At 31.9% G+C, this 72,089-nt stretch overlaps 1 protein-coding gene and 1 pseudogene across 2 annotated transcripts; both read left to right on the top strand.

Annotated features, from left to right (window-relative positions):
• The first annotated feature begins 11,281 nt into the window (after positions 1 to 11,281).
• On the top strand, positions 11,282 to 14,114 carry LOC110657527 (protein ALTERED XYLOGLUCAN 9-like; annotated as a pseudogene).
• Positions 14,115 to 19,279: 5,165 nt separating this feature from the next.
• Positions 19,280 to 24,356, top strand: LOC110657528 (protein ALP1-like). Of its 2 annotated transcripts, XM_058151507.1 has the most exons (3): positions 19,280 to 20,810; positions 22,815 to 22,940; positions 23,607 to 24,356. In XM_058151507.1, the coding sequence occupies exon 1, from the start codon at positions 19,395 to 19,397 to the stop codon at positions 20,706 to 20,708; it is 1,314 nt and encodes a 437-aa protein (XP_058007490.1). In that variant the 5' UTR covers positions 19,280 to 19,394; the 3' UTR covers positions 20,709 to 20,810; positions 22,815 to 22,940; positions 23,607 to 24,356. The 2 variants fall into 2 exon arrangements, with proteins under 2 accessions (XP_058007490.1, XP_058007489.1); XM_058151506.1 differs by having other exon boundaries at positions 19,280 to 22,940.
• The last annotated feature ends 47,733 nt before the right edge of the window (positions 24,357 to 72,089 follow it).

The raw sequence follows: 72,089 nt of genomic DNA, 5'->3' as shown, positions 1-72,089 counted from the left end.
ATACAACATATTAAAACATAAGATTAATAACCAGGTCAAAATCATTACCAAATAACTTACAAAAATCATAACTTTTAATCATGACAGATTTACACTACTTTTTTAAAACTGCAATATCTCTCAAACTACAACATAGTTTTTCATGAAACCAATGGGAAAAGTTATAAAAGATTTTTGAATTTAATTTTAGATCCAAGAATCATAGAAAAAGATGAAGAATTGAGGGAGATATAAGCCTTGAAATTCGGCTGCAAATCGCGATATGCAAACACCCTAACTTTGGACAGTTATAACTTACTCAATTTAACAGCATTTTTCACGATTCTTGAGGTTAAAATTATCAGAATTTCATGAAGATTGCAAATATAATTTTTATACAATTTTCACAGAAACATAAGTACGTGAAAATTAATTAAAAATGAAGTGACAGAAAAAGAACATGTGCAAAGTTATTATCACCCTCAAATTTATCACAAACACATGAATGTTATGAACATATAAGACCATTTAAAGGCACATAAATATGAAAGAATAGATGTGTAGCATATTTCTTGAATATTTATAATTTAGAATACATACTTTAAAGAAATCTTGAAGGTTTCTTGAAGAAAAAGGAAGAAAGCAAAAAGAAGAAAGAAAGGAGATGAGGATAACGAATTAAAGAGATGGAGTGAGAGTTTTTTCTTGTGTTGTTTGTTATTCTCTCCTTCCCTCTCTTTTTCTTCTTTTCTATGAGGTATTTATAAGATTAAGGTCAAAATTATATAGAAAGTTTATGTAATCCCTAAATAAGAAGATTTAAGGAGTCTTAAAGAGGAAAACTTCCTATTTAATTTTTATTTTTCTTTAAAAATAAAAAAGAATTATGGGCCTTTATTTATTTAATCAAAATACCTTACTAGGTCTTATTGGCCTTAGAGGTCCAATTAGGTTTTTTTAATAAAATAAATTTCTAAAATTAAATTTAAGCAAAAAAATAAATTTCATTTAAATTTATTTAAACATTTTGTACTCTTCAAAATTGTTTTCTCCAAGCAACGTACCATTTATATGATTATTCATTTTTAATGCCTCTAAATATATCTTATAGTCATATAAATTTTTCATTATCGAGTTTCTCACGACCTCAATGCACATCCCCACAAGGTCACAAAAGTAGGGGTCTATAGATGCCTATAGTATCAGGTTCATTTGGCTGGGTTTCAAGATTATGAGTCTCTAATGCTATGAACAGTTGGTTTAATAGATTTTCAACCCCTAAGATGTGAGCTATCTCTTCTGGATTTGGTCCACCCATAACGGTCTCTAGTTTTTTGATACTGTAGGCTAAATGAACTAAAAAAATCAAAAGGGCTTTGTTCAATGATATTTGGGTCTTCACTAAAAGGGCTTTGTAACTACAAAGTGAGTTAAATTTAATTGGAAAGTTTTTTCCCCTAGTCTCCCAAAAAGTTGGGCTTTGGTTGGGTTATAGAAAAAGGGTTAGTGATATACCTTAGAGCTCATTTCTGGCCCACTTGGCAAGCTTGCTTCTTCTCCTTAAGAGCACTTTTAGTGGCACAGTACCCCAACATCCTCTCTGCTTGATCACTTGTACTGAATTTTCCTCTCGTCTCATCATCATTAATGACCTTCGCTTTCTCTATCTTAGAGAAGATATTTAAACCTTCAGTATGAGAAGGAGATAAAGGTTTCTCAGGGTTTATATTTTGGTTAAGTGAGGAGCAGGATGGATCTATTGCTTTTCAAGGAAAGTGTTTCCCTTGGGCATAAGCTAGGTATGGTTGCTAGAGTTAGGTTGTGATGGGGTTTATTGATACTTAAATCAACCATATCTCCACAATAAATGACCTTAGACGGTCTCAGTATTAAAGACCGCAATAGGGAAAGAGCATTAGCAAGACACACTTAAGAAGAAGAAGGTTATGATTAAGAAGTTTGTGCAATAGAAGTCAGCTAGAGGGAATGAGGCTTAGAAACAAGGTACTGTTCAAGGGTTAATGTTTAGGTTTGAGCTTTCTCTGGAAGGGGAGGTTTAGGTATTTTTGCAATTAACCAAGGCCCATACTTCAGAGATTTTCTTGGTTCCTTTCCTTGGACTTGAGCATTAACATGTTTCAGACATAAACAAATAATAGGACCTATACAACCACATCTAAAACAAAAAGTGGGAATTTTCTCATACCTGAACTTCACTAATTCTCTTATATTTTATTCCTTACAATGGAAAAACCCTATGAGTAGTGGCTTGTTGACATTGATCCACACTTTAAAATGAAAGCATGGGGGCCACTCCTCTGTATTTATCCTAGTATCATCAATGATAATAAGCCCTTGAAAAAGTGAACAAATTCTTTTTGTACTTCTAAATTCCAATTGCTCAGGGGGAGTCCATAGACCTATATCCAACATCCATTAATAGAAAAATCACTCTCTTGTAGTGCTTTATTTGGTGGCCATTTCTTAAGGATCATAAGATTGTTATCTATAAGTAATGGTCCTTGCTCAAAAATCTGAAGAGTAGTTTTGTCACTTTTATACACGAAAATGAAGATTCCTATTGGACCCCTGTTGACCTGGAAATCTTCCTGCATATTCCATATGTTTGAAGGAGGTTTTGAGAATCCAGGGGTTGCACTTCTTGGTTGTTAGGATTCTACCAATGACCTTATTTTTTGTAAATTTTTTGCCTACCTCTGAAGTAGCAAAAAGTTCCAAAGGAGGTTCCTCACATCTTAGGGATTCTATCGTGTTGATGATGTCTGAGAGGGAGTTTTTTGGTAGGTTCATAATAGGTAAAAAGATAGAGATGTGTGAAGAGATGGAGTAAAGTAAGAAAGCTAGGAAATTGAAGAGTAAATGCTGGTAGTTAATGCTACTAGATAGATGAAGAGTGATCACCTCACTCACTCAAACAACTTTAATAGGTTGAGAGCTCCTCAAGAAGGAGAAAATACTAAGCCTACTTAAATACCGATGTATAATGGAAGAATGAACTTAAGAAATGATGGAAATTAGATACTTTTTATGAAATTGCTTGGAATGTGCTTGAATTGTTTTAGTCACAAATTGTGGTATGTTGACTTGTGAGGTAACAATGTGATAATAAGGATTAGTTGAATCTTTTGTTTCACATCAGGTTAAAATTTTTTGCTAGATTTTTAGTAAAAAAACTTTCTTTATAAATTGAAAATTAGAAACATTACAATTCAATTGGAATATAAATATGAATTGTGATAGCTTATGGTAATTGTCTTATAAGTTTTTGCATCAGAGCATAAGGTATCGATTCTAGATTACCTATAATGATTGTTTGAATTGTGATAAATTGAGAAAGTATCTAAGAAGTTTCCATCACTTTCTTAAAAAAAAAAAAAATTCCCATCACTATGAAGACCTTTTGTGCCTTACAATTATGCATTTAGTAACCAACAATAAAGGTAGGGATGTACCCAAGCTATTCACGAGCTACTCAAAGCTTGACTCAATAAAAGTTTGATTCGATTCAGTTCGTTTTAAACGAGCCGAGCTCAAGCTCAAATTTTATGCTTGTTTAATAAACGAGCCAAGCTAGAGTTCATCAGTATTTGGCTCAAGCTCGAGTTCTAATTCAGCTCATTTACAAGTTTGCAAGTTAGCTCATTGAATAGGCTCACGAGTCAGCTCGTTGAATAAGCTCATGAATGAGCTCATTGAATAGGCTTGTAAATAAGAACGTGAGCTGGCTTGTTTACAAAAAAAAAAAATATTTATATTAATAATTACATTTCATAATGTTATAAATATATTTATTTTATTTATAATTGTTCTAAAAATATTATATTATTTAAAATTATAATATAATCAATATATAAAATATAGTTATTTGTATTTTAATAAAAAAATAAATTAGTTTATATATAAAAATAAAATAAAAATATTAAATATGTGCTCTCAATATAAAATAATATATTATTAAATATTATATTATTATGTACAATTATGTAATAATCAAAATAAAAAGTGCATTTATAAAATATATTTTTTAATATAAATTTAATTTTTTATGAAAATTCAAGTTAATTTTTATATGAGAAATAAATTTAGAAAATTAAGCTATATAGCTTGGTGGTAGTTATATGACTTAAAAATATGAACTCATCTCTCTCTCACTCTTTTCTTTTTTCTCTCTAAATTTTGAAATTTTAAAAGTTTAAACTTCAAGTTTGACACAAATTATCTAACCATTATTATTACTCGCTCTCTCTTTTTCTACAATTTCTCCCGTATTTCTTTTTATTAATACTAACTAACCTATGTATCTATTATTATTACTCTATACTATCCCTCACCCAGTCTCTGTCTCTATAAATAGTTTCTCTCAGTTCATCCAACCAATTTAGAATGGAAACATTAACCTATACATTCTCTCTCTCTCTCTCTCTCTCTCTCTCTCTCTCTCTCTCTCTCTATATATATATATATATATATATATATATATGTATAATTAATTAATTAATTGTATTAGTGTATTATATAATATACATTACAATTTTCAATTATATAGTCCTTAAAAACTAATTAAACTATACTGAAATAAATTATACAAGGTGTTAAGTGTGTATTGACTATAAATACTATGAGTAATATTTAAAAAGTAAACATGTAGTACGCACATGCATGCATACACATACACACATATACTTCTTTTGTATTATTGTAATATAATTATAAAGTTTAAATCAAATAAAAGGATTTAATCATAGAGTGATATATTATAAGTGCTTGTAGTGTTATACATATTATTAAAGGTTCTAATTAGCATTTGAGTTAATAAGAGTTAATATTAAAGTTATGATAATAATAATAATAATAATAATAATAATAATAATAATAATAATAATGAAACCTTAAAAGTATTTTAAATAATTTACATATTTATATTATATGTTAAATTTTATTAAAAAAGAATAAAAATAGAACTCAAGAATTTGTTGACATGTACTTCAATAAAGAAACTAAAAGAATATAAAAGGGAAAGAAACTAAGAAACTATAAAAGAGATCAGGAAAAATAAGTAAAAAGGATGGAAATGAAAAAAAAAAAAAAGCAAAATACAAAAAAAAGCAAAAAAAAAAAAAATTACCAAAGGTGGGATTCAATCCCTAGGAAGGGATTTTGGTTACTTCATCCTTTGCCATTGAACTGCAGTTAATTTTCAATAGAAACTAATCACGCTTAAGATATATATAATTATTTTAAATACTGAATTAAAAGTCCCTAGTCCCACATCGAAGTTTTGGTGAAATAAAAGGGATTGGCTTTATTATAAAAGGAGAACCCCTCTCCGAGTTTTAATGTGGTTTAAAACTTGAAATTAGTCTTAATGAGATTTTAATTGAATTAAAATTTTAAGTCTTTATAACTTTTTTAATACTTGCAATTTTTTTATCTAAAAATGAGCTTGTTTATAATTATAAATGAGCCGAGCTCGAGCTTGACTTGTTTATTATTTAAACGAGCTTAGCTTGAGCTTGGCTCATTTAAATATTAAATAAGCTAAGAGTGGGTCGAGCTCGAATCAAGTTTGATTTGAATCAAGCTTGATTTTAATAAAATTTAAAGGAGTCGAGCTCGAGTCTTAATATTAAAGTTCAAATCGAGCTCAAGCTGAGCTCGAGCTTGAAACATATTCTTGTGAGCTGAGTTGAATAAGCCAAAGCTTGGCTCAACTTGGCTCGGTTCGATTCGATTACATCCCTAAATAAAGGTGGTCATAAAGTCTTTTCATTAAGACCAATTTGTGTAGCAAAATGGATTGCACCTTGGCCCATTATGAATGGATCGAACCAATTTTCTTTACATGCAATTATGCTAAGTTGAGTTTAATTTCAATTTCTTAAATTACTAATTGTATTTTATTTTATATTTTTCAATTCTATAAATATATTTAATATCATTTATTAAATTTTCTTTTCCTTTTAATCTATACTTTTTAATTAATCAAAATGAAGAGAAGTCATAACTCAAACTTAAGAATTCATAGTTTAAAAAAAAATAATTCTAGTATTACTTCGTTAAAACTTATTGATTATTAATTATTATATTTCAATGTAATAACCTTAGGTTATGTTTGATAGAATGTAATCAAAGGTATAATGTAATTGTAATTACATTACTTTATTTAGTAACACAAATAAATTTGAAGTAATAGAATGATAATTATATAATATAATCAATTACACTTTAACTAACATAATAATTATTATATGCAAAAATATATGTAATCATGATTATTTATTTAATACCACTACTACCTCAATCGCCATTGCTGCCATTACCACTCAACTACCACCACCATTATCCAGCCATTGCCACTATCACAACTACCATTGTCAGCATCTCTCATTTGCTGCCATTACCACTGTTACTATCATCACTACTCCTAGGGCTGAGCAGAATTCGATTCAAACTGAAAAATCGAACCGAACCGAGTCAATTCGGTTTAATCAGTTCGATTTTAAAATTCAATCAGTTCGGTTCAGTTTTATATTATAAAAATTTTGATTATTTCAGTTTGGTTCGGTTTTGAAGAGAAAAAAATCAGTTAAACCGAACCGAACTGAATAGTAATTTATATAGTTAAATTGAACTAAATCAAACCGAATCGATTTAGTTTTATGAAAAATTTATGAATTATATTTAATTATATATATATATATATATATATATATTAATTATTTAATTTCATTGATTAATGGTTATTAGGTTCAAACCAAAGTTAAAATTAGATCAAATAACTTGAAAATCAAGTCTAAATTAAAAAATTAATAAAAAATCAAACCGATTGGTTTAAACCGAACCGAAATGAAATAGAGCGGTTCGGTTCCATTCAGTTTTTCACTCATTTCGGTTTGGTTCAGTTTTTAACATTTACGGTTCAATTTTTATAATTTAATTCGGTTCGATTTGATTCGGTTCAGTTCGAATCGAATGCTCACCCCTAACTACTCCCATTTAGCCACCACCACCACCACCTCGTTACTATCGTCACTGCCACCACTACCATCACATGGCCACTAAGGGTGAGCAAAATTCAATTCAAACAAAAAAAAAAATTAACCGAACTGATTTGATTTGCAAATTTGCTTTTTTTTTTTTTAAATCAATTTAGTTTAGTTTTAAATATTTAAGAAGTCAGTTTATTCGATTTAATTTAGCTTTGGGGGAAAATTTTTTAGCAAAACCAAATCAAATCAAGCCGATATATTTTATTTGAAGACTTAAATTACAACATAACCTCATGTAGCTTAGTGGTTAAACTTCAAGTTTTTCACTTTTAGGTATTGGTTCAAGACTCATGCACACCCTTCTTTTATTTCCTTTTTTAATTTTACTTCACTTCTAATCTTAACCCTCAATTCCTTTAAAATCATCTTAGCCATCCATTTCATCTTATAAATTAATTCTTTTCATAAAACCTTAACCCATCTTCGCTGCACCACACAGCCGTTGACTTCTCCACCATCCCTATCTCTTATTTCTTACAAATCCTATTTTCTTCTTAACCCACCTACTTGCCTATCCTTTTCTCTGTTCTAATTTCTTCTCTGTTCTAATTTCTTCTCTGATCTCCATTTAGCGCCGCAGCAAGCATCGCAAGCTGTGGAGCCTCGATCATTTTCCCCCAAAGCATCATGTCGACCTATTATTCTTTTCAAAGGTTAGAGTAGTCGTGCTTGAAAGAGCCATAGCGCCGTAGCACAGCAGCATCACGACTTCTCCCTTTTTTTTCCCTTTATTTTTTTTTTAATTTATTTTCTGCTACTTTATCATGTTTTGATAATCGTGATTTTAACTTAATGACAATTTTATTTACCAATTGTGTTAATGGAATTTTGTTGTCGTTTGATTTTGGATGTTTGTTTAAAATCGTTGGTGACTATTGAATGTGATTTGAGGCTTGACTATATAAAAGAAAAATGCAAATACAAAAAGAACTAAACCAATTTATTTTAGTTTAATTCAGTTCTATTGTTTATATAGTTCAATTCGATTCGATTTTTAATTTTATATAAAATTTGATTTTTAATTTATTCATTTCAGTTATGAATTGAACTGACCTAATGCTCACCCCTTTTGGCCACTATGGTCACTCCCACCATTGACAACCATCGTTATCACTATTTAACTACTGTCACCACTACTATCATTATCCGACAACTAATCCACTACGGCTACTACTTATTACTAATATTATAAATAAATTAAATATTAAAAATTATCATTATATTATATCACTTATATTTTATTTTATAATCAAACATAATAATATATAATAATTACATTATATTACGTCATTCATTTCATTACATAATTTATTAGTGTATGTAACACTATGTTATACTAAATGTAATTGGGTTTATGCACCATAGGATAAAGTATTTTGTAATGAAGTTATATTATAATTTCATTAGTTTCCCCTGTTTTCAATGAAATTTTTAGATTGAGCAATTGCCATTTTTTTTAAGAATGCAATATTTTAAAGTTAAAATTTTTTGTTACTTGTTGAGTTAAAATAACTAAATAAATAAACAAACGCATAGAACCATTACCTTTTCAATAATAGATGAACATGAACGTACAGGTATGTGGGAGTTTAATAAATAAACATGTATAACCCATAATTTTATAACCCCTTTATATATTTTTAAAAGAAATATATAAAAAATATAAGCACACGTGAACCCCATTCGTTTGCCATTCCAAATGCTGGACTCCCCTTAAGATCACGACCGGTAATCGGCAATCGGCGATCTAACTCCTCCGGTGCTGCTTTTATGCTTGTCTTCTCTCCCGTCATGATGTTCTCTCACCACTTACTATTTTCTCTTCTCTATCACCGTCGCTACTGTTCATCCCGACCGTCCAAACATCAACAATCAATGCCGACGACGACCACATTTCCAGGTTCGTCGCATATTTATTTATATATATTTCTTTATCCACTCCACCTCGTATGATGTAGATTTCAGATTTTTCGTTTTTTTTATGCAAGCCTTTTAAATCAACAATAACAAATTCTTGACTTGAAATATTCAAGAAATTCAAGTTTCTAAGCTGGTTTTTTGTTAGGCCATGGTGATTAGATTGTCCCTAAATTTTTTGGGTCCAGTTTTAATATTTCTATTCAGATGTGCTTCATGAAATAATGGCAGTAGAATGAAGGAGCTGCACAGATTGCTAGAAATTATAGTGGCAAAAAAAGCTTTAATATGCAAAAATCACTCTGTTTAGAGGTGCTTTAATATCTGTTTTAGTGCCCTTTTCTTTCTGTTATTTTCCCCCTTTACTTTTAGTTTGCTATTTCTTCTTTGCTTATTTTTCCATTCAGTGATTTTACGTTTTCCATTTAGTTTTGAGAAAATTTGAAAGTCAAGTTATGAATTTGAATTCATTACTTTTGAGGATATGAAATGGCTGAACTGCGACTCAACTGTGAATATATGTCAGTATGGTTACCTCCTTTTTTTTTTTTTTTTTTTATTTGGAATGGAAAATATCAAAATTTTATTTTCTTTATGATAGGTCCCTGTCAAAGCCAAGATGGTATTCTACTTACGGTGAGAATGAACCAAAGAGATTTTCTCTTAATTGATAATTTTTCATTCATAATTACTGCTGCAAATACAAAAGGTTTAAATAGAAAAAGAATGAAACAACTTGATTCTATTTCTAAGGCCACCAACGGCACTTCCTGAAATATATTAGCCATGATCTGCTGAGAGAATCAAGCACTAATTTGACTTATTAAATGACAATTAATAAATGAATAATATTGCAGCAAATAAAAAACTTAAGCAACAGACTAAGTCCAAGTATAGACTTTCGAGTCTATCATTACTCCCCTCTTCCCAAAAGAACCTTGTCCTCAAGGTTCAAAGAAAGGAATCAAAACGTCAAAACTGGAGACTTCTCTGCAATTTTAGTGACTTTTCCGGTCCACCGCCGTCATCATCTTCTTCGTTTTCAAGTCCACCATCCAATAAAAGCAGTTGGGGCGTTACACATTTATGCCCAGGGGTAAACCTTTCGTCACAGTTGAAACATAGTCGCATCTCTTCCCAAGTAAGACGTTTTACCGGCGTGGATGGCTTAATTTTTGTTGGTGAAGAAAGAACTCATCTGAAAAGATGGGCGAATTGCTTTTTGACGTAGCAACTGCTCATCCTTCATCCGAGCCAAAGCGGCGTCCTTCAACGCGTCTTCGGTTTGAACATTGATTCCTCGGAGATCTCGAATTAAGACCTCCCATGAAAGTCCCCACAAGTGCTTTTTGAGTCCAACCTAACTCTGTTCCCTCTCAAACTCGTTGATAGTCACGTAAGTCTCCTGTTTGACGGATTTTGGATAATGATTCGTCAAAATCCTCAGAATCGGTGGGCCCGAAACGAGACCACAATTCCTCAGAGAATACTTCCCAAGTTACAGCTGTCCCTGCTTCCGTGTGAGTTCTGCGAAGTCACTGCCACCATTCATTCGCTTCCCCACGAAGGTGATAAGAAGCCAAGGACACCTTCTCCGAATCTGGGGTGCCTTGATATTCAAAGAATTGATGCACTCTCGTGAACCATTCGGTTGGGTCGTCTCCGGAATATTTTGGGAATTCCAATTTTGCCAATTTCGCAGAATACAATGGTCGCCCTCCTTCTTTAGCGCCATCCTGGTGAGTGCGATTTTGGATACTCCGGTCACTTGCACTGCTGGACGCGTCTTTGCTAGGAAGAGAAAGCTCAGAGAATTTAGTGATGGCTGCTTTAATTTGCTGCAGTTCCTCACTAAGTCCCCGTTCTATTTTTGATAGGTTATCTTGGAGTTGGCCTAAGCCAACTTCCAGATTTTCGATTCTCTCTTTGTTGGTTGCCATAAAAAAGAGAAAAGGAATAAGATAATTAGGATAAAAGGGCTCTGATATCACTGATAGGTCCCTGTCAAAGCCAAGATGGTATTCTACTTATGGTGAGAATGAACCAAAGAGATTTTCTCTTAATTGATAATTTTTCATTCATAATTACTGCTGCAAATACAAAAGGTTTAAATAGAAAAAAAATGAAACAACTTGATCCTATTTCTAAGGCCACCAACGGCACTTCCTGAAATATATTAGCCATGATCTGCTGAGAGAATCAAGCACTAATTTGACTTATTAAATGACAATTAATAAATGAATAATATTGCAGCAAATAAAAAACTTAAGCAGCAGACTAAGTCCAAGTATAGACTTTCGAGTCTATCACTTTACCTTTAATTTTTCTGGAACCCAGCAACATTTATGTTTCATAGAAATGGAATGATTGCCCCTTTTTTTTAATAATATATTTGTCTTTCTTTTTTCGGGGAACTTGTGATGATCCATATGCACTTCTTATGTGATTAAATTAAATTTACATGCTATAACCTACTTATTGGTAAGCTGAAGTGTGCTAAAATGGTGAATTTTAGTATTAACTAGTAAAATGGCATTAATTTATTATTAGGGAAATCAAGTTGGGGAACCTTTGTTGTTCGTCCTTAATTTGGTGAAAAAGAATGTACATTGAATTGTTTTGAATATTTGCATGTTTTTAATTCTCTATAGTTTAGCTTTGTTTTTGCTAGGCTTTTCCTAGGGCTTAATGGTTAAATAGGCAGCTGCAGCTCATTCAACCTTATATTAAAACTTGATTTGCCATCCAATATCTCATGCATCTCTTAACAGAAAAAATATAAAGGATATAAACTATTCAGCCATATAAACAAAAGGAAGCCAATAACCTAATGCAACTTATTTGATAAATATATAAAAATAGGGGAGATAATTTAACGAATTTTGATTATTCCCTCTTGTAGCAATTTCTTACTTTTTATTTCCTGCAAATAAAAGTTGAAAAAGAAGATTGTTCAAATATAAGAAAACGTAAACAACAATCCAATTCAGTTTATTTATTAAACATACAAAACACGCACAACAAAAAAAAAAAGGACAACTAAAGAAACGATGTTGACAATTACCTCCTGCAGTTGCAATGTTTTCCTTTTTCCTTTATTTTGCACATACAAATCTCTACCACGCAAAGTTTGAACTGGGTTTAACATTCTGTTAACATATGAATTATTTTTTGTACTACGTACTACATAAAAGAAACAAAAAATAAATAAAGTCAACGGAGAAAAACTTATATAAACTTATTTTGTTTTTTAAAAAAATTATAGTGGAGCATTCCTTTTTTCTTTTTGTGTGTGTATTTAATCTTAAATTTGTCTTAATTGATAATTGATTTATTTTAATTTGCCTCTCGGTTGTTTCAAGATGTCAACAATATATAGCACTGAAGGTGTGGAGAGTCATGATACTGCAGTTTTTGAATTTTCTGGAATTTATCAGATTTTTTAAAGATTGTTCTAGATTTGGTTCAGGTTTTAATTTCCTTTATTTGCTCATGATATGAGATTGTGTCTTTTCCTTTTATTTGATCTTTAAAGGAAGTAAAAATCATGGTGGGAGGTGTATAATTGGGAGTATTGGCTGCCAGTGTAGTGCTTTTTGTGCCTATGGGGATAGCTGGCTAGCATTTGAGCCACAACCGAATGCTCTTCTTTAGTGGTGCCCTATTCATCATTCTCGCAATAGGTGTCCATCTAACTCCCTATTTTCCTTCTGTGTCTGATTTTGTCACCTCTGTTCAATCCATTGTTCTATTTGATAATCGTGAGGATTCTTGCATTAATTTGGTTAATGAACTTGTTTGGGATGTCAAGCCTAGTCGTAGCCTTGTTCAACGCAACACTAGTAGTAATAGTAATAGTAAGAATGGTGCTATGATCTATGATAAGATTTGGGATTGGACGAAAACTGGGAAAGTGAAGGCTTGTGAGTTTCAGAGACTGGATAGTTATGATGCCTCAGATGTGCTCAATGGGTCCTGGGTTATTGTTGCAGGGGATTCACAAGCATGGTTAATTTTTTAATCTTTGCTAAATTTGATTTTAGATTCGAAATGAATAGAATCTATTAAATGTGATTTGTTTAAAAGGCACAATGATTATAAGATTGTTATTGAAGATATTGGTATGAAATTGTATTTTATTTGGCCTCCTTATATGGTAAATTTAACAGATTTAATGACAGGTTTTATGCAAAATAGAAGTTACCCTGATGTTCTGGTGATGGGAGCAGGGTTATGGCATATGCTCCACGTCACAAATGTGTCGGATTATGGTGTTGCTTTACAGTCTTTAAGGAGTTCTGTGTTGTCTTTCTTACCATTTTCACCACAGTTGGGTACAGATGGTCCTGTTACAGGTTATGTATCTGTTAGATCACCACATTTGTTTTGGCTTGGCATGCCAATGTTGATTAATGGCATATTGAAAACAGAGGAAAAGAGGGAGAAGATGAGTGATGAAATGTGGCATTCTTATGATAGAGCATTGCGTAATAGTAGGCTCTTATGAAGATACGGTGGTCCACTTCTATTGCTGGACATTCAATCAATGAGTTGGAATTGTGGGCCTCGGTGTAATGTTGATGGGACGCATTATGATGGAGCCGTTTATAAAGCTGTTGTTCATATTTTGCTAAATGCATTGCTTATCGAATCCAGAAGCTTGGAGCAACGTAGTGTCAAATTTTTATTAGAATGTGCAACTCACATTTGGAAGACATGAAAGGCTTATCCAATTACTTTAGAGCCGTTGACTCACGCGATCTCTTCTTCCACTGCATCTTTGGTTTTCCTTTCAGGTTTTTTTCCCTATTGCCTTTAGATTAACTCAAGAGTAAATTTTCATATTGGTATATACATATTGAAATTCTTTGTTTCGTAATTCTTCTTTTCATCTGAATGAATTTTTGATACTCACAACGTTTGTTCTGCATGGTCAAAACCAATAAGAAAGATTTGTACCAATAGTTAAAAAATGCTTATTGACAGTCTATAGAATTTAATGAAAATCTGTTCATGGGAATCAGACTGTCTTTGATTTGAGGTTCTTTCTTTTTAGAATTCATTTTGAACATTTTATGCACAATTTGTTTTTGAATACATCAATTTGTACTGTTTCAGGACAGGGGCTGACTTGAAACAATTTGCCAACTCAATTGCTAAATACTTTAAATTGAACAAATGAACAACATTTAAATTTATTGGTAGTTCTTTTTCCAGAGTTTGCCCATGAATATTAGACAACTACATTCTTCATTGCATTCTATCTCGTCTATTGATCACTTTTTACTAGTAATATTCTGTGCCAAAAAGTTTTGCATGATGTATTCCATTGGTGTGGTGGTTAAAACTAAAGACATAGGTTGTCCAATGGTGAATGCATTAGTTGCACCTATCAAAGACAAAAATTACTAGTTTCCTTAATGATTCTTTATAACTTGTGTTCTACTCTCTTTTTCTAGAAGCAGTGCAGGGTTGCGTGCACTAATGGAGTTTCAATCCCTTTTTGTCCTTTCATAAAGAATCAGTATATATGAATGTACTCCTTCAACTTGAACGGTCTTAAATACGTGATGGGTATTATAAGTGATGGGTATTATAAGTGGTAGAGTAACCTTGCTTCCATGATCTATTGAGATTCAATCTTTAGTCGTTCTGATTTGTCTCTCCTAAATACACACACCAAAAAAAAAAATGAAAATTCTAGATTAGTGCATGCCTCAACTTCCATTTTGAATAAAGGAAATGTATGTAGTTTTTTTTTTTTTTTTAAAAGCTAAGTGTATTATCTTGAATGAGTTTAGATATCCTATCATTTTCTGTTGTCCAAAGGCTTTGCAGATAGTGGACATTTTCAAAACAATTTATTGATCTACTTTCTAAATACTCTAATCTGTGAAGCTGGACTGTGTTGATAAATTTTGTCATCCTCTCAAGTCAGTAGTTTCCTATAATAGGTCGTGTTTTTGAATTAACATCTGGGTATTTTTTTGTTTCATAAAAAATATTATATATATATATAATATATATTTTTTTTTAATTTTTTTTAAGAAAATATTTTTTAATTATTTTTTATGAAAATATTTTTTATAAAAATATTTTTTATTATTTATTATATTATTAAACTAATAATATAATATGTTATGTATGTATAAATATTTTTAAATTTTAATAAAATTCAAATGAATACAAAAAATATTTTAAATAGCATTCTAAAAATTTATCAACAGTTGAATCGGTGATAGATTTGCCATTAGGCTGCAATAGAAAACCAGAGCTTGAAACCTTCTGATGAAGTAAGCGGGTTGCACTTATCATTAACATACAAGTTTTTCTCTATTTTGCCAAGAAAAAAAAATTAAAAAATGATTTTTCTTATTTTTAATAAATAAACATTACCTATTTTAGTTTTTAATAATTGGAAAATATTTTGAAATCTTTTTAAAAAAATTCGTAATAGCATTGCCACATGGACACAATTATAAGCCAAATATTTCTGACTTCGTCCCATAATCCTAGAAACAAATTACATTAACATACTCCCTCTATCCATAAATATTAGTCATATTTAGAGTTTTTACAGTAATTAAAAAAATTACTAGATAATATTATTTTCATAAAAAAATTAATAATTTACTTAATTATCCTTTCTTAGAAATTTAAAGAATAAATATTAATGTGAAAAACAGCGGATTCAATTAAGAATAAGGTGATAATATTAATTACAAAAAATTGTATAAATATTTATTATATTTTATAGAGATAAAGGGTAAAATTGAAAAAAAAAAAGTTAATTCTCCTTGATCTTTTAAACGCAGTGAATAATTTTGGATAAAATCAATAGTAAAATGTGGCTATTATTTATGGACGGAGGAAAAACACATTGAAAAACACAAACATTGAGGCATCAACTTGGCAAATGTATTGTACTTTTCCCACTAAAATGAGACAGACCTAACTATATACAGGTCTTGATTGACAATATTAATTATTTTAATAGCTGTTAACTGTTTTAATAATTGTTAGATATTAATTATTAGTGATTAGTTATTTATATAATAATTTAAAATATAAGTGTTCGGTATAAATAACTATTAAATTAACCGTTGAATGTAAAATTAGTGGTATCTTATTAACCTTAATCAAAGCACTCCCTCAATTTATAAAAGTTAGGATAGATAATTTTTCATTAATTACTCTCTCAACCTCTAAAAATTAAAATAATTATTATATCATCAAACAGTATAAATAAAAAAATAGTATTTTAACTAGAATTAAAACACTAAATGTTATCTTAAAAATTGTTATTGAATATTACCATAGTCTTCAAAGTAGTAATCAAAGCCTCAACTTTAGATAAATGTATTATTGGCCATAGAAGAGGAAAGATCGGGCTTTGATCTATACAAGGAGAAGGGGCAACGCAAAATCCCTTAGGATTAACACTCTAACAGCTTAGGAAGAAAGACAATCCAAAAAAGATTCTTTTTGGATTTTGATACAGTATAGTATGGTTTTTTGATTCAGTTTAAAATTTAAAGAACTGTGTACAACCCTAGATAAAAGTATTATTGGCCCTATAGGACGAAAGATCAGGTTTTGGTGTATAGAAGGAGAAGGAGCAAGACAAAATCTCTTTAGACTCAGACTCCAATAGCATAGAGGAAAAAAGGAAAAAAAAAAAAAACCTAAAAATAACAAAGCAAACAAAAACACAATAAAGATATGGCATTTTCACTTGTGCATGTGAGGTAATTTCCAATAAAAAAAGGTTAATTTTCCCTATTTCCTCTTACTAGGTTATTATTTGCTTTATAAATTATGATTGAAACAATTATGATTTCTAAATGTGGAGGAATTATTATAGTGGAAGGAAAAATGAATAAAGAGGTAGAAAATAAATTAAATTGAGCTAAAACATACGTAACACTAATACACGATTATTAGCTTGTCTAGGAATAAAAAGAATACACCAAGAACATGAGGATATGGCTTTAAGCTCTTCTATCAGCAACTCATCATAAGGCTGTAAGGTATGTTTCCCCTGGAGAACCATAATTTTTTTTTTTCTGTCAATAGGATAAGCATTATTTAATTTAAACTGAAAAATTAAATTAACTAGAGAAAATTTTATTTTTTTATATCGTTATTTAATTAATTTAATTTGATTTAATTTAAAATTTAAAATATTTGATTAAGTTGATTGGATTTTTATAGTAAAAGAAATCTAATTATAAATATTTTTATTTAAATATTATATATATATATATAAATAAATAAAATATATATTTTTAATAAAAACCGATGAATCAAATTCAACTTACTAAAATATATCAAATTAAATTTACGGCCCAATTGATATTTTATTCTGAATTTATTTATTTATTTATTTTATAAAGAGCCGAAGATCCTATCAATATTAAAAAATGATAGAATTAATCAACGGGATTGACGCTTTGTAACAACGTCCAAGAAACTCTTGAAAATACCATTTTTTTAAATAAAATTTTCATAAAATAAATCATTTATAAAAAAATAAATTGAATTTTTGTATAATTACATTTAATTTCTATTTATTTCAAAATAACTTTTTTAAATTAAAAAAAAAATAAATTCTTATTATACGTGCTAAAAAGTATTGATGGCTTATTAAATGGTTATTAATACAAAGTGTTAGATTCCAAACATGGAGATCAACAACATGACTTGCATTACAAGAATCAAAGACCGGTAACTTTTTTGAGCTTCTATTTGCATATAACTCCCAAAATTCATGATTGATGCTTTGCATTTCACATCTATGTCTTGTAAGCCTCTGCAAAATTCCTTCACTTTACCTTTCAGGAATTGAAAACCTCTAACCGGTTTAACGGGGTGTTTGATTCACTTGTTGAATGTAACTGATGACTTATAGACACCTAAACAGATAAATTAAAGTGTTTGATAAGCTTAAAAAAATAAAATTAATAGCTGATGGACAACTGATATGGTACAGCTGCAGTTTGTATCCGCTCTATTTTTTAAACTGTTTCTCATCAGCTGATAGCTGATTTGGTTTTATTTTTTATTTTGATCATATTATCCTTTTTTATTTAACTTGAAAGTTAATATTATTAATACTTTTATCTCTTTTATTTATAATTTTAATATTTTTAATTACCATATTTCAACTTTGTTAAAATATTTTTTTATTAATACCATAAAATATAAAATGTTTATTTATATCTAAATACTTAAAATTAATTATAAATTTTTTTATTAACAATAATAATTACTTTATTATTTTATCTATATTTTTAAAGTTATTTAATTTTTTTTAATAATTATTTTCTAATTTCAATAATAAAATAAATGATATTATACGATAGATTAATAATTATATATTTATTTTAATATTATAATAAATGATATAATATTAATTTAATAATAAAAAAATAATATAATATAATAAATTTATAATTTTATATTTATTTAAATAATAAAATAAATTATATGATATATATCCTTATTAGTCATTTCACATATCAATATGAACAACTAAATATAATTTTACCAAACACTGATAGCTAAATATCAGTTATATTCAACAGTTAAACCAAACAGGTCCTAAATTTAATGATGAAAATATGATCTAAAGTGGAATTTAAATAATCAGATCCACCTAGAACACTAAACTTTACTTAATGTAAAATTTTATAAAAATTCAATTTAATTGATTTATTTTTTTAATTTCCATATATATATATATTAATTTTATAGGATCTCAATTTGTTGTTCTATCTTCATCTTGAATTACAAACATGATTTGCTTTATGCAAGTCCTGCGGAAAGAAACGGTAAATTTAGAACTTCTTTTTTAATTTTTTCAGAAAAAAATATGTAAATACTTTTATCCTCAAATAATTCCTTCTATATTATAAATTGATTTTTATATTTTTATTTTATTTACTCTTTAATTCATTTCTCTACTTTTAAATAAATTTTCTTTATTCAATGTATTTAAAATAAAAAAAATACTATTATAAAGTGAAATAGTTTAAAATTTAAAAAATAAAATATTATGTCATTATATTTTTAAATATAAAAATTGAGTAAAATTTAAATTAATACTTGAAATAATTAAAAGAATAAAAAGTAGGTAAAATAAAACATAAGGAGACTAGTAAATATATATTTTTTTTCAAAATAGGAAATTAAATATTTATTTTATTAAAAAGTTACATTAATACTATTAAAAAAATTTTTCCAAAAAAAAAAAACCCTTTCTATAATAGCAATAAGGTCACGTGACCCAAAAAGAAACTTCTACAGCCAGGTGTACCATGTTCCGTCCTTTCCCAGATTCTACTACTCAACAGCAGTCTGACAAACATCGATTCCCGAGAAAATCAAATTCCACAATCTGATTCCCCCGACACTCTGGAAAAATTAATGGAATCCAAGAAATTGGCTGCTCTTCTTTCTTCTCTCATCTCTCAACTTCTTCTCCTCCTTTTACTCATTTTCCCTTCCTCCAATTCCTTTGATTCCAATACCAATTCCTATGCTAACCTTTTCCCTCTTCTCCACCATTTCCTCTCCTCCCAAGAAATTTCTGCTTTCCTTTCTCTCTTCACTTTTTCCAGGAAAAGGAAGAGAACCTATTTCTCAGAACTGGACTCTGAGTCCACCCACGAAGACGGAGACCATGAGCACGGACCTCGACTCAGTGAGTGGGACCGAGTTACTCGGAACCCTGACTCGTATAAAACCTTCTTCAGAATGAGCTCTTCAACCTTTGAATGGCTCTCTGGCTTGCTTGAACCGTTGCTAGAATGCCGTGACCCGATTGGATCACCGCTTAATCTTTCTGCTGAACTCCGGTTAGGTATCGGTCTGTTTAGATTGGCTACCGGCTCAAATTATTCTCACATCGCTGGCCGATTTGGCGTCACTGAGTCAGTGACTCGGTTTTGTGCTAAGCAATTGTGCCGGGTCTTATGCACCAATTTTCGCTTCTGGGTTGCATTTCCTTCCCCTGCTGAGCTTCAATTGGTGTCAAAAGATTTTGAAACTCTTACAGGATTACCAAATTGTTGTGGTGTGATAGGATGTGCTAGATTCGAGCTTGATGGGAAGAATGATTGCAAATTAGCTTCAGACGACAAGGATCAAGATGATAGAATTGCTGTTCAAATTGTTGTGGATTCATCTTCAAGAATTTTAAGTGTAATCGCTGGATTTCGTGGAGATAAGGGTAATTGTAGGATACTTAAATCGACAACTTTGTACAAGGATATTGAAGAAGGGAGGCTATTGAATTCGAGCCCAGTTATTTTCAATGGTGTGGCCATAAATCAGTACCTAATTGGAGGAAAAGGGTATCCTTTACTTCCTTGGTTAATGGTTCCATTTGTTGATGCTTTGCCTGGATCATATGAAGAGGTATTTAATACAGCAAATAATTTAATGCGAGTTTCTGCATTTAGAACTGTCGCTAGCTTGAAAAATTGGGGTGTTTTGTGTAAACCAATCGAAGAGGAGCTTAAGACTGCTGTTGCTTTTATTGGCGCATGCTCGATCCTTCATAATGCTTTATTAATGAGGGAGGATGATTCTGCACTGCTTGATGTGGGAGATTATTCTTTATATGATCAAGGTCCTCAGTGCTGTGATGCTGATTTGGAGGAGACTTTGATTGAAAGAAAGGCTTCTGATATAAGAATTGCGTTGGCTACAAGAGTTAAAGAATTTCAGAAATCCTGAGGATCTCTGTTTACAATTGCTCTTGCAATAATACAAAGAGATTGCATTGCCTGCTTATTGTCGAATTTGGAAGGAGGCTCAATTCAACTTTTTTTGACATAGGTATTTGAGGATTTTATTCATGAGAATAATAGAATTCAATGGGATTTTTTTTTTTTCTTCTGAAACTAACCTTTTGATTGTGGGATTTATTTTTTCTCTTTGTTTAACAATTGTTCTTAGATGTGTAGATTTCATCAGCTTTTGCAATTGACAAAGTGAAACATACGGGATTGTTTTTCACACTTGAAAATTGTGGATGTTATTTGCTGCAAAATATTTTTTATTGCTAATTAGATGGCTTTACTCTTGGATTATTCTATGCGAACTCTTGGGTTGAGGAACTCTCAAGTGATGATATTTTATAACCTTCTTCTTTTTATCCTTCATTTATTCCTGGGGCCTCTGCTTGAATAGAATTATATCAGTCTTAACTTTCTGATCATTAAATGCAGTTGGTGTAGATTTCTTCATGTAGATGTTTCTGTGGCAAAAATTGAACGATAATGATGGCCTAGGATTTTATGTTGCGGAAGTGGGATCTAGATGGAGAGGAACAAGCATAGTCATCAAGTACTTGCAGTTGCAGTCTGATTTTGTTTAGGACACTGATAGTTTTGTTGTTTACTTTATCATGTTTAATAAACATATGAAGTTTTATTTAGGAAATTCTGAATCAAGTTTATATACTCGAGGCAAAATAAACAGTTTTATACCTGCCAGAGACTCAGAGCTGAACAACTAACAAAGAAGTGAGCCGCAGCTAGCATTGACACATGTACATACTTTTCTTAGTCGCATAACCACAAGCATGAGCATTGACACATGTACATACTTTTCTTAGTCGCATAACCACAAGCATGCATGTAGGATTCAACAAGCCTCCTTTTCCGGCTTCAAAGATGTTCTCAGCTTTATGTTTCTGTACTTCTTGAAGGGAAATGCAAATTCAATAATATAATTCCTTATGCCTCATAAAAGTTACTGCAAGCTTTCAGGTACCAGATTAGTCCCAATATTATAGATGATAACCATCTTGATTGAGCACCTAAGCAGCAAACTTGCTCTCAGTCTTGATATTATAGATGGCAGGCGCAAAGCAAGATTGTCATATTCCCCCGACATCTTCCTGTCATCATTAAATTTCTTTTTTCTGATTATTTTTTTTTCCTGTTTAGCCTCTGATTTCAACTAATCCTAGGTGAACTGACACTTAAAGAAAGAACAGTAATATTCTCATACAATTTCAATTTCTTATAATTGATCTATTATAGAGCAGGTCTTGTGTTTTAAGGCTATATTTGCCAACCATGTCGAGAAAAAAAAGTAACTCTTTATATGCTTATATAAAATCTCTTATTTATCCCTTGATCACTGGCTGTTAACCAATTATGATTAACTTGGTATATTCAAATCTATGCACTTTTGCCACATCATGTGCAGTGCTGGAAACTGCAAGAAAGAATGGCTTTCAATTGTCACTATGCCATCTGGGGTTCACAGCCTTTGTTATAACTATGTTTGCAATTCTTAATGCTTAGGCAGCAAAGCATGCGTCTATCTTCTTCGACTCTTTAATAATTATCTTTACAAACATTAAGATACCATTCAGCTCAAATTATACTTTTGGTATGTGATCATTGACTGAGCAGATGATGCTTACAAGTCATTTAAGTAATTTGTTGGGGATGAAAGTTTGCTCTGCCATCTATAATTCATGGCTGTGCATTGTTTGATTTACAATTTTTTATGATCAGATCAGTTAGCAACATGCAGGAGGATAATTGCACTTGCTACATCTATCTTTTGATCTTCTTTTGCATCAGTTTTTCCACTTCTGTCATGCATTATTAATTTTTTTTTTTGGCACAAATTATGTGTGTTTACCAATAATTTGCCATGAATTGAGTTGATCATCATGAAGGTAAGCGTGAAAATATTTCATGCCATGAAATTGTAAGGTACTCTCTCTCTATCTGAAGTCGATATGAAAGTGATGAAAAGAAATTTCCTTTGTCAAATGTTCTGCCTAGATACAAACTAAATTTCAACTTGTTATTCTCAAAGCTTGATGTTGAACCAACTATGAGATGATATAGCTCTCAGGAATTGAAGCAATTAAAAGGAAGTCTCACAAGGCAAGGATCAATGCAACAGAAATCATGTCAGGCCATCATTTGACTGCAATTCAAGGTTTGAACTTGGAAGATTATGTCCATATATTTTTTTTATCTTTCTTCAAAGAGACATGTCAATTTTTTTCCCATTTCTGTATTATGATGCTGACAGAATTATGATCTTCTAGATCAGCTAATCATATATTCTTACTAATGATACTTCCAAAAGAATCCATGTTTCGGAATTATGTTTATGTGACATTAATATCTACTTCTTAGATAATTTAGGTAGAATTAGAGGCTTCCATACTCATAAATGCAATAGGAAAGAACTATTAGACAATTTTGGTTTCTTTGAAGTGGGCGATAGGATTATCAGTGGTTATTAAACATTATAATATTGCCCTTTATTATTGCAATTTCACATTTTTGAAGTAGAGAGACATTTTAAGGGAAGTTGTTTTCAGGAAGATTTTCTCATTTATTGCACTTGTTTTTTTGTTTTTATTATTATTATTAGATGATATCCAACCTCATCACCATATGAGTATTTATAATATGGTTGCAGAACAAACAGCAATTTAGCCACTCTATGGAAGTTAAAAGAATGAAATATACCTATTCTCTAATAGCTGTAAGAATTCATATTGGGCTAATCAATGACTTGTATGCCAATAGCAGATTGTTTATTTGGTGAATTTTCACTGAATGCTGCATATTTATGGTTCAAACTACAATGCAGAAGCATTTCCCTGGGGAGCCGCTATGAATAGTTTGCCTACGCTTTCAGACGTGTATAAGGAACAGCAGCCTCACCCCTTCTTCAGCCGTGTGACAATGGAGAAGGAACTACTGAGCATATCCTCCTTTTCTGCCCTTATGCCCAAACGACCTTTCAAGTTATGACTCAAATCCCTCAAATTTCTCTTCTTTCAGCATTTGGTGGGTGATGAAATACTAAATGAGTTCAACATAACATTACAACATTCAAGACTGCTTAGATTTGTAATCCAGTTTTGTCAATATCGGGTAAGGTAAGCAGTGGCTCTGGGGCTGTCACAAAATGAGTGAATCTAATCGACCTGAAACATGAACATTTTTCTTAACATTCTGAACGCAGAAGCCAATTTCCTTAGCAAAATCCGTGAACATCAGCTCATACTCAGACAGATGCAGCCTATGCCTTAGCAGCTTAGCTTAATGACAACAATAAGCTAGGTTCCTTGGGAAGTAGATACAAGCATTCAAAACATAAAATAAAAGCTAATACTAAGAGCAGATTGAAGCTTCAGGACATATTTGACACTGGCATTACACATAGCTATGAAAATGTCCATAATAAGAGTTTCTGTTAGAGAATGAATAGTTATTTGCAGGAGTTTATTAGTGCAATTTAATAGATGTTTGAAAATTTTTCAAATAACCAGCTTTTGGCATATGAAAATCGAATTGTAAAAATCTATTGTGTATTATCAAAGAGAATTCTTTCTAATATTTTGTGTGAAAGTTGCTTTCAGCAACAACAATTACAACTTCAAATTTGGGTATCTTTCTCACCTCTCAGCTCTGTGCTCATTTGGTGACGCCAATTGCCAAGCAAGCTTCTGCTTGTATGTTGGTGGTCTTTGATATGAATTGGCTCAGAAGGCACACAAATTGCGTAGAAAGGCATAAAATACATCATTAATGGAAAGCAAATGTGGCGAAATAATAGAGGTCGCGTTTCGCAAATTAACAGAGGCATCAGGGCTCATATAATAAACATTGGGAGGGATGAGTAGAGTTTGATTAAATCGAAAATTTTATCAAATTAATTTGATTAAAAATTTAATTCGATTTTATTTAGTTTATGTTTTAAGAAATTTATTTTATTATATTCAGTTCAATTTTTTTTTAAATTAGGATAAAAAAAAATTGAATCAAATAATTTATTTATTTATTATTATTAGAACTCAGCAGTGCTTTCAAAGGGTATTGCCGGCCATTAATGTCCAGAAGTAGCCAATTTTGGTTCTCTTTCAAGTTTTTTTTTTTTTTCTTTTCTTTTACAAATAAATTATAAAATAATTTATTTATTTATTATATATACACATAAGTAATTAAAATATTATATTAAATATATAACTTAAAGTTATTATATTTCAAAATAATAAAAATATCAAAATATTAATTAAATATATTATTTAATATTTTTCAAAGAATTAATAAAAATACTTAACATAATATAAAAAATAAAATTTGATATATTTTTAATTTTAAATTGAAAATATCGATCATTAAAAAGGAATAATTTTGAAATTAATATAAAATAATATGAATTATTTAATTTTAATTTATATTTTCTACTAAAATTAAATTTATATATTACATAAAATTAAAAAAAATAAATAAATCTTTAATGGAACATTGAAGGATGAGACAATCATTTTCTAGTAGAATAAAACCAAACTCAAATTTGCGGTTATGCGAATATTTGAGATTATTTACGATCAGTGCATAAAAAGAATCATAAATGATTGGATTCTATATATTTATATATTTATATTTTGAATTTATGATAGAGTGATTCTAAACAAGTTTTCTTTATAAACATATAAAGATTTTGTAAAGCAAGAGATAAAATTAAGCTTTGGAACCATGTTAGAGCACTCAATCAATTCAAAAACTTATGCTATTTGGATATACCAAAATATTACAAGCTTTTATAATTTATGTGTCGTGAATTATTTTTTCAACATATTTCTAATTAACTTTCATGCCTAAATTGTCATATTTGGGCATGATATAGACATACTTTTACAACTTAGTATTTCCTTGTAAGCTCTTTATTGATTTTCATTTGCCTTGTAGGCACTGATAGATTTACGGTGGACCTACACAAATTAATATAAAAAAATGTTGTTAATAAAACATTAAGTACTAGAGTAAGTGAAACGGTGTGTAATGGTGAAGGGAAGAAGCTGTTAAGGTCATTGGAATGGTCGTTGAAGATTGTTAGAGTTGTTTTATTATTCATTAATGAAAGGAAAATGCGTGGCAGCTATATTTGTAGAATATGGGAAGAAACAGAAGCATGTGTCGTTCTTCTTTAGCGACCATTTGTATAAGTGATGAAAGAACGTCTTCATGAAGGTGTCTTGGACAATAGATTTGTAATACCCACCACCCATGGTGGCCGGAGTGTGTGTTTAGAGTTGGGACATGTATCACAGGAAGGGAGAAAAATAAGACTAACAATAAAAGTGAAAAAGAGAAAGCCAAGGGAGAAGTTGTTATGACAGGAGACTTTGGCTATTGAAGTTCCTTTTTATATAAACGTGGGAGGGAACCCCACCTTGTCTCATTTTTCCCTATCAGCTCCCTAATACCTGACCAAACACTCCCAACATAGCCCCCTCCTGTAACATCCTCACTTTAGGTAGTTTCGTACATTTTACTGTTCTGACCACTAAAGTCTGTTCAGACGGCTAGAATGTCTGGAAGCACACTTAAGTTAGAGTGAGAAGTCATAATTTAATTAAATAAACATCAAGTAAGATTGAAGAAAAATAAAGAAGTGGAGTACAAATTGGTTAAATGAGCACAAGATCTCGACGATGAGTAACCCTACTGGGAAGCGACTGTAGATTCAGTTGCTACTCCAAACTCATGTAGGATCTTGTAAAACTCTTGATTAAGATTTAAATGAGATATTATTATGAATTAATAAGTGAAGGAAATGAAAAGAAATAAGCACAAATAAGCAGATTAAAAGCTAAAGTGAAAAAGGGAGATAAGGACTTATCAGGTATTATGTAAAAGATAAATAGAAACCCGGTAAGATAAAAATTTGGTCAATCAAATTTAAGAGCTCAAAATTGACCAAAAGTGAGGTAGATAAAGATAATGAAGATGGATTAGCTAAATTAATCAAGATTAATAAAAGTAAACATAATTAACAAAAAGTCAAATTTTAATGATTTAGGATTTCAACATAATTACAACTTTGTCATTCCCCTTATTTACAAAAATTCCATTATGTAATAAATTAATGTGCATATCTATAAAAAAAAAAAAAAAAGAGAGATATCAGCTTCATCTTCTCCAAGTTGGCCGTCCATCATATGTTTTCTCTCTCTCACTCACTCATTTTCTTTCTCTCTTCCACCATTAAAACTCATTGCAAGCTCTAAAACCCTAGCTTTCTCCTATAATTCTTATAGGAAATTGAGTGAAAACTTCATATTAAGCCTTGAATTGAAGAAAGCCAATGAGGATTTCAAGGAATTTAGAAGTTTTGGTGAAGAGGAAGTGTTGATCAAACAAGGTAAGCCATGTTCTAAGCTTAACTAATGGTGAATTCATGGTATTCAAGTTTGATTGTGAAGTTTTTCTTTGAAATTGATTGAAATCTTGTTTGTAATTGAAGAAGGGAAAATTAGTTTGGGCGAGGACAAGTTAGAATATCAAGGTTTGGTTGGATTTGAAGCAAATTGGAGGTTGATTGAAGTTAATTGAAGCTTGAAATCAAGGTTAGTGTTATAGAACTTCATGATTTTGAAGTTTATGGCAAATTGAATTAAGGTTTCAATTGAATTAGGGTTTTCATTGCTTGTGAGCTATTTGATGCCATTTTGTATATATTATGGATATTGGATGTGTAAATATTGGGATAAGATAATGAGATGGCAAAACAATTGAAAGAATGTGATAGTATGCATTGGGACTGATTCTGGACAGCCTGAGTCTAGTGAGTTCAAATACTCATAACTTGAGTTACACAACTCCAATTATTGTGAAACCAAAGCCAAATTAAAGATGAAACCTATACCTACAATTTTTGTGTTTTGACCTAGACCAAATTCCTAAGGTAAAGTGGTTGAATTTTTAGAGTAAGTGAGAATGGCTAAAACTGGAATTTCTTGCAATTCCAGCAATTTGCCCTGTGACCCCCGTGTAGTAAATAGGGCATATCTCCCATTGTGTAAATCCAATTGTAATGAGTCAAAATGCTCTAAAAAACTAAGACATAGGCCTATAACTTTGTTTTAGAGATTTTGTCCAAATTCTGGGTGTAGAATATTAAAATATTGAGTGAAAGACTGACATGAAAACTTGGAAACCTGAAATCTGCAGGGTGCTGCATTTGTAAACTAGGGTTGATCATTTAGCCATAACTCACTCTACAAAATCCCAAATTGAGTGATTCTTGAACCAGTGTAATCCTGAGACATGAGAACAATTCACATGAAGAACATGAAGTCCAATTATGACTGCAACCTATTCAAAATAGGCTAACAACATGAGTCCAAAATCTACCTGGATTCTGGAATGCCCTTAAAAACTAGAAATTGGTCACTAGACCAGTTTTGGTAAATTGGATATAACTTAAGCTACACAAATACAAATTGAATGATTACAAAGTCAAAATAAACCTAAAATATAGATTTATAAATCTCATGAAGAAGGTATGGCCTAATTCTTTCTATACCTTGGTCCAAATTGTTAAAGAAGTTGAGGCAATAAATTTGAAAACTATGAAATGTTAACATAATAGTTCAAAATATGAATGGTAATGAATGCCAATGGCATGAAAAACATGAATGACATATGAAATTGTATTTTGGGACTTATGCTCCCATGATGAATGAATGATGAAATAATGAGAAAGATGACTTGCTAATAATGATAAATTAGCCCGAGTATGCCTAGACAGTAGTATAAGGGTTGGATAGATTGGCATGCCAAGAAGGAATGAGATTAGCAGTACTGCATTTGGCTTTTATGCCTGGATGCCATTGGCAGGCACTAAGTGTTCGATATGGTTATCCCATGTTCATGATCACTTTGAATAATCATTGGCAGGCACCGAGTATCCAATATGATTATTCTTTTGGCCTTTATGCATATTTATATTTACATACCCGGTAGGCACCGATGTGTCCAACGGTATGACAGCCTGAGGCACCGAGTGCCCAGCACTAGTAAAACCCACATATCCAGTCCAAACAATTTGATTAAAGGTTACTTGCACACTGAAATAAATTAAAGAAGTTGAATATCAAGATAAAGAAATGAAAAGATCCCAAACACATAAATGCTTCCAAAGATCACAAAAATGTGTAAATATGAGGGAATAAGAAAAATATTGTGAAAAGTATTTAAAATACATATGAATTAACTCCAAAATTAGAAATTACAAATTCTACATTGCTCTTGCATGACTTATGAATATTCAAATGTGCAATTTCCTTATTTTCATACAATTGTAGAAATTATTATTTTTTGATTCAATATTGTACTTTATTATTTTTAGTGCACCACTAAGCAAAAATGCTTAGCACGATGGGTTTTTCCTCACGCTGGTTCTAGTGAGAAGGTCCAGTAAACTCTGGGATAGGGAGTTTTGAGCTTATCTGCAGTAGGAGCTATTGTCACCTCCACACATCATTTTGGTATATACATTATTGGCCCATAGTTATGCATGACCACATGTGTTGTAATCAAATATAAAGTTTGTAACTAAATTTTAAGTTATGTAATAATTATGTACATTATGTAAATAAATGAAATGAGATGAAGCAAAATCATGGATGGAAATGATTATGTGAATGAATATGGAAATAAAATTTGAGATGTTGATTTGATACAAATTTGAGATTATTTTATTGAGATGATTTAAACATATTAATGATTTAACAGGTCAATGGTTATTAATATGGGGGAACTATTGTAGTTTTTTCGTTAGAATTTCTTAGATTTAACTTATAATAAAATATAATTAATCCCAAATTGAATAAGATAAGATTAGGTGCTTTGGCATAGGATGTGGCATTCCTTTGCTCAACTACACTATAGACCGAGTAAGGGGGTGTTACATTTAGTGGTATCATAGCAAGGTTTATAGAAGAACATAGAGTACATGTCATGCATTGCATCCATTAAGAGTCAAGGTGACACTAACGCATATTTATTATCCTATCTATTTAGGTTATAGAATGGAGTCTGAATCACAGAGGGTAGTTGAGGAGGAGGTAAAAAGTCATGTCCTGCTAGAGATGACGACAAAGGCAGGGGAGATCCAGCTGTACAGGTATCTGGAGAGCCTGCACAGCCTCAGCAAGCTTTCTTTCAGCAGATGGCTAACTTCTTCAGACAGATGACCGGAGCCATCCCACAGGCTTAACCTACACAAAAGTCTCATCTGGAGAAGCTTAGAAAATACAAAGCAGTGGACTTTAAAGGAAAGAAAGAGGATGATCTTGCAGCAGCTAAATATTAGTTAGAGATGACAGAAAGGATTCTTCAGCAACTACACTGCACTCTGGAGCAAAGTATAGAAGGTGCAGTCTCCCTTCTTTAGGAGGATGCCTGCCAGTGTTGGGACATTGTATCCAGGATAATGCAGCCTACAGCGATAACATGGGAGTACTTTTTGGCTGAGTTCAGGAACAAATACATCAGCCATATATATTTGGATGCTAGGAGGAGAGAGTTTATTAATTTGAAGTAGAGGCAGCTTACAGTATCTGAGTATGAGCAAGGTTTGTGTGGTTAAGCCGCTATGCTCGCGAGGTGGTACCCACAGAGGCCGAGAGATGCCATAGATTTGAGGAAGGATTGAATGATAATGTGAAGCTTCATATCATGGCATTGTGGATTACAAACTTCTCTCAGATGGTAGAGGTAGCTCTAAATGCAGAGAGGGTTAGAGATAATGAGTAGAGCCGTCAAGATAGACAGCATAAAAGAGGCCAGGGGTAGTTTAGCTCTTCATTTGCAGCTAGTAAGAGGCCTAAGGGACCTCAAGGCTAGAGCCAAAGCTAGAGTCAGCCCTTGAGACCCAGACCATAGCCTGTGCCTAAGAGAGGATAGTCAGCAGTATCAGTAGCGAGTTCTCCTAGGATAGTAGCTAGAGGAGCAGCTCTAACCACATGTTGTCATTGTGGTAAAAGGCACAGAGGAGAGTGTTGGTATTTGACCATGGGTTGTTTCCGTTGTGGGGCTATAGATCACTTCTAGAGAGATTGCCCTCAGAAGAGTATTTCTGCCACTCCATCACAGACAGAGAGACCTGCCCCTATAGCTCAGAAGGGTATGAGACTTGGTAGGACAGAGGCAGCGAGCAGTTCATAGAAAGCTGCTTCTGAGATTGTGGAGAGGCCAAAGACTAGGGCACCAGCCCGTGCCTATGCTATGAGAGCTCAAGAGGAGCAAGATGCGCCAGATGTGATCTAGGGTACTTTCTTCCTTTATGATATTCCTATTCATGCATTGATAGACCAAGGATCCATGCATTCCTATATTAGTATTGCTTTGCCGATGGAAAGAGGATTTTAGAGACATGAGACCGAGCAGGATATCTTGGTCGCTAACCCTATAGGCCATAGTGTAGTGGTGAATAAGGTCTATAGGGATTATCCCTTGAGGATTCAAGAGTATGAGTTCTTAGCAGACCTTATTGAACTACCTTTTCATGAGTTTGATGTGATCTTGGAGATGGACTAGTTTTCACATCACCAAGCTATAGTTGATTATCGATTAAAGAGGATCACATTGAAAACTCCTGATAATGAAGAAATCATTATTATGGGTGAAAAGACAGATTACCTATCTAATGTCATATCAACTACTACTGTAAGGAGACTGATAAGGAATAGCTGTGAAGCATACCTAACACATGTAGTTGATGACATGAAGACTAGGTCTAGTCTCTAGGATATACCCACAGTATGTGACTTTTCATATATGTTTCCAGAGGAATTGCCTGGTTTACCACCGGAAAGAGAAGTAGAGTTTGCCATTGAAGTGATGCTGGGTACAACAATGATATCAATTGCTCCTTATAGGATGGCACCCACAAAATTAATGGAGTTAAAAATCCAATTGCAAGAGTTGCTGGATAAAGGGTTTATTTGCCCTAACATATCACCATGGGGAGCACTGGTGTTATTTGTAAAGAAGAAGGATGGGACCTTAAGATTGTGTACAGACTATCAGCAATTGAATAAAGTGACAGTGAAGAATAAGTATCCTTGGCCCAGAATAGATTATCAGTTTGATCAATTGAAGGGAGCAGGTGTTTTCTCCAAGATTGATATCAGATCGGGGTATCATCAGCTGAGGGTAAAGGAGGCGAATATGCCTAAGACTGCTTTCAGGACCTAGTATAGACATTATAAGTTTTTGTTGATGCCATTCGTGTTGACAAATGTATCAGTAGCATTCATAGACCTTATGAACTGTATCTTTCATCCTTATTTGGATCGGTTTATAGTGGTCTTCAATGATGATATACTAGTGTATTCCAAGGATTGGGAGGAATATGATGAGCATTTAAGGATTGTATTACAGACTCTGAGAGAGAAGAAGCTGTATGCTAAGTTTTCCAAGTGTGAATTCTGGTTGAATGAGATTTTTTTTTCCTTGGACACATAGTATCAGCTGATGGGATTAGAGTGGATCCCAAGAAGATAGAAGCTATAGTAGAATGGAAGCCACCTAAGAATGTAACAGAAGTCAAAATTTTTTTAGGTTTGGCAGGCTGCTACAAGAGATCTGTGAAAGGCTTCTCTCTTATAGCAGCTCCATTAACTAAGTTACTGCATAAGAATGTAAAGTTTGACTGAAATGATAAATGCTAAGCCAATTTTGAGAAACTGAAAGCTATGCTTACTGAGGCACCAATGTTGACACAACTAGTATTAGGGAAAGACTTTGTGATCTATAGTGATGCCTCGTATAATAGGCTTGGGTGTGTTCTAATGCAAAAAGGAATGGTGGTTGCTTATGCTTTTAGGCAGCTAAAACCATATGAAGAGTATTACCCTACTCATGATCTTAAATTGGCGGTAATTGTCTTTGCATTGAAGATATGGAGGCATTACTTATATGGTGAAAAGTGTTATATCTACACATATCACAAAAGTCTTAAATATTTGCCAACCCAGAAGGAACTCAACCTGAGCTAGAGAAGATAGATGGAGTTCCTAAAGGACTATAATTGTGTTATTGACTATCATCCTAGGAAGGCAAATATAGTAGCAGATGCTTTGAGCAAGAAGTTCATAGTAGCTTTAGGATCATTGAATGCCCGTTTGTCTTTAGCATAAGATGGAGCTATCATAGTTGAGTTGTAAGTGAAGCTTAATTTGCTACAACAAGTGCAAGAGGAACAGAAACAAGATGAGAAATTAGCAATCATTATAAAGCATATTCAAGAGGGGAAGGAGACTGAATATAAGATAAAAGAAGATGGGTGCCTACATTATAAAGGAATAGTATATGTGCCAGATGATGAAAAATTAAAGAAGTGCATTTTGAAAGAGGCACATTGTAACTTTTATGCTATGCACCCTAGGAGTACAAAGATTTATCATGATTTGAAGTCTCATTATTAGTGGCCAGGTATGAAAAAGGACATTATTGATTATGTGACTAAATGCCTGGTATGTTAGCAAGTTAAGGTAAAGCACCAAGTTCCATTAGGTTTGCTGCAACCTATAGCCATACCTGAGTGGAAATCGAATCGCATCATGATGGATTTTGTTCATGGTTTACTTCTCACACAGAAAAAGCATGATGCAGTATGGGTGATAGTAGGTAGATTGACTAAGTCAGCACACTTCCTACTAGCTAGAACCGACTACTTACTGGAGAAGTTAGCAAAATTATATATAAGTGAGAAAGTTTGATTACATAGGGTGCCAGTGTCAATCATATTAGATCAAGACCTGAGGTTTACATCCAGGTTTTAGAAGAAGTTACAGAAAGCCTTGGGTACACAATTGCATTATAGCACAGCTTTTCATCCTCATACAGATGGGTAGTCAGAAAGAGTAATCCAGATACTGGAAGACATGTTAAGAAGCTGTGTTATGGAATTTGAAGGAAGTTGTGACAGGTATCTCCCATTAGTAGAATTTGCATATAATAACAGTTATCAGGCCAGTATAAAGATGGCCCCCTTATGAAGCACTGCATGGGAGGAAGTAAAAGACACCCTTATGCTGGACAGAATTGGGTGAAGATAAGATTGTGGGACCAGATTGGTAAAACAGACTGAGGAGAAGATAAAAGTGATAAGAGTTAGTTTGAAAGCTGCCTTAGATAGACGAAAGTCATATGCAGATTTGAAGAGAAAAGACATAGAGTATGTAGTTGGTGATAAAGTCTTCCTCAAGGTGTCACCATGGAAGAAAGTGTTGCGATTTGGAGCAAAAGGTAAGTTAAGCTCGAGGTTCATCGGTCCATATGAAGTCATTGAATGTATGGGTCTGGTAGCCTATAGGCTAGCTTTACCACCAAAGCTAGACAAAATTCATAATGTATTTCATGTCTCAATGCTAAAGAGGTATAGATCAGATCCTTAACATGTCATATCAGCAGAGACTATTGATGTACAACCAGATCTGACATATGAAGAGGAACCAGTAAGAATCTTAGCTCGAGAGATCAAGGAATTGTGGAACAAGTAGAATCCATTAGTGAAGGTGCTCTGAAGACACCATAACATGGAGGAAACTACTTGGGAAAGTGAAGAGACTATGGGGCAGGAGTATCCTCAGTTGTTTACACCAAGTAAATTTCGAGGACAAAACTTCTTTTTAGAGGAGAAGAATTATAACATCTTCACTTTAGGCAGTTCCGTACATTCTACTGTTCCGGTAACTAAAGTCTATTCAGACAACTAGAATGTCTGGAACCACACTTAAATTAGAGTGAGGAGTCATAATTTAATTAAATAAAGATCAATTAAGGTTAAAGAAAAATAAAAATGTGGAGTACAAATTGATTAAATGTGCACAAGATTCCGGCGATGAGTAACCCTACTGGGAAGCGACTGTGGATTTAGTTGTTGCTCCAAACTCATGTAGGACCTTGTAAGACCCTTAATTAAGATTTAATTGAGATATTATTATGAATTAATAAGTCAAGAAAATGAAAAGAAATAAGCACAAATAAGCAGATTAAAAGCTAAGGTGAAAAAGGGAGATAAGGACTTTTTAGGTATTATGGAAAAGATGAACAGAAACTCGATAAGAGAAAATTTTGGTTAATCAAATTTAAGAGCTCAAAATTGACCAAAAGTGAGGTAGATAAAGATAATGAAGATGGATTAGCTAAATTAATCAAGATTAGTAAAAGTAAACATAATTAACAAAAAGTCAAATTTCAATGATTTAGGATTTCAACATAATTACAACTTTGCCATTCCCTTATTTACAAAAATACCATTATGTAATAAATTAATATACATTTCTATGAAAAAAAGAAAGAGATATCAGCTTTATCTTCTCCAAATTGGCCGTCCATCATATGTTTTCTCACTCTCTCATTTTCTTTCTCTCTTCCACCATTAAAACTCATTCTAAGCTCTAAAACCCTTACTTTCTCCCATAATTGTTATAGGAAATTGAATGAAAATTTCATATTAAGCCTTGAATTAAAGAAAGCTAATGAGGATTTCAAGAAATTTAGAAGTTTTGGTGAAAAGAAAGTGTTGATCAAATAAGGTAAGCCATGTTCTAAGCTTAACTAATGGTGAATTCATGGTATTCAAGCTTGATTGTGAAGTTTTTCTTTGAAATTTATTGAAATCTTGGTTGTAATTGAAGAAGGAAAAATCGGTTTGGGTAAGGACAACTTGGAAGATCAAGGTTTGGTTGAATTTGAAGCAAATTGGAAGTTGATTGATGTTAATTGAAGCTTGAAATCAAGGTTAGTGTTATAGAACTTCATGATTTTTAAGTTTATGATAAATTGAATTAGGGTTTCAATTGAATTAGGGTTTTTATTGCTTGTGACCTATTTGATGCCATTGTGTATATATTATGGCTATTGGATGTGTAAATGTTGGGATATGATAATGAGATGGCAAAATAATTGAAAGAATGTGATAGTATGCATTGGGACTGATTCTGGACAGCTTGAGTCCAATGAGTTCAAATGCTCATAAATTGAGTTACACAACTTCAATTATTATGAAATCAAAGCCAAATTAAAGATGAAACCTATACCTACAATTTTCGTGTTTTGACCCAGACCAAATTCCTAGGGTAAACTGGTTGAATTTTTAGAGAAAATGAGAATGGCTGAAACTAGAATTTCCTACAATTCTAGCAATTTGCCCTGTGACCCCTGTGTAGTAAACAAGGCATATCTCCTATTGTATAAATCCAATTGTGATTATTCAGAATGCTTTGGAAAACTAAGACAATGGCCTACAACTTTGTTTTAGAGATTTTGTCCAAATTCTGGGCGTAGAATATTAAAATATTGAGTGCAAAACTGACCTAAAAACCTAGAAACCTAGAATCTGCAGGGTACTGCATCTATGAACCAGGGTTAATTATCTAGCTATAACTCACTCTACAAAATCCCAAATTGAGTGATTTTTAAACCTATGTAATCCTAAGACATAGGGGAACAATTCATATGAAGAATATGAAGTTCAATTATGACTGTAACCTATTCAAAATAGCCTGACAAAATGAGTCCAAAATCTGCCTAGATTCTGGAATGCCCTAAAAAATTGGAAATTTGTCACTAGAACAGTTTTTGTAAATTGGCTACAACATAAGCTACACAAATGCAAATTGAATGACTCTAAAATCAAAATAAACCTAAAACATAGATCTATAAATCTCATGAAGAAGGTATGGCTTACCTACTATACCTTGGTCCAAATTATTAAAGAAGTTGAGGTAATAAATCTAGAAACTATGAAATGTTAACATAATAGTTCAAAATATGAATGGTAATGAATGCCAATGGCATGAAAAACATGAATGACATATGAAATTGTATTTTGGGACTTATGCTTCCATGATGAATGAATGATCAACTAATAAGAATAATGACTTACTAATAATGATAAATTAGCCTGAGTATGCCTAGACAGTAGTGTAAAGGTTGGATAGATTGGCATACCAAGAAGGGATGAGATTAGCAATACTACATTTGGCTTTTATGCCTGGATACCATTGGCAGGCACTGAATGTCTGATATGGTTATCCCATGTTCATGGTCACTTTGAATAATCATTGGTAGGCACCGAGTGTCCAATATGATTATTTCTTTGGCTTTTATGCCTATTTATATTTACATACTCGGTAGGCACCGATGTATCCAACGGTATGACGACCTGAGACACCGAGTGCCTAGCACCAGTAAAACCCACATATCCAGTCCAAATAGTCTAATTAAAGGTTACTTGGGCACTGAAATAAATTAAAGAAGTTGAATATCAAGATAAAGAAAGGGAAAGATCCCAAACACATAAATGCTTCCAAAGATCACAAAAATGTGTAAATATGAGGGAATAAGAAAAATATTGTGAAAGGTATTTAAAATACATATGAATTAACTACAGAATTAGAAATTACAAATTCTACATTGCTCTTGAATGACTTATGAATATTCAAATGTGCAATTGCCTTATTTTCATCCAATTCTAGAAATTATTATTTTTTGATTCTATATTGTACTCTATTATTTTTAGTGCACCACTAAGCAAAAATGCTTAGCGCGATGGATTTTTCCTCTCACAGGTTCTAGTGAGAAGGTCCAGTAAACTCTAGGATAGGGAGTTTTGAGCTTATCTGTAGTAGGAGCTAGTGTCACCTCTACACATCATTTTGGTATATACATTATTGGCCCATAGTTATGCATGACCACATGTGTTGTAATCAAATATAAAGTTTGTAACTAAATTTTAAGTTGTGTAATAATTATGTACATTATGTAAATAAATGAAATGAAATGAAGCAAAATCATGGATGGAAATGATTATGTGAATGAATATGGAAATATGATTTGAGATGTTGAATTGATACAAATTTGAGATTATTTTATTGAGATGATTTAAACAGATTAATGATTTGACAGGTCAATGGTTATTAATATGGGGAAACTCTTGCAGTTTTTTCATTAGAATTTCTTGTATTTGACTTATAATGAAATATAATTAATCCCAAATTGAATAAGATAAGATTAGGTGCTTTGGCACAGGTGTGGCATTCCTTTGCTCGACTACACTGTAGACCGGGTAAAGGGGTGTTACACCTCCTTTCCTTTTCTCTCGCAAACCCAAGTGATTCTACATCCACATGCTTGTTTTAGCCTTATCAAGTGTAGGAAACTTTCCTCTTTCTCCATTCCATAATTTGGGTTCAAGGAAAAGCTAGAGGGAGATTATTGTTCTAGCTAACCCTAAGAGTTTTTAGTAAGTGTTTATGGTCTTTACATTCTTTTCTACTTTTTTAAATGCATTATGTAAGTGTAAAGGGATTTTAAAAAGTTTAGTTAAAAGAGAATAAAATTTAGGGTTTAGTATAAATTAGTAAAAAGCCCTAAATCTAAGACATCAAGTTGTTTTATGACCATAGTAGTATGTGCTAGCTTAAAGAAGTAAATGGAACTTGGTTTGTATTAGTAGTATGCCTCAGAGTATATTATTTTATATGTATCTTGTACATATTTTATTAATAAAAAGGCATTTTCACTTTTCAGTTTACATAAACTATTTATGTGTAATTGAAAAGGTCCATTGATATTTTGTTAGAAATCCTATTCTTAAGTTGTTAAGAATATGAGTAACAGTATTTCTAGCACAAAGTATCGTAAATTGGTTCACAATCGAGGATACTTCACAAAGGACATGACTTATCCAGAAAGATTGTAATCATGTTTGTTTCCAAGGTATTTGTATGAGATATAAATAAGGTAGAGTGGTGAGTCTCATGCCACATAACAAACATGATAGGTACTTATACATGATAAGTAGGCTGAACCAGTGATGCATATGACAAGCACATGGAGTTTACTCTTGTCAATGTATTGTCATATATCATATCAGTGCATATAATCTTTAGACCTGAGATAACACAGTTATCTTGTATATAGGTGGTTTGAGTTTGATACTACTTTCATACTTGTACTGTGTATGGATATATGGGCATGCGTTGGCTCTTACTAGTTATATATAGAGATAGGTGTTGATCGAGATGGAATCCGTTACCCTAAGTAAATAGGGATAAAATCCTATGTTTATTTAATTGTTCTTGATGTTTCAAGTTCCTGGCCAGGACAGACAGATTTAGTCAGAAAAGAGTTTCTGACAAGAAAATCTAATTAATCAAGAACTGGAATTAAAAGAGAACATAATGCTCATAGCAAATGGTGTTTGACATTGACCATGACTCTAGCTCGAATTGGGATTTTGTAATGGAGAGATTCTAGTGTATAGTAACATATGATTAAAGGTTTATTTAAGGTATTCCTTATTACTAATTGGGTGGCTATGGCATACTATGCTAGGTGTCAACCATGGTCTATGAGATGCCTAAAATGATTTAGAGAAATCATTTACGGTAAGAAAGAGTTCTAATGATATTAAGAGATAATATCATTTCTCATTGCCAATAAGTAATGAGCCTAGTAAGTCACACATCTACATAAGCTAATCACCATTTAAAATGTGATTTAATTGTTAATTAAAGAGTTTAATTAATTCATTAAAGAGGTTTGATTTGCAATAAGATTGTAAAGTCCCTAGCATGTCTTGAAACCAAATCTAGGTTATTGGATGTATAGTATAAATTAAATTTATATTTAATTTGATTAAATATGAATTTAATTATGAGAAATTAATTAATGAATATTAATTAATTTATTTATTTATATTTGATATAAATTGATTTAAAGAGGAGAAATTATAATTTTGGGTTGAGAACTCAAATTAAAAAGTAAGGGCAAATTGGTCTTTTCACATGGTGACACATGGCATCATGAGATGGTGACACATGGCACCATATGATCTTGCCACTTGTCTTCCTATGATGGAAGACCACATGTCATGATTTAAATGGAGCTTGACACTTAGCTTCATAGGATTAAATCAAATAATAACAAGATGGGATCTTGTGATGACATGTGGCAAGGGAGTTAGAGTTTGACCTAAGTATATAAAGAAAAGTTAAAAAGAAAAATCAGCCCTCTCTCTCTTTTCTCTTATGTTGGACGGTAACATGCTCTCTTCCTCTCCTCTTCAATTTCTCAATTGATTCAAGGGAAAAACTTTGATTTCCTCTTGAATTGAAATTATTAGAAAGTGTTTCTAACTCTCAATACATTCATACAACCTTCACAAAGAATAAACCCCATCTCAAAATTGGTTGACAAGGCTTGAGAAGCTAATCTAGGGGCTGCCATTGCAACTTTGGTGTGTGCTTGTGGTGGACAAACTAGAGGAACAACATTCGGGGTCCTAAGAACATCCTGGATTTGCATCAATTGTGTATCATCCCTCTTTTAGTTAGGTTTTAATTGAATTGAATATTAATTCACAATCTTTAATGGCAAATGAGATTTTAGTGCACGCTAAAATATGTTTTGGTATGCAATTGGACATTGAAAATTGATTAGGATCATAAGACACTTGGTATGGTGCATGTAACCTTAGAAATAATTTTTGATATTCAAAGTTCTAATGCCCTTTAATCCACGCCTTCACTCCTTCAATTGGTATTAGAGCCACTATATTTGCCATTAAGATTGTATACGACGTTTAATTGTGTGATTAGATCAAATTTGGATTGATTCAAATCTAGTTGGGTGCTCAAAGGGGATGGCATGAATGTGAAACATGCCTTAAGGGTGTGTTTGAATTTTGGGCTTGGTTTTTGGGCCCATTATGTAATTATTGTGTATTTTAAGGCCCATAATTAAGCCCATACCTAATTAAATTGTTTAATTAGGAATTTTAATCACATAATTAATTTATGAAAATTGTTTTCATAGAATTAAATTTGGAAAAAGGTTTCTAAATTTAAATTATTTGAATAAGATTCAAATATGAATTTTTTGGTTGAATATGTGATATTCAATTTAATTTTTAGTATGTATATTTTATTTAATTGTTAAATTTTAATATGCATGATGGATGATCATGGACAATAAAAGACCAATGTGATTAGATTTATTTCTTTTATTCCTCTTTGGGATGTAAAATAATTAATTTTATTTTAGTGGCATGTATTATAAATGTTGTAATAATTTGGGTTGTAATTTCATTTATTTGAGAACTTTAAAGTCCATATTCTTGTAAGCTCACCTTGGTATGCCAAGGATTACAATGCAATTGGATTGCAAGAAGATCAAGGAGGTCAAGAGCATTGGTGGGACCAATGGGAGGAAATCAAGATCAAGTATTGATTATGTACTCCTTTAGCAACTCTTGTAAAATGAATTAATGATACACCTAGGAATGCCTTGATTCAATTCTTGGTGGCTCAGAATTGAATCCCTTAAAAAGTCCTTGATCATACCATATTATTTGTTTATCCATGTATGCATGAGATGTATGTGAATGTATGTAAGTATATGATATATGCATGCCAATTAGATAATGTGCAAAGTGAGACCATAATAGTAATTAAGCCAACCACAAAATTTTCCATAAAAATGATTAAGTTGGAAATGGTATAATTAAGGTAATTATATCATAGCCCTCCATTGAGGCAATTATTTTAAAAAATTTTAAATACTTGCATATGATGCATTTATTTAAGAGATTTTCTTAAGAATAATTGTTAAGCATAAAATGTTGTAAATATGTAAATAGTTGGTGGCCAATAATGGATGTGCTTGAGGACATTAAAATTATTTGCATGTTTACTGGCTCAATGTGATCAACTTAACTAATACAAGATAAATCAATAATGGATGTGCCTGAGATTTTGAGCATTAGGGGCTAAATAAATGATTGAACCTCACATGAGATGTGATAGGCAAGGAGTTACTTACTTATAGTTTATTGTAATTCCAATAATGGATGTGCCTAAAGATGATCAATGAGCCCACTAGAAATCCATCCAACTAGGATTTCCATTTCTTACTTTGGAAGTGTAGGATTCGCCAAGTTAGTGGGAGGACCAATTTGATTAAAAGACCATAATCATTTTGGTTAATTACTTGATACATTTACTAATTAATCTAGTTACTTTCTGTAGTTAATTTTTTTGATAATAATGAGCACACAACAACCACCACCATCCAATATCCTTGCGAGCATACTTGATCACAATAGGTTGATGGGACCTAATCTTTCTGATTGGCTTAGAAATTTAAAACTTGTCCTGAACCTATAACGTATTGGATATGTTTTAGACTCAAAAGTTCTTGGTCCCTTACCTCCTGAGGCCACTCAAAAGGAACTAGACATTTTGGACAAGTGGAAGGAGCATGATATGAGAGCCAAATGTTACATGCTTGCTTCTATGACTAATGAGTTACAAAAGCAGCATGAAAATATGTAGAATGCAAGTGAGATCCTCCTTCACCTACAAGAGTTGTATGGTGAGCATAGCAGGAATGCTTGGTATGAGATATCTAGACAGCTATTCTGCATGAGGATGTCTGAGCCGCAGAATATAGGAGATCATTTCCACAAGATGATTCGGCTTATTGAGCAGTTAGAACATCTTGATTTTCACATGGATTTCCAACTACAGACAGATTTAATCCTTCAGTCCCTGCCTGAATCTTTTGGAAATTTTGTGACAAATTTCCATATGACAAAGTAAGAGTGTACTTTGGTTGGATTACTTAACATGCTGGTTATTGCCCAAAAGAATATGCCAGGCAATAAAGGAAAAGAGGTGGCTTTGATTGCATCTTCTTCTTCTGTTAGAAAGTCCAAAAAGAAGAAGGGCAATAAGAATAAGAAACCTCAAATTCCTGGACCTTCCAAGAAGATAGCTAAATAGAAGGGCAAGACTGAAGCTAACAAAGGCAAGGGAAAGTGTTTCCACTGCCAGAAGGATGGCACTGGAAAATAAATCATCCAGAGTATTTTCTTCTCTAAAGGACAAGAAGGATAGACCTTCAGAAGGTATGTCTGTGTCTTGTTATTTAGATTCTGATGATACTCATAGTTCATCTTCAGCTTGGGTTTTAGAAACTGGTGCTAGTTCTCACATTACTTATGATATGCAGGAACTAGCAAGTAGTAGCAGCTTACAGTCACGAGATATTAGAAGTTGGCAATGGCTCAACTGTTAAACGTTTAGCCATAGGATCTAAATCTTTATACATGTATGGACATGTTTTTTATTTAAATAATGTTTTTTATGTACCTGATGCTTTTAAAAACATCATTTCTATATCTAGTTTGACTACAAATGGCTATGAATTTCAGTTCACAAATAATGTTTGCAATATTTGTTTTGGAAATAAATATGTTGGCTCAGGTTATATGCATGATAGACTTTATTATTTAGATAATAATGTTAAATACAAATCTAATGCAAGCAATCTCAATGAATGTAATGCCATGATAAAAATCAACTCAAGTTCAAAATATATTTGGCACTTAAGATTAGGTCATGTTGCAGAAGATAGGATTGCAAAGCTAGAGAAAATGGGGATTTTATCCTCATTGGGTTCTGAACCTACTCGAACTTGTGAATCCTGCCTTCAAGGCAAAATGACTAGATCACTTTTTATTGAAAAAGGGTTAAGAGCTGAAAATATTTTGGAATTGATACATAGTGATGTATGTGGTCCATTTAAGAAAATGGCTAAAGGTGGTTTTCATTACTTTATTACCATTACTGATGATAAATCAAGGTTTGGGTATTTGTATTTGATGAAATACAAACATGAATCCTTTGAAAAGTTCAAAAAAATTTAAATGTAAAGTAGAAAATCAAACAGGAAAAAGTATTAAAACTCTTCGATCAGATCATGGAGGTGAATACTTAAGTACTGAATTTGATATATACTTGAAAGAGCATAGCATTGTCTCCCAACTGACTCCTCCAGGAATGCCATAACTGGATGGTGTATCTGAAAGGAGAAATCATACCCTATTAGATATGGTATGCAGTATGATGAGCTATATTGATATGCCAGTCTCTTTTTGGGGATTTGCATTAGAATCAGCTTTGCATATTCTGAATAGGATTCCATCAAAATCAATCTCTTCCACACCTTATGAGATATAGCATGGAAAGAAAACCGGGTCTTAAGTATGTTAAGATTTGGGGTTGTCCAACTTATATTAAAAAGCTGAACACTGATAAATTGGAAACCAGATTAGAAAAAGGTCGATTTGTTGGATATCCAAAAGAAAGTTTTGGATATTATTTTTATTTACCTACATCATAAAAGGTTGTGGTAAGCAGAGATGCCATATTTCTTGAACAACAGTTTATTCAAGAAGGTGGCAAAGGAAGGCAAATAGAGTTAGAATTGGAGAATTCTAACCAACCAACAGATCAAATGGATATAGATCTATCTAGTCAACCTACACCTATTGATGAAATATCTACAATAATTCCTCACAGATCGAACAGGATATCTCACCCACTAATGAGATATGGTTTTCTTTATGAAGATGAACAAGAGTTGTTTACTCATGAAGAAATAGATCATGGAGATAATCCTCTTACCTATGAAGAAGCTATATCAGATATAGATTCTTTAAAATGGATTGAAGCTATGACATCCGAAATTGATTCCATGCATAAGAACCAAGTTTGGGACCTTGTTGACCCACTTGAAGGTATTGTACCTATAGAGAATAAATGGGTTTTCAAGAAGAAAATTGGTTCTGATGGAAAGGTAGGGACCTATAAAGCAAGGCTAGTAGCGAAAGGGTTTCGCCAAAGGTAAGGAATCGACTATGAGGAGACTTTCTCACCTATTTCCATGCTTAAATCAATTAGGATTCTATTAGCAATAACTGCATACTATGATTATGAGATTTGGCAGATGGATGTCAAAACAGCTTTTCTCAATGGATACATTGATGAAAACATTTTCATGGAACAACCTAGGGGTTTTGAATCCCAAGATAGTTTCAAAGTGTGCAAGCTAAAGCAATCCATTTATGGGTTAAAAAAAGCTTAGAGGAGTTGAACATCCATTTTGATAAAGCCATTAAGTCATTTGGTTTTATCAAAAATGTGGATGAACATGTGTATATAAGAAGGTTAGTTATAGTGCTGTCACTTTCCTTATCTTATATGTGGATGACATTCTATTGATAAGTAATAACATAGGTATGTTGACAACTGTCAAGGTATGGTTGTCAAATGCATTCTCCATGAAAGACTTAGGGGAGGCAACCTATATTCTTGGTATTCACATCTATAGAGATAGAGCGAAAAGAATAATTGGTTTATCCCAAAGTCTATACTTGGAAAAGGTGTTAAAAAGGTTTAACATGCTTGATTCCAAGAGAGGATTGTTACCAGTAAGACATGGTATCCACGTTTCTAAAGAGATGTCTCCAAAGACACCAGAAGAAAGAGATAAAATGGTCAGGATTCTATATGGTTCGGGTATTAGAAGTTTAATATATGCAATATTGTGTACTAGGCCGGATATCGCATATGTTATTAGTTTGACTAGTAGGTTTCAATCCAATCTAGGTTTGGAACACTGGATAGCTATCAAGAATATCCTTAAGTACTTGGAACACTAGATAGCGATCAAGAATATCCTTAAGTACTTGAGAAGAACTAAGGATTTATTTTTTATTTATGGAGGTGGTGACTTACAATTGGATGGTTATACTGAATCTGATTTTCAATCAGATATCGATGATAGAAAGTCTACTTCTAGGTTTGCGTTCATTTGTAATGGAGGTGCAGTTAGTTGGAAGAGTTCCAAACAGAGTACGACTATTGGTTCCATTACAAAGGCTGAGTATATTGCTACATCAGACACTGCAAAAGAAGTTGTTTGTATAAAGAAATTCGTGACAGAACTTTTAATAGTTCCTTCTATTGAGTCAGCAGTTCCTCTCTACTGTGACAGCAATGGAGCGGTCATACATGCTAAGGAACCCCAGTCTCACCAGAAATCCAAACACATAGAAAGACACTACCACATTATCAGAGAGATAGTTTGGTGAGGCGATGTAGCCATGCAGAAAATAGTATCAGCCGAAAATCTAGCTAATCCATTCACAAAGCTTTTATCACAAACTCAGTTAGACCGACATCTTGAGAAGATGGGTTTAAGATATTGTAATGAATGGCTCTAGTGCTAGTGGGAGATTGTTAGTAGTATGCCATAGAGCATATCATTTTGTATGTATCTTGTACATATTTTATTAATAAAAAGGCATTTTCACTTTTCAATTTATATAAATATTTATGTGTAATTAAAAAGGTCCATTGATATTTTGTTAGAAATCCTATTCTTAAGTTGTTAAGAATATGAGTGACAGTATTTCTAGCACAAAGTATCATAAACCACTTCACAATTGAGGATACTTCACAAAGGATATGACTTATCCAGAAAGATTGTAATCATGTTTGTTTCCAAGGTATTTATATGAGATATAAATAAGGTGGAGTGGTGAGTCTCATGCCACATAACAAACATAATAGGCACTTATACATGATAAGTAGGCTGAACCAGTGACGCATATGACAAGCACATGGAGTTTACTCTTGTCAATGCATTGTCATATATCATATCAGTGCATATAATCTTTAGACCTGAGATAACACGGTTATTTTGTATATAGGTAGTTTGAGTTTGATATTGCTTTCATACTTGTACTGTGTATGGGTATATGGGCATGTGTTGGCTCCTACTAGTTATATATGGAGATATGTAACACCCTCACCATAGGTAGTCCATACATTTTACTGTTCCGATGACTAATGGCTGTTCGGACAGTCAGAATGTCTGGAACTACACTTAAACTACAGTGAGGAGGCATAAATTGAAGAAATAAGTGTTAAGAAAATATAAGAAAAATTTAGAGAAAAATAAATTAAAATTTAGAGAATTTTTAAATTGGTACAAAAATAATAAAAATAACCCAATATGCACTATGAAGGGCATTTTGATCATTTCACCCTCAGAGGTCAATTTTGACCTAAATGTCAAATTAAAATTTAGAAATAAAATAATTAACATTAATTAAATTTATGAATTTGAATTTGAAAAATGAGAAGAGAAAGAAGAGGAAAAGAAAAGAAAGGAAATAGACTTATGAAATTTAAAAATAATAAAGTATAATAATTATAGAAGATATATAAGACACAAGATGATAAAAGCCACCAACTCACCTTCTTCTTCCTCTTCTTTCTCCTTTGTGCCGCCCACTTTGGTCTTCTCTCCACCATTTTTTTTTTAAGCTTCAAGCTTGAATATTCCTTCATCTACCCATCAAAACCTTTAGCACCCTTCACAAAAAATACTCCCCACTCCATAAGGAAGCCATAGATACCCATAAGAAGTAAGAAAGTTGAGGTTTGGGAAGCTCAAGTGAGGTTAGTGCCCTAATCCATCTTTCCTTCTTCATTAAACATGAAAGGCATGTTTAGCTGGGAATAAATTTCATGAAATTAAAAAGTAAACCTTAAGGGAAGAATCTTTGTTTTTTTGGCAGCCCAAGGGGAGACATGAAATTGATGGTTTTTGTTGGTTTAAATTAGGTTAGGGAAGTGAACTAACAAGGTATTATATATTAAAATTGGTTTGCATCTAAATTTCATGAGATTGAAATTTGTGAGTTAGGGTTTGACCTAACTTTGGTACTTTTGTATAATATCTTGTAATTGGGATTGTTGAGATGTGTTTATGATATATAGAAGTGCTATGAATGTCAAATTGAAGTAAGGGAGTTGGAGGAAATTGATATTGGGAGTGTTTGATTTTCTGCAGGTTGGGACTCAATGAGTCCAGTCCCTTTTTTGAACCATAACTAAAAATGTGAGACTCCAATTGGTATAAGGCCAATTGGAGGTGAAATTAGACTCAAAATAGCCCATTTTTCATGCAAACACCATGCCCAAATTTTATCAAAATCATAACCAATTCTCTGCCAAACCTGGATGACCAAACACCGAAACCCAGAAAATGACCAAATGAATAGTACATGTTCATTTGGTCATAACTCTCTCTATACTGGTCCAAATGACCTAAAATTTACATCAATGAAAAGCTTAGACATAGGGCTACACTTTTCATGAAGACCACTTGACCTAGTTTTGCCTTTAACCAAGTCAAATTATTAGCAAAAGTTGGGTCACTAAAACGGCCAACCCATAAATTGACCAAAACATTGTTCCTTTGGTATGCTTGACCAGTTTTGGAAAAAATGCCATAACTTGGTCTTCAAAGTTGCAAGTGCCAAATGTTTTATAAGACATAACACAACAATTTTTGTGTTTTGACCAAGCTCCAGAAACCATTGCATCCTAGGGAAAATATTAGCCAAAATTAGGAATTGAAATTTGGAAAATGTTAAGTTGAACCCAGAATGCCATTTGATACATGTGTGTTCATTTGGCCATAACTCCCACTAGGAAATTCCATTTGAGATGTGTCTATATGATCTGGAAACATGATACTTAGTGCTACAACATTGATTAAGACACCTTTGCCAAATTCTAAGTGTAAAGACCCTAAAAAGAGGGTCAAACATACTACTCTGAAGTTTGACTATTGCCTTTATAGGATTAAGAGTCCAAGTCAATACATTGACCATAACTCGCTACACCAAGCTTAAAAAATTATAAAATTATACCTGGGAGTCCCTAAGACATAGAGGAACAAATCTTATGAAGGAACCTAAGTCTAAAAATGACCATAAAATAATCAAATGACTAGTCAAAGTTTATTGACCAGGAATTGCCAATTCTGGAGAGCTTAGAGGCAAATGGACTAGTTATGTTATTTTGACTATAACTTGAGTTCTATAAACCCAAATTGAGTGATTCAAAAACTGAAATTCAAGTTCAAACATAGAGAAGCAATTGTTATGAAGGAAGTGTGACCAAATAGACATCCTAACCTAGCCAAATTCCTAGATAAAATTAACACATCAAAATGAACCTAAAGAAAGGTTCATGGAAAAATGCTATACATGATAATTAAAATAATAATAAGGCTAATTAAATATTAAAAATGATATAAATATGTAAATTGGGACTAATGTCCTATTAATATAAAATTAATGGTACCACTGAACAGTACTAGAAAATAGTGACAGTAAATAGTGCTAAAATAATTAAAAATGTTTAACTGCCCATAGTATACTTAGACTTATTTATTTAGTTTGGATAAATTGGTATACCAATTAGGGACTACAGATAGCAGTACTACATACTAAGAAAATCATGAACTGGCAATATATATCTAGTATAATTGTTCTACAGGCTATATGCCTACTTACTGGCCATTGTGCCAACTTTATTTCTAACTTTACAAGCCTGACAGCAGGTCTCGTGCCCGACAGCTGGCCTCGTGCCTCACAAATGTATAGAGGGTAGACATATGACTGTCTAACCCATATACTCCCATGTATCCAGCTCTTATAGTTTGTTATAGGTTTCTTGGGCATTGAAAATAATTAATTAAGACTGAATATACAATAAGTAAACAGAAAAGATCCCGATAATTTAAATTATTTCCAAAGTGGAATGAAAATGTAAAATACCTAGAAATTATGAAATTTCCATATATAGAATTATTATTTAAATTGCTTAGTTATTGTTATTATAAATTATGCACCACTAACCGTTATGCTTAGCGCGTTGGTTTTTCATCGCATAGGTACTGGAGATCAGCAGCTGCCCTAGTAGTGTTTAGATAGAGTTCTGACCAAATCTACCACCTTTCAGAGTCACCTCACCAGTCTTTTATATTTTGGTAGGGCCCATGCATAGACTAGTATTTTAATTCATTATGTCCAATTATGATGTAATTACTAGTTATGATGTATTTCATTTTGGACTTATAATTTAAACTTTGAGATTGAAATGAAAACTTGTAATATATTATCTATGAATTTCCAAATGAAAGCAATAGATGATATTTCATTTTGAGATCTCATAAATACTTATGAATGATATGATAAAAGAGAATATGATAAGGAAATGTGTGAAATGAAAATGGACATGTTAACAGGTGATTAGTGGGAACCCGCCAGATGCTAATAAAATAGGGGAGGCTCTGTTCGAGTCTCTACAAAAATAAGTTATATATAAAAAAAAATCTACACATGGATTACTAATTTTAAATGATGTTAAAAGTTACAATAGATATGATAAAATAAGATAGGGTGCTCCGGCACCGAATGTAGCACTTCTTGCTTGGCTTTACAGTAGATGGGTAAGTGGCTTCACAAGATAGGTGTTGATCAAGATGGAATCTGTTACCCTAAGTAAATAGGGATAAAATTCTATGTTCATTTAATTATTCTTGATGTTTCAAGTTCCGAGCCAGGACAGACAGATTTAGTCAGAAAAGAGTTTCTGACAAGAAAATCTAATTAATCAAGAACTGGAATTAAAAGAGAACATAATGTTCATAGCAAATGGGGTTTGACATTAACCATGACTCTAGCTCGAATTTGGATTTTGCAATGGAGAGATTCTAGTGCATGGTAACATATGATTAAAGGTTCATTTAAGGTATTCCTTATTACTGATTGGGTGGCCATGGCATACTATGCTAGGTGTCAACCATGGTCTATGAGATGCCTAAAATGATTTAGAGAAATCATTTACAGTAAGAAAGAGTTCTAATGATATTAAGAGTTAATATCATTTCTCGTTGCCAATAAGTAATGAGCCTAGTAAGTCACATATCTACACAAGCTAATCACCATTTAAAATTTGATTTAATTGTTAATTAAAGAGTTTAATTAATTAATTAAAGAGGTTTGATTTGCAATCAGATTGCAAAGTCCCTAGCATGACTTGAAATCAAATCTAGGTTATTGGATGTATAGTATAAATTAAATTTATATTTAATTTGATTAAATATAAATTTAATTATGAGAAATTAATTAATGAATATTAATTTATTTATTTATTTATATTTGATATAAATTGATTTAAAGAGGAGAAATTATAATTTTGGGTTGAGAACTCAAATTAAAAAGTAAGGGCAAATTAGTCTTTTCATATGGTGACATGTGGCACCATGAGATGGTGACACATGGCACCATATGATCTTGCCACTTGCCTTGCTATGATGGAAGACCACATGTCATGATTTAAATGGAGCTTGACACTTGGCTTTATAGGATTAAATCAAATAATAATAAGATGGGATCTTGTGATGACATGTGGTAAGGAAGTTAAGGTTTAACCTAAGTATATAAAGAAAAGTTAAAAAGAAAAATCAGCCCCCTCTCTCTTTTCTCTTATGTTGGATGGCAACATACTCTCTTCCTCTCCTCTTCAATTTCTCAATTGATTCAAGGGAAAAATTTTGATTTTCTCTTGAATTAAAATTATTAGAAAGTGTTTCTAACTCTCAATACATTCATATAACCTTCACAAAGCATAAACTCCATCTCAAAATTGGTTGACAAAGCTTGAGAAGCCAATCTAGGGGCTGCCATTGCAACTTTGGTGTGTGCTTGTGGTGGACAAACTAGAGGGACAACATTTGGGATCCTAAGAACATCTTGGATTTGCATCAATTATGCATCAAAAGGTTAGTACCTAAAAATCCCTCTTTTAGTTAGTGTTTAATTGAATTAAATGTTAATTCACAATCTTTAATGGCAAATAAAATTTTAATGCATGCTAAAATATGTTTTAGTATGCAATTGGGCATTGGAAATTGATTAGGATCATAAGAAACTTAGTATGGTGCATGTAACCTTAGAAATAATTTTTGAAATTCAAGGTCCTAATGCCCTTTAATCCACGCTTCCACTCCTTCAGTTTGGGTGTTAAGAAAGTAAAATGGCATAGAAACTCAATTAGACTTATAAGTTGTGAAACGCAGCTTTGGCAGCCAAAGTCTACATAAAAAATTATGTATACAATGCATGGGAACTTCGACCGCCAAATATGGTTTGGCTAAACTTCTATGCCTTTTCACTTTTTTTACCATTATTTCATTTTGTATTAATGAAAGCCTTATTATATTTTATAGACTTGGAGGTAAGGCATCAAGAGAGTGATCCTTAGACAGAATATTTTGAGGGAAACTAAAATGAACCTCGCCTAACTCCAACTCAATAACTAGCTCACAAGGGGAGGTTTGTAAAACCATATATATAGCACCCAAGACCTCCCTGTAGAACTGATGTGGGATGCATCATTCCCGAACCCTTTAGATTAAACATCTTCGTTAAGTAATCAATTCATGACTCGTTCACCCTGACCTATCCTAAAAAATGTCAAGAAACTTTTGTACATGGCCCATCAACTCGTGCAGGGTGAGACTCTGATACCAAATGATATGAACCCGCCTAACTCCATCTCAAAAACTAACTTACAAGGGGAGGTTTGCAAACCTGTATATATAACACCCAAGACCTCCCTACAGAACTGATGTGGAACGCATCAGAAACACAGGTAAGTGAAGTAAGAGTAAGTCTTGCAAGGTGAGTAAAAAGTACCAAAATGTTTTCTTTAAAGAGACTCTTTTCAAATAAATGTGCATTCCTCTTTTGAAATATAGGTGCATTCATGCAACATTAATTATTTTACTAGATAATTGCATGTTATGAAAATATATATATTATGTATCATGAGGTTGTGCATACTTATTGATATGTTGGTAGTTTATAGATGACTTTTTGGTTTCTAATTATGAATCATAGCGATGAAGCAAGGAATTGAAAATGTCAATGATATTATGAATGAAATGAATGAAAGAGCTCCTTGCCATAATTGTTAAAGGGATATCGAGTGAGGCAATTTTGTGTATTTGACATCCGAGTACCATGGTTCAAGAAACAACCTCTAGGTAAGATATGAATTCTATGTCCCTAGTATCCATTATTTAAGTGTTAAGAGGAAGTCTTGAGGAACTCCTTTAATGGGTCAAGCATATTGGAATGTGATTATGAAATGTACAGAAATGGACATTTGGTGACATAACTACTATATATGAATTATTCATGTTGTGAAACCTCATATGAATGAAGCGCACATATGATTGTATCTATGATGCTTGCTTTACTATTCCCTTATAGTATCTATACTCACTAAGTAGTATTACTTATTACCCATTTCTATTAGCCCCCTTAAGAGAAAGAGTAAGTGAAGAGCTTGAGGAGTGAGGTAATGAGCCCATTATCATATTGAGGTATTGTGTTGGGCTAGATATATGTAATATATGGATATTATATATTGATGAATGTATATTTTGGAACCATGTACAAATCATGCTTAACATTTTATACAACTAAGCTGCAAGAATCCTTTAAAGACTTATATGTATAATGTGTGATGAGAAAAAGGGGTTGAGCCACCATGTATGAAATATGTTTATGATATATTTTGATTATTGAGATTTGATAAGACTTTTTCCAAGACTTATTATAAGTGTGAATTATAAATATGATTGCCCATGTGGCCTATATGTTTGAAAAGATAATGAAAAGATGATGATGTTAAGAGTCTTTTGCAAAACCTGTGATATGTGATATGGAATCTTAACAATAGAATGTGATGACCATAGATGCATATAATGTTTTATATTTATTAATAAAATTATTAATGGTTAAAGACTTAACGTTAGGATTTCTATGGGTTCTGGTGGCCTCAAGGCTCCCACTATTCTAGCACTAGTAGCAGTCCAGATTCGGCCTGTTACATGATCAATGAAGATGTATTTCTCTCTCTGAATTCTATAGATTCCCTCAATTTTCTATTCTTTCTATTCTTATGTTTATGTGGAAAATCATGTAGCAATGGTATCATAACTTATTAATTCCTTAGCCATGGAGGTATTCATTCATAATGGAAAAGGAAATTGACAACAATGATACAAGAGTTGGAGCAAAAGCAGGAGGCTATGCAAAAGGAAGCGGAGTAATGACACAAGTAAGTTTTGGAAGAAATTAAAACCATACTTACTGGTTTAAAGTTGAGGAATATGGAGATTGCTAGTAATGTGACTTAATGAGAATCTACAGGAGTAATAGAAGACCCATTAGAGGATTTAAGGAATTTGAAGCAAGAATTTACCTTGCAAGATTACATTGATTCTTTTGATCACTTGTATTCAAAAGCGAAAATTCAAAAGGGTGAATGGTTGAGTTTTTTTTTTCTTTTTCTTTCTTTCCAGATTAGTTAGTGAGTTGTAAATTTTCAGTGAGAATGTTTAGTCTAAGGACACTTGCATGGGCATATTCACTAGCTAGGTTTTAGGAGATAACTATGGTAACAATTAGGAATAAGGCTAAACCAACTACTAAACCCATAACCTTTGTTAATACTCCATTTCCTCCTATTCCACCCAATCCTTAATCTAGTTTGCCTAAACCCACTGTTACTAAAGATCAATCTAGCCTATTGCCGATATCTCAACTGTCAACACTAACTATTTATCCTGCAAAAAAATTGAAAATCTCTTGCTAGTATGTTGAGGCATCCTAAAAATTTCAAAATTGAGAAGAGTAATCAAGTAATTGCAATCAATCAAAGTTTTCTAACCATTGTCATTATGGTACAATTTCTATCCCTAACTATTATGGTTTATGAAGGTGGAGAACAAGTTCAGTCATCCTGAAAATTTCGAAATTGAGAAGAGTAATCGAGTAATTGCAATCAATCAAAGTTCTTCTATCCATTATGATAATGGTACAATTTTTATCCCTAAATCTATTATGGTTTACGGAGGTGGAGAACATATTCTTATTACTAAAGAAATTAAGGAGCAAAAAGAAGGGATTGGTAGAAAAAGAAGATACAGAAATTATCGTGATTATGTTTATTTTCATTTAGGTAGCAAATTTTGGCAGTCTTGTTTCATCTTGATGAACCAATTAGGTGGGAATTGGAAATTTGTAAGCCTAAGAAGCAATTAGAAGATGCAAAGTCTAAGGGTGTCAATCAAGTTCTTATTGAGGACAACCAACTAGCAATTTTGGCAAATCACATTTATAAAGAAAATATGTTATGTTCTTGAGAAGAAGTTTCACTCATTTAAAAAGATTTCATGTTCTTTGGGGTATTGTGAAGAAAATATATGTCTAGCATCTTTATTTGTAATGGATGTAATCAAAATGTATAAGAGATACTCATAAAAGAAAGGTTAGAAAGGACTTGATATTACCGAAATTGATTTGAAAGGATACAAGAAAGCTAGTGTTGGTAAATAGGGTCTTCCACTTTTGAAGTTATTTTTTTTAAAGGATTAGATGTAAGATGAAGCAAATGTTAAACCAATCGGATATTTAAGAATGATTCAATGCAAGATGAAGCAAGGTGCTTCAACTCCTATAAATGCTTCTTTCAAGTTTCTTGGGAGCATGCCGATGAGTTAAGAGCTTGGTTTCTTGCATTCCTTAAGGACAAGTAATCTGAAGGGGGGAGTATTGATACAAGAATATGCTATTAATAAAATGGTGAGTATTGGAATAAGTGAAATGACATGTACTAGTGAAAGCAAAGAAGCTGTTAAGGTCATTAGTATGGTTATTAAAAATTGTTAGAGTTGTTTTACAATTCACTAATGAAAGGAAGATGCATGGTAGTTGTAGCACAGAATATGGGAAGAAATAGAAGCATGCTTATTCTTCTATATATACCAGTTGTATAAATGATGAAAGAATATCTATATGAAGGTGTCTTAGACAATAGTTTAATGAAGACGTGTTTCTCTTTTTGAATTCTATTGATTCCCTCTATTATATGTTCTTACTATTCTTGTGTTTTAGTGGTCAGAAAAGCACATAGCAATTGGCTTGTAAGGGGGGACTTGTTAAGCTCTCACTAAGCTTATCCCTTATCAATGTGGGATCATAATAATACCCTCCACACTTAGAGAGCCAACATCCTTATTGGTCACAACCATGTTGGTTATAGGTAGCACCCTACACTTTGAACCACCTACCTTAGAGAATGGGCCTAGGCCACCACTCCAAGTGTAGGGTCTCACAAGATGGGGTTGGCTTTGATAGCAATTAATATGAATTATTGAGAACTACAAGTTGCTGAGATTAAACCACATGAGAAATATGCCACTTAGGTTGAAGTCACCCTTGAAAATTGAATTGCAAATAGAGACTGTCTAAGGACTTATTATGCTTTCACCAAGCTGATCTCCTAGCAATGTGGGATCGTAACACCAACACATGCAAAAAGAAGCTCAACTTAACCTCATTCCAATATACAAGCCGAGATGCAACTCATCATTTATAGGCATGCATAAACTCATAACAAGGGAGCTTTGCTCAACCTCAAAACCATACATATTCAATAACATAATAGCATTATCAGGGGAGTCCAACTTAACCATAGATTGCCCAATATATGCATAAATATATCATATTGGGCAATCCAGTTCATCCTTATTCATACATATATCATCATCTCTTAGGAAATCTCATTGCTAACCATAACCATATAAATATATGTTACATTACCCAATAACACCAACTAAGGTCATTGTGAAGCTCTAGAAAGTAAAGACAATAACTATAATATCCATATAGTACAGGACTACTAATTAACAAAGTTGTGAATAGGATGAGAATTTGGTTAAACAAATCGAATGAAATTTTCAACTAACTAAATTTTTAATTGACTCTAAAATATTAACTGAACCAAACCAAATTTGAGGGAAAAATCAAAATTTGCCCAACGAAAAAAAAACTCAGTTGACTATCAGTTGTTACCGAATTAATAAAAAAATATAATATATATTTTAATTAATTAGTTAATTAATTATTAATAAAATATAATTATAATCATATTTTATTGTTAAAAAAATAATAAAAATGATTTATTATTAATAAAAAGAAAAATTAAAAGTTAAATGTTATTGTAAAATCATAAAAATAATACTTATAAATAATATATTATAAATAAAATTATAATTAATATATTAATTAATAGAAATTTTGTGAGTCAAGTTACCAAACTAAAGGTAATCGAGTTGATAACTAAAAACAAAAAAATTTTAAAATTACTAATAAAAAAAATGAACTGAATTTACTCTTATCAAAATAACCGAATTTTATTAGTTTGGTTTGATTATTCGGTTATAACCAAATAATGCATACCTATAACTATGAACAAGATTGCATAGTGGACTATAAGAAAAGAAAGCTCTTCTTATTACCTAAAAAAATAGTTGAGCAAAAATGAGTATTCGACTCATAGAGTGATATTGAACAAGCAGATAGCATTTATATCTAATCTATAATCTAGTGCAATCCTAATATTGGAAGGCATTATACATCCACATCATAGTAAAGATTCAAACATTTTACGTAAGGGAAATCCTTGAAACTCACGCGTGCACCCATGATACAATAGATATGCATAAAAGAGTAAACCTCTATATGATTTTTCTTAGGTCCATGCATATCTTCTTATACCAGCTATGAGAGCCAGTGAATATAATATCATACCTACCCCGCAAAAACCATATATGGCATTTAGTGTCGTACCTACTCTCTCTCTCTCTCTCTCTCTCTCTCTCTCTCTCTCTCTCTCTCTATATATATATATATATATATATATATATATAAGGTTCTTGGTGATTCCCAAAGGCATTTATTTCACCCATAACACATTAATAATTAAAATTTATGCATCAAAATATGAGTGCCTTGGCATGTTTATCTAAGATATAGATATACAATGTCGCATGAGTATGGAAAAATAAAATAATAGCAATGCTAAATGCAATTTCATTATTAACTCACAAACTAGACATCAGCTCACTAGGCGTATTGGAATGAAGAAGAAGGCTGGTTAAACATATGTAAGCAAATATCAAGAACAATGCATAAGTAATACACCAGAATTGAAAAGATGTCTTAAGATCATGCTAAAAATTAGGCAGAATTTTTCCTATACCTAGAACTTAACCTCATGCAAGAAAACACAATCCTATATGTCAAAGTAACACTCAAATGGCTTTAGTCTCAAGCATTCCCCATATTGCCCATCCAAGGCTTGCCAAAACATATCATAAATTCTAGTTTATCAAATTCAACTCAAGTTCTTAAACTCCTCTAATATCCAAAAATATTGATACAAGCATAATTAAATCCAATTAATGTTCCACGGGGTCCTTGATATTCTTATCATATCATACAAACTCATGTTTCCTATGTTTGTTTGCATAGTCAAAACACTTTAAGCAACCTAACATTTTATGTCAAAACATCAAACAGGAGTTTGGGCTTACCTTTCTGAATTCTACTACCCAAAATACATCCGAGGTACCCAAAAATGTGGGAAACAACTTAATGTTGGGCGCCTTCCAAAGTCAATCCGACCCCTTGTGTTCAGGTGGAAAAATGTAGTCTTGGGCACCAATAGAATTTCCCCAAAATGGGGTACCTACACAAGACGACAACGAGATAAGTAAGCATCTATTTTTATTTTATCAAAAAGATTATAGCCAGGGTTTGAAAACTCAATCGAAAGGTCACGGGTCTCAAATATTTTCCTATAATGAAAATTGTCATGGTTCGTCTCTATACAAAGATCACGACGTAAGTAGTACGTCGATAGCTTCACATTTTGCATTGTCTTAGCCATTTAGGAGGAACGATGTCGAACAACCACAACGAGCTCATCGATGGATGCTGGAGTGAGAGAGGGCAGCAGTAAGGGTTGGTTGACGAAGAAATGAAGGAGAAGTGAAGAAGGACCTTTAAATGATGGGGTCAAAGATGAGAAGAAAGGAGGGTCGTAGGTTAAAGCAAGATTATTTTCAACTCAAGGCATTAACGGTAATGATAAAACAAGCAATCAACAAGCCCAAACAAGTTAAATACAAATGCAAATAAATAACAAGAAGGAATTAGAGAAGATCAAACACGTGAATTTTATAGTGGTTCGGCTTAGACTTAGTCAAGAGCCGATTCTAGTCCGGTTTTTAGTTAGAACCACCAGTTCCCTGAACCTTGAAGGACTGGACCAGATTCAAATGGTTCGAACCGGTTCTTATTTAAATACGGTTCAAGGCTAGTTTTAAAGTGTTTCAAGTTTTTTGCATTTACAATTCAGGTTGGGCCCTGGTCCAATCCGGTTTGAGACGGTTAAGGTCCGATTCGATGCCGGTTCGATATGAATTTTAAATCAACATTTTTGAAAATTTTCATTTTAATAAAATTACAAATAAAAATCAACATTCATTTTTAATTAAATAATGTTATATTCAAACCTCTAATAATGATTAAGCCCACCATCCGTTAATTAGTCCAAATCACATTCCATAAAATAATTTTATTTACAAGAAATTTAACAAATCCTTCTTTACATATCAATTCATATCAATTATATTCCAATAAAATTCTAACATTATCCATTTTAAATCAACAAAAAAAATCTATTATTTAATTCTAATATTCTTCCATCTCAATCTTCAATTTCATTTAATTTAAAATATAAATAATTTCTCATAAATAATTTAAGAAATCTATAAAAAAATTTTAATATATAAAAAATATTATTTTCCAAAAAAAATAATTTAAATTTTATTTTCATAACTTTTCAAAAGAAGTTTCTAAAAAGTATATATATATATAACTTCTTTTTATTGTAATGAGAAGCAAAAACCATCTGAAAAATTAAATCTTCCATCTTTTCATTCTAATTTTTTTAAACATCCAATTCCATGGGCTTTTAATTCATGAATTAATTAATTGTAGATATTAGTTATTTGGCAATTTTCTTATAATTGAATGAAAATTATAATACACCCACCACAATATAATAGCAATTGATTCGCTGTCGAATTAGCAATAGCATGGATAATGCTGGAGTACTGCACATACCCACCGCAATATAATAGCAATTGATTCGCTGTCGTATTAGCAATAGCATGGATAATGCTGGAGTGCTGGCACATTGACAAAATTAAGAAGCATTTTCTTGGTGGTTGGTAGCCCTAAATCTTTGACTCAAAGCAAACAACATAACCCTCTCACCAAACTTTAACTTCTTTTTCTATACAATTATTTATTCCTCCAATGATTATTGCATTTTTCTATTTATTTCGACCTAGATTTTCATCCTGCAAAATTAAAAAATAAATAAATAACTATTGTACAATATAAATCTCCATTATGTCTGGTTAAATTAAAGAGAAATTACTTATGTTATATTGTGCACCACTTTAAATCATTTTCATATATTTACTTATTGTAATATAAGTTAATATCGTAAATTTTTTTTTCATTTTACTAAGTTTATTTTATTTATTCTGAAAAAAATATTTATGTTAAACTATATTTTCTTAAAAAAAAAAAAGAAAAATATTTATCTTATGATATCGTTTCACAGTCAGAAGCCCATCCCACGGCTATACTACTTTTAACATCTATTTCTTCTTTTTGTTTCAATAAAATAAATAAACTAAAGTGTGGGGTTTTAGACTTTAGAGATGGAATTCCAATTAATACCTAATGAATAGAATAAATATTATTTTATTTAGGTGGTATAAAATTCAAATTGCCTATTAAATTTGTTATACAACTCTAATTGAGTTCAAAATTAAGTTTATGGCTAATATTAGTGCATAATTTTTATTTTTATAGTCAATTTAACCAAATATTTTGCCAAATAAAAAAAATATATATATATATATATTTTAATAAATAAAATATTATTTTCACATTTAAAAAAAATTTGTTCCTTTGTCCTTTTCCAAATCACATTCACCGCCTGAAACTCGACAACATAAAATTGGGTTCTAAACTAGAGAATTTCAGAATTAATTATCGTATGTATAACGATTTTGTTATAACTATTGATCATTATGAATCATAATTAATGGTCAAATTTTATTTTATATATATATGTGTGTGTATGTATATATATATACACACAATAATTGCTCAAGTCTTATATTTAGTATAATGTCCTTATTTCAAACTAATGTGGAATAACGCACCACTTTTATACCTAGTAATAAACATTTGGAGTATAAAGTTTGTAAACAAATACATTTGTGTGGACGGCCTAATATTGACATAGGGTAGACTCTAATACTATGTAAAAAAATAGATCAGACCTAACTTCATCTCAAAAGTTAGTTCGAGGAAAGAGGTTTGTCCAGGTCTTATATTTAGCAAAAAAATTCTTATCTCAAATTAATATGGGACAATAATATTAGTGAAGTCATAGCTAAGGAATGAAAGGGTTTTCACATCACCATTAAGATAGGGACAAGATATTTTGCATAAGGTCTGAGTAGAATTGGGAACTAGATTTTGGAGACTTGCATCTTAGTTGTGCACTTGGGTGAACCCTAAGTTTATAACAAAAGATTACTAATATATAGAGTTTAATTAGGATTTGCATAAATAGCTAATTAATAGTGAACTTTTACTAATTTAATTATATATTATTTAAATTTAATTCTATAGTTACTTAATTTAAAACAAAATAAAATTACTTTGTTACAGAAAATAAAGTAATTTAATGAAATTTTATAATTCATCTCACTAAATTTTTATAAAATGATGCTTTTGTCCGTAAAGTAGTCAATTATAGAAATTTTATTAACTTAATGAAAATAATAAAATTTTTCACGTAAAAGAACATATATAATTTTTTAATAATATTAAAAAATATTATAAATAAAATTTAATAAAGGTATACCTGTTTATCATTTCACATTTAACATCTATTTTTAAGATATTGTGAAAAATATGATAATTTAAAACGTTGAAGATTTTTTTTTTTTTCGAAAAATTAATAAATTTTTTGTAATTGACTACTTTAAAACAAAAAGCATCATTTTACAAAAGTTTGATGAAATGAATGGTAAAATTTCATTAAATGACTTTATTTTCTATAACAAAGTAATTTTTTTTTTATTTTAAACTAAGTAAGCATAGAATACACCTATCCTATATATTAAAATTAAATTAGATATAATATTTAAAATATTACTCCATTACCAACTCTATTTTATTATTTTATTACTGTTTTCTTTCTTTTTATTAAAGTTCTAGCTTTTTTCTCTCTCTATTATGAAAGCTTTTTCTTGAAATTGATCACTAACTCTACAAATGAATTGTTGGTTGTTCTTTAAAGTAATAGGTGATGAAAAAACTCATAAGATCAAAATAGAATTTATGAAATTGAAGAGTGTGATGAGCGTGTTATGTGATTGTATGATCCTTGGTAAAGTAAAAGATAAGTTTTGTAGAATTGTAGCCAGTGCAGCTATATTATATTGAAGTGAATATTAGGCATATAAGGTACAATATATTTACAAGAAAGGTGTGATGATGATGCAAATATTAAGATGGATGTTTGGTATTACAATAATGAATAACATTATTAATGACCAAATTCACTAGAGAGTGCATGTAGCACATATTGTTTTGATTAATATGGTTTGAAATTGTCTAACATAGAGAATCAAATTCTATTGTTTAGAAATATGACAAATTAGTGGCAGAAGGAATAAGGAGGGAAATGAGATACCTAAAATGTTGTGGAGGGAATTAGTATCAAATTTTGAATAGTTATTTGTAACTAATCTCATACAGAATTGAATGGTGAAAAGGGATCAATGTGACCAACCCTAACTAGTTTAGAATTAAGACTTAATTATTTTTGTTGCTATTGTTGTATTCTTTCTCATTAGCACTGAAATTCTTTTATGTAATTTCTATTTTGGGATTTTTGTTTGTACATATTATGGGAATGGACAATTAAAATTTTAAGAATTTGTTTAAGAAACATAGAGAGAGAGAGAGAGAGACAGGCATGTGAGAAATATGGATAGAAATAAGGGAGAGGGAGAAATAGATATGCAGATAAAAAGAGAAAAAAAAATGTGGAGGAAGAGAGTGAGAGGGAAGAGTAGATATGCGAATAAAGAGAAAAAAATGGTGGGGGGGGGGGGGAGGATGGAGAGAGATGAAATAATAAAAAAATGATAATATTTAAAGACTGATCAATTATCTTTAAGATTAAGGGAGTTAAGATGAAAGTAAGAATTACTAAATGTTCTCTCTCATTAGACCAATCAATAGAGGTTTGACTTATTAAAAACTCACCTAAAATGACTGTTAGATTTATAACCTAAAATTTTAGTTGATTTGGAAGCCATTTTCCTAAAGTGGTTGTTTTGGGCAGAAGGAACTTCGGTAGCTAAAGGACAGACTTTTAGTAGTTGAAATCCTTTTTATGATTTGGATGCCCATTTGGATAAAACAAACTCTAACAGCCAAAAGTATGGATTCTGGCAGCCAAAAGTAAGGATTTTGGCAGCAGAAGTCTCTCAACTATGAAGGGTATAAAAGAGACCACAGCTCGTTTTCTGCCCCAAAACACTTAGGTTTTCCTTTTTTTTTTTCTCTCTAAACTACTGGGGCATACAAGGAACTCTTTGAAGAGATTTCTTTAGATTTTTGAAAATCTAGAGGGGGATTCTTCCATTTAGAAGTGTGGAAGAGTAGATTCAAGTTTTGAAGTTTTGGTTCTCCCACCTCTAAGCTCTAAGAAAAGAAGTAACTTTTTTTTCTTCTTGATCTAATGAATAGTTCTAAGAAAGTTGATAAGGGATGAGGTTTCTATAACTTTAATTTCATGAAAAGTTGTTTTAAGTTAAGTTTTTGAGAAAATTTATGCATGTTAGGGTTCAGGTTTTGTGATTTTTGAGGAAATCTCATGTTTGATTGGTAGAATAGTTATGTTTATGTGTTATGGGCCTTAAATGACTAATTTCCCTTAATAAATTTGAAAAAATCCATGTATATGTTACGTTGGGTTTGGGGAAAATCTAGGATTTGTGTTTTTAATGAATGTATGTGGGTTTTGAGAATATTTTCAAGTTGTTTTAAGCCCCAAAGATGTATATATGTGATAAGATTATGTTTTGAAACTTTGAAATGAGTTTGGGTATTGATAGGAAAAGGAATTTGCAGGTTTTCGACTTAGAAATTCTAGAAATTCTAGGGTTTAATTGTCAAAAACTAGAGGTTCAACAGTCAAAGCTTGCAGTTTCTTGGAAAATCTATAAAATTTTCAGGTTCAGCAGTCGAAGTCGAGGACTTCAGCAGCCAAAGTCAGCACTGAACATATAACACCCCTTACTCGGTCTACAGTATAGTCGAGCAAGGTGTGCTACATTCGGTGCCAGAGCACCCTATCCTGTCCTATCGTATATAATATTAATTTTAATGTCTCTTTTATTTATAATATTCCATGTATAACTTTTTTTTATCCCATTTCATTTTTATGGAGACCTAGACAAAGTCTCCTCTGTTCTATTAGTGCATGGTGGGTTTCATGTTACCTGTTAAAACAATTCATATCCTTTACATCTATTCATTCATCATATTATTCCTCATGCTCATATCAATTTTTCAAGAAAATAGAATAACTCATTTCATTCATATAGAGTCAAGTACAATATTTATAATTTATATACAATCCAAAATTATTTACATCATTTAATAACATACAATACCAAAATACAAAATCTAATATATACATGAGCCCTACCAAAAATAACTGATAAGATGACAAACCCACACTGTAGCAGATATGGTCCAAATCCGGTCTAGGCCCTACTGCTGCTGCTGCTCTCCAGTACCTACGTGAGGTAAGAACCAACGCGCTAAGCATAACGCTTAGTGGTGCATAGATAAGGAAAAATAATTAAACGATTTAAAATAATTATTTCATGTATAACCTTATAAATAAATATCAATTTTTGTGTATTTGAAATCTTTTACATGTTTTCTAAAACTTTGGAAGTAAATAAGCTAATAGGGATCTTTTCTGTGCATATACCTTATATTTAGTCTTATAAAATTCATATTAAAGATTTTCTCATGTACTTATTTATATTTAAAGCTTATTGTTTTTATCTGTGCCCAAGTAACCTATGACAGACTATAAAGACTGGATACACGGGAGTATACTAGTTAGACATATGTATGTCTACCAAGTATACAACGGTCATGTCAGACACTAGGCCAGCAGGCAAGCATAAGCCAATAATAATAATAATAGGCACTATGGCCATCGGGCATGCATAAAGTCAGTAGAACAATCACCTTAGGCATATGTTGTCTGTCAATGATCATTCATGTGGGCAGTACTGTAATCTATATACTCTAATTGGTATACCAATCGGTCCATGCTATATAAATGAGTCTAGTCATACTTTGAGCAGAATAGTATTATTAAGTATTTATAATTTCATTAATTCATGTTATTTTTATGCTTAACAATTTATTCTAATTCATTTCATCTCATATGCCTAGTTATTTTATGGACCTTTCTTTAGGTCTAGATTTGGTGCACTGTCTTTACATGGCAAATTGACCAGGATGTGGCCACTCTTTGGCCACACTCCCTTCATAGAATTTGTTTCTCTATGTCTTACCTTTGTTTTCCTTTTTTAATCATATTAATTGGAGTTTTAGAACTCAAGTTATGGTTAAATAACCATAACTGGCTCATTGTCTCTTTCTGGGTCTAGAATTAGGCAGATTCTAGAGTCTGTCTTTGTCTAATTAATTAGACATGTTACTGTCATTTTTAGGCTTAATATTCTTCATAAAAGTTATTACCCTATGTCTTATGGTCCCTCAGAAATTTTAAATTACAATTTTCTAAATTTTGTAGAATTAGTTATGGCCAAATTACTAGCCTGGACTCAGGTACCCTGTGTCCTCAGGGTCCAGGTTCAGGTCAGTAAATTTGACCTCCATTTTAGGGTTCTTATGTTCCTAGTTTGAAGAACATGTCTAAAACAAAGTTGGAGCCCTTTTTCTTAGGGTTCCAGATCAGTATGGCTCATCCTAATAGGAGTTTCCTAGTGGAAGATATACTATAAACACTATTCTAGGGTCAAGTGTAATTTGGTCAAACTCTAGATTTTGATGTGTTAACTTCTTCTAACCATTTGACCTAGTTCCTTTGGGTTCTGGGTTTTGGTCAAAAGACCAATATTTTAGACCTATGTCTTATAAAAATTTTATCATTGGTTTCATTGCATTTGGATTTTTATAGTCCAAGTTATGGCTATTTTTCCAAAACTGGTCGAGTGGTCTAGGTCTAGGAAATTCTGGGTAGAATTAATTCTGGTCAGTTTGGTGACCTAATTTGGGTCAATAATTTCATTTGGCTAGAGGCATTTCTAGGCTTGGTGTTCTCAATAAAAGTTGTAGTTCTAGGTCTAATATTTCCAATGGTATAAAATTCAGATCATTTGGACCTGTCTAGAGGGAGTTATGGCCAAATGAACACGTACTATTTATTTGGTCATTTTTCTGGGTTCAGTGTTTAGATATCCGGATTGGGACAGTAAATTGACCAAGATTTTGACAGAATTTGGGCAGGTTTTATTCATGAAAAATGGGACATTTTGAGTCTAGTTTCACATCCAATTGTCCTCACACCAATTGGAGTCACACAACTTCAGTTATAACTTAAACAATATACTGGACTCATAGGTCTGAATTCCTGCATAAGAGAAACACTCCCAATATTCAATCCTCCTTACTCCCAAACTACAATTTATCATTCATAACACTTTAAATGATCAACAAACAGTCTCAACAAGATCAATCTCAAGCCATAACACCAAGGTACCAAAATTAATTCAAAACCCTAACTCAACATATCCCAAATCATATAACTCACATCTAAACATTATGACTATCAAGTATACCTATCAATCACCATCCATAGGCAAATTTATCATCAATTAAACTCATTATGTCCTCATGTCTCAAGGCTGTTGAAATTTAGTAACTTCATATACTTGATATTTTCTTCAATTTCATGTCATACTAACTTGATTTAGCATGCTTATAACACTTAAAGGAAAAAAAATAGGATGATTATAGCACTAACCTTGTTCAAGAGGTATCCAAGCTTGTAAAACTCCAAATTCTTTGCTTCTTGTTGCTACTAATAGACTCTCTAAGGTATAAAATTAAGTTTTAATGAAGAGACTAGGAAATTTTATGGTGAGAATTGGTAAGATTTGAAGCTTGGAGGAAGAGTATCAACGGAGGAAAGGAGAAGCAATGATTTGGCCATTCTTGGAAAAGAAGAAGAAAAATTAAATTTTTAATGAAATTTGTCTCTATTTAAACTCTTCCTTATCCCTTTTAATGGTGTTTTAATTTCCCATTGGCTATCTCTTTTTATGATGTCATTATGACATCATATAACCTTATGTCATAAATGTAAATTTTCTTTTCTTTCATTTCTTTTCTTTTCTATTTTTCCATAAATTTTTTTAAAAATATTTATTCATATTTTATGTCATATAATTTATTTACTTAATTGAACAAGTTGGCCAAAAATCGTCTCTGAAAGCGAAATGACCAAAATGCCCTCCATTTAGCTTAACGAGTTAAAATTGTCTGTGTAACACCCCTCACCCGACTAAAATGTAACCGAGCAAGGCGTGCTACATTCGGTGCCGGAGCACCCTAACTTATCTTATTTTATTTCTTTAAAAATTTTGTTCTCGTTATATTTAATATCGATTATTTTTCGATGGAGAAACTAATGGAGTTTCCCCTATTTTATTATCGTTTGACGTATTTTACTATTTACCTATTTGAAAATTTCAATAATATTTTACAATAAAAATCTCATCAATTATTCTCATTATTCACATCTCATTCATATATCTCAATTTCATATTCATTTCCATGCATTTCCATTCATGCACAATTTATATATATAAGTTCTCAAGTTTCATACATGATTTACAGACTGATTACATAAATTCATAATTTACATAATGTATAAATTGATTACATATGAAATAGCCAAACTAATGTGAGCCCCATCTACATGCATTGCTGAGGAGGTGACAACCTTGAACACTTTATAGATCAGACTCCAAAATCTCTATTTAGTATTCGCTGGGCTTTAACTTCAGTACCTGCGCTTGGAAAACAAATCCATCAAGCTAAGCATTGCTGCTTAGTGGTGCAATAATATAACAAGAAATAATGTATACAAATAAAAAATAATTGGAGCATATTTTCTATACTCAAGAATTTTACTGGGTTCATATGAAATTTTCCATACAATATATCTTTCGTCATTTATGTTGCTCTCTAGAATCACTTCTTTCATAACTTTACAATAATTATTTATATAATGTACAAATAAATCTAAAATTTATACTTATACTTATATTCTTATGAAAGTCACATTTGTGATGTTATTTAAGTTATAATTCTTCTACTAGTCTTTTTATCACTTCTTTGATACTTTCTAAGTTGTTTACAATTATTTCGTAATATTTAAAATTTTTAGAGCTAGTTTAATTTACTTCAAATCATTCTAAGGAATAAATTTTTGGAGCTAATCTAATTTATTTCAGAACTTCTTCTCATTTATTTACTTTCTAGCATTTTTAATTGTTAATATTCATAACTTATTTTAATAAATTAGGCTGCCTAAGTAACCTACGACAGGCTGACTAAACTGGATAATGGGTCGTTGGCACTAGACACTGTGGTGCCTCGGGCCGTCATACCATGGGACGCAGAACGTCAACCACGTATGCAGTCAGTATGGCTAAAAAGCCATAATAACACATAATCAGGCATTAAGCCATGAGTGCGGGCATAAAGCCATGAATACAGGCATAAAGCCATAAATACGGGCATAAAGCCATTAATACAGGTATAAAGCCTTTCGCAGTACTGCTAAAACAAGACCCTATTGGCATGCCAAACTATCCAATCTGACACACATGTCTGGGCAATACAAAGGCACATAATATCATTAAATATTAATGTATTGTGTTTTATGACTTCATTATTTCATGATAAATTTCAATTATAATTTATACATTCATTTGATCATTTATATGATCACAATTCACATCAATTATCCTTTTATACCATTGTACTCAAAATACTTTTTCTTTCTACAATAATGAGAACTAATGTCTCATTCATACATTAATATAATTTATTTATTCATTCATTATGTTATTCATATTGATCACGATTTTAAACAATAGTTCACATGTACCATTGTATTCAATATTTTTCCTTTCTCTCTTGATCGGAACTTAAATCCCAAATGGCACTTTTATTACATTTATTCATTCAACAATCTATTCATGTAAAGTACATTCCATACTTCAAGTTGTATTGCTAATATATTATGAACTCCATTGGTGTTGGGAGTATAAGTCTCAACAATCCATCTAGGTTAATTTCATTTCACATTCAAGTGGTATCACTCATGTTTTATTAAACCTACTAGTAATGGGAATACAAATCTTAATTATATATGCACATAACTTAAATGTTTATTAAGTCATTTAGGTAAATCACTATTTCTATTCCAAGTAATCCATGAACATTTCATGGATTCCAAATTTCATACCTTAATTTCCTCTACCAATTTAGTTCTTACACTTTGTGTCTTTGTATTACTATTCACTTAAATTGTTGACTTTTTAATACATAATAAATTTATTGAACCTAAGTTCACCAAGATACCACATTTTGCATTTTATTTTTGTTGGTATTGATTTCCAATACCATTTCAAAGCTTATCTTATGTAATTCAAAATTTTTAGATTTCTTACCCTAGGTTTACTGTTCTATTGGTCATTTGTACAGTAGGAATTTGGCAAAGTTGTCTTCATGAAAGTTGTTACTTATTGTATCTAGTTACATTTCTTTTTTTGAATCACTCTATTTGGAGTTTTGTAACTTAAGTTATGGTCATTTTACCATAACTGGCCGGATTGACCTGTACCCAGAATTTCTGGGCAATTTGGTTCTGCCAGATTTGGTGACCTAAGTTTGGTTGGCAATTTGACTAGGTTATGGTCAGAATTTGAATTTGTGTTCTTCATGAAAGTTGTTGGGCTGTGTCTCAGCTATCGTCTGGTAACATTTCAGGTCAATTGGATCTTTCTACATTGAGTTATGACCAAATGAATAAATACTGTTCATTTAGTCATTTTGCCTATGCAGAATGCAAGTCACCCGGATTAAGGCAATTTTTAGGTCAACTTGGTTTGGTTTTCTGGATAGGGTTTCTTCACCAAAATTGTGCCATTATGTGTGTAGTTTCATGTCCAATTAGCCTTGCACCAATTGAACCTATACAACTCCATTTATGGCTCAAACAATACATTGGACTCAAAGGTTTGAATTTCATGCGTAAGAATCAACACTCCCAAATTCAATTCTCCCAACTCCACAAACTTCATTTGACATATTTGGCACTTCTAATGGTCATTAAATCATCTAAACATCATCAAATTCCAAGCAATAATACAAAAACTAAGTTAGGTCAAAGCCCTAACTTATAATTTCAATCTCAATTATACATCCATGCAATTTGATTTCTAATGCCTTAAACTTCATTAATCATCTTTACTAACTAAAACAAAATCATCAAAACCATCAAATTCATGTACTTCCTAGGGCTGCCACAAATTGAAACTTCAACATATTCCAAGTTTTCTTTTCTTTTCATGCCATTTCAACTTAATCAAGCAAGCTTTTCATGCTTAGGAAAGATAAAGGGTATGGTTAGTGCACTAACCTCTTTGGAGCTTCATTTCTAAGCTTGGTAAGCCTCACTTTTTCTTCTTCTAATTGCTGCCCTAAGCTTGCTCTAGTGGTAATGACAAGTTTTTGTGAAGGGAAGATGGGCTTTTGAGGTGATTTGGTAGGTGAGATGAAGCTTGGGTGAAGTTTGTTAATGGTGGAAGGGAGGGAGAGGGTGTGTTACGGCTGGAATGAGGAAGAAGTGAGCAGAATTCCTTTTGATTTTTCAGCCCATTTAACTCCTTTAATTGGGTTTATAATGAGGTGTCAAAATGTGATTGGGTGGGAGAGCTTTAGTGACATCATGTGATGTCATAATTCCCAATTTCTTTCATTTTTCTTTTCTTTTCTTTTCTACTCATTTTCAATTAAATTTTTAGCAATATTTATTCACATTTTATGTCATAATAATTATTTACTTAACTGGACAAGTCGGCCAAAAATCATCTCTGAAGACGAAATGACCAAAATGCCCTCCGTTTGGCTTAACAAACTAAAATTGTCTGTACCGATTGAAAAATTTTTCTAAGCATTTTCTTGGCATTCTAATACCATAGAACCCTCAATGACTCTTCTCTGGAGTCTCAAAAATTATTTTATGAATTTTCTCCCGAGTCTAGGGCTCCTAGTTGCGAGAACCGTAACTTCCCACTGGGTTACCCATCGCTAGGGCACCAGCTCATTTAACTTGGTTGTATTTTATTTCTAAAATTTTTTCTAAATTTTTATTATTAATATTTGAGTTATTTATGGCTCCTTACTTTAGTCTAAATATTTTTCCAGATGTTCTAGCTATCCGAATCGACACCGGTCACCGGAACAGTAGAATGTACGGCATTGTTACAGTGAGGGTGTTACAGTCTGTACCAATTTAAAAATTTTTCTAAGCATTTTCTTGACATTCTAATACTATCTAGGGCATTATAACTCTTCTCTGGCATCCCAGAAATTATTTCATAGGGTTCCCCTCGGGTTTAGGGTCACTAGCTGTCTTCACCGCTACTTCCCGTTAGGTCACCCATCGCCGAAGCATCGGCTTATTTAACTTTGTTGTATTTTATTTCTAAAATTTTTTCTAAATTTTTCTTATCGTTATTTGAGTTATTTATGACTCCTCACTATACTTGGAGTGTAGTTCCAGTTTTCCTGGCTGTCCGGACAGACGTTAGTCACCAGAATAGTAGAATGTATGAACTACCTAAAGTGATAGAGTTACAGAACAAAAGTGCTACCTGAAGCCTAAGACTTCGGTAGTCGAAGTTCAGGACCTCGACAGCCAAAGTGAGTTCTACCTTACTTTTTCTCCCTTTTTTTCTAAGATTTCAAAACATGATTTCATGGTTCTTAAGGACCTAGAAAATGATATTTATGATATGTATAGAATTTTAAAACCTTGTATAACACTCTAGGGTTCGATTTTATAAGATCGGGCTTAAGGGACTCGGAAGGGTAAGGATCAAAGGATAGCTTCCATTTGGATAAGGTGATTGATAAGCTATAAAAGATGAGTAACTCTAACCTTATTAAAATGAAAACCATTTATAGATAATTAATGAGCATCCTCACTCGTCATGTCATATTTATTTAGGATATATGCATCTAGAACATGAAGATGTTACATAATTGCATAATTTGTTGTTGGTGTAGTGATGGATGTTAGATGACCCATTAACTCTCCCCCATGTTATGACAATGTAATGTTACGTATGTTATGGATCCGTTATGTAAATCCCATGGGGAAACCTTTAAATT

The sequence above is a fragment of the Hevea brasiliensis genome, chromosome 8 (genome assembly GCF_030052815.1).
Source record: "Hevea brasiliensis isolate MT/VB/25A 57/8 chromosome 8, ASM3005281v1, whole genome shotgun sequence".
Lineage (NCBI taxonomy): Eukaryota > Viridiplantae > Streptophyta > Magnoliopsida > Malpighiales > Euphorbiaceae > Hevea > Hevea brasiliensis.
The sequence above is the reverse complement of the archived record's forward strand: the minus strand, read 5'-3'. Positions and strand labels throughout refer to the sequence as shown.

What these genes read in the sequence shown, in the direction of transcription:
- LOC110657528 (XM_058151507.1), top strand. Translation starts at nt 19,395, where the DNA reads ATGGAATCCAAGAAATTGGCTGCTCTTCTTTCTTCTCTCATCTCTCAA.